Here is a 72,089-nt window from a genome sequence, read left to right on the forward strand (position 1 = left end):
CGTGACTGCATAAACTCAGAGATACGAAAACGTAATTCGAAATCCACAGAGAGTTCATCCTTTTCTGAAGAAAACAGACACATTTTCCAGCTCTTCAGGAAAAAAAGAGAATACAGAGCCCAGGGACTTGTGGGGACTGGGGGGAACTCTTAAGTTTTTATTTTCTGCTTCCCTTTTATGACAATACTGGAAGAAACTCTCTACATGGAAGTTGTGCTGATTTAACTAAAGTCCACTTTGTAACTACTTTTAAGTTTGACACATTCCGGTAAATCCAGCCAGGACAGATGCTACTGACCCTTCTGGACCACCAAGAACCAAAGCCAGAGGTTTCCATTCCTGTGAGGGAGCAGACAGAATGGAGTATTTGCCCATGCACCAAAATCTTAAAACTGTTGTTCTCTACACTTTTGGTACCTTATTATAAAAAAATGGTAACTCTCTGGGTACCCTGGAATTTCAGCTGGGACCAAGGATGCCTAAGCAGGGTGAAGATCCACCAGTTCTGCTGAAAATTCCACCAGTTCAGGGTCTCCTGAAAAAGCAGGAGTGCAAAGAGCTGCCAGTGCTGGCATCTTCAATTGTTACGCTTAGCATCACAAAGGCTCAGCTGTCAGAGACTTCCCTTTAGATGGACTCCTCACTCATTTTCCTTCTACTAGGTTTAGACATGGCCTTTACAAGTTTGTCTTACAATCATTCCACTGCACATGAGGCCCATGCACTGCTAACAGCCATTACAGTGACAGTAATGTCAAATGTCATGGAGCTGGTTCTGTCAGTAGAACTCCAGGAGCTTTGCCATGGGAATACCATCTTTACTCCTAGCAGTGGGTAAGTTTGTCACAGAAACTCAGGTGTCTGCAAACAGCCCTGCTCAAGTCCATTTTTAAATTTTCTATGGTTACTGGTATATTACAAAACTTTGCATGAACTACATTTTGAACACTCTCATATACTGCTAATGAAACCAGTTAAAGCAATGTCATTTCTGGTGCAGCTCTCCAGAATGCAACAGAAGTAAATTAAAGGGATGAAAAGGTTTTCTTTACTGAACATCAAGGCCACAACATAGCTTCTCTCAAGTGGGAACCAGAAAGCTTGCTAGGTTTCCCTTTCAGGGCGATGTATTGCCATGCAGTCTCACACTGACCTGCTGCTGGGAATCACCATCTCAGTAACAGTCCTGCAGTCTCTAAGGAAGAAACCCCAAACTGATAAGAGGACATTACTGTCCTGCTGCCTCCAGCTGGCCTCCCTGCCCCAGCACTAGAGCACACTCACAGTTCAGCAGGAGAGTATTTTTCCACCCTTTGCATCTTTATGTTTGTTTAAATCTTTCACGAACTCTGAATATATTACTACAAGCAGGATGTAATGGCATAAACAAGACATTGAGCTTTCCCAAAGACTTCTCCACAGCTAATGTGCCCACAGTAATTTTCATATCTCTTTTCTTCTTAAGAAGAAATTATACTCAGCTCACCACAGCTCAGCTGCTAGCCCTGTACGGTCTTTGCAACAGAGCAAAAAAGCATATTGTAGACTGTTGGTTTACACGAGTTTGCAACTGACACAGAAGGAAATGGAGCAGTGGATGGAGGCAATAATACAGGAGATTATTTAAGATGCCTCCTGCAGTTTAGGCATCACTTGAAGGGGAACTGTGAAATCAGTGTGAGGGAGTTTCCTCTGTGCCTTTGGTTTTCCCACTTACTGCCTAGGGTTTTGCCTTTCATTAACAGACTGGAATGCCCTTGAAATCCATAGGAATCAATGAAGATGAGAAATTGCAGCCTGCATCCTATATCAGAAGTGTTTTAGCAATTAATTGGCTGCATACCTTTTAAGGAGGAATCTGAATGTAAGTTGTCCTGCTGCAGCCCTTGGACATGCACAAGTCTGTGGGGCCAGATGGGATCCACCCCAGAGAGAGCCAGTTGAAGTGCTCAGTGAGCCACTTCCCATCATTACCAGAAGTCCTGGCTAACATGGGAGGTTCTAGGTGACTGGAAGCTAACAACTGTGACACCTGTCTACAGGAAGGGCCAGGAGGAGGATCCAGGGAACCATAACCTGTCAATCTGACCTTGGTGCCAGGGAAGGCCACAGAGAAGATCATCTTGAGAGCCATCACACAGCAAATGTGCAGGGCATAGGCCCAGCCAGTGTAAGTTCATGACAGGAAGGTCCTGCTTGACCAACTGATCTTCTTTGATGAGGAGCTTAGTGGATGAGGGACAGGCTGTGGCTGTCACCTGCCTGGACTTTAGTAAAGCCTCTGATACCATTTCCATAGCATTGTCCTGTAGAAAGTAGCAGCCCATGGCTGGGTGCAGAGTTTGCTGGGTAAAAATTGTCTGTATGACCTGGCCCAGAGAGTGATGCTGAACAGAGCTACATCCAGCTGGTGACTGACCATGAGTGATGCCCCCAAGACCCAGTTTTGGGGTCAGCCCAGTTTGATACCCTTTTTGATTATCTGGATGAGAGGACCAAGGGCAGCCCTTTGCAGATGACACCACAGTGTGGCCAGCAGGCCCAGGGCCAGGATCATCCCCCTGTACTCGGCACTGATGAGGCCATGCCTCAAATCCTGCATCCAGTTCTGGGTCCATCACTACAAGAAAAATATTGAGGTCATGCAGTAAGTCCAGAGAAAGGCAACAGACTGAGCACAAGTCTTATGAGAAGTGGCTAAAGGAGCTGGGATTGTTTACCCTGGAGAAAAGGAGGTTCAGGGGAGACCTTATCACTCTTGACAACTCCCTGAAAGAAGAGTGTAGCCAAGTGGGGGGTCAGCCTTTTCTTCCAGGGAACAAGTGAAGGACAAGAGAAGATGGCCTCCAGTTGCTGCAGGCCAGATTTTGACTAGATACCAGGAGAAATTTCTTCATGGAAAAGGTTGTCAATTATTGGGATAAGTTGTTCTGGGAAGTGGTGGAGTCACCATCCCTGCAGATATTTAAAAGACATGTACACGTGACACGTAGGAACATGGTTTAGTAGTGGACTTGGCAATGCTGGTTTAAAGGTTGGACTCAATGATCTTAGAGGTCCTTCCCTATTTAAATGATTCTATTCTATTCCATGGCCTGCAGCAGATTTGCTCTGGATGCTGGTAGAATAGTACCACTATTCCTGGAATGGCTCTGAGCTGATTCTCTCTGTAAAAACATAGAGCTTACCATTCCTGGCACAGTGCCAGGCTAACAAAAAAAAAGCCTGAGTCATCCTGCATATGCCACATGCATGTCTGTAGCCAAGCACTGGAGAGCTGTGGCATTGCTTGCTGATGTCCCTGCGGTGGCAGTAGAGGTGTCCTAAAAGATTTCTTCCAGTAGCTCCAGAAGGGATCTGTCACTGAGGGCTTTTTCTGAGCCCAGTTTGCTGAGTTCAGTGTCACAGACCTGTCTGTTGGTGAGTACCCTGGGGTTTTGGGTTGGGCTAAAAGAATTATTGATTGCTACACCTTTTTGTCAGGCAAAGAGATACTGAAAAATAAACAGAACACCCACAGAAAAAGAAAGAAGTTTCAGTTACTGCAAGCATATGAAAACCAATTGGTTCCTGCTTGATCCCTCTGGTGTTCTGCTGCTATTGATGTCTTCAAACTGGATTATCTGTCCCCAGGCTGAATTCTACAAAAGGAATTGATGTCTTCAAGCTGACTTTTCTCACCTTTTGTAAACATAATTTATGTCCTCAGATAACTTCTAATACAGAAGTTGTAGCGTAATGAAGAAAATAACTTTGTGTTGTGCAAGATTATACTGCCTAAATAAATATGCATTGAGTAGGTGGAGAATATGTATTAGGCGTAAAATTTACTGAATAAAAGATAAAACTTTCTACCGACTACACTTGGTGTACTTGATTTGTGGAAACCTCCACCTTGCACCCTGCACAGAAGAAACAGCCTCTTCTCAAATTAGGCTCTGTGTCTGTGTTTAGAGAGCTCCTAAAAGCTGAAACACTACCACACACCTCACCTCCTCACCACCCTCACCTTTGGAATCCAGGCTCTCAGCAGCACAGCTTACACATTGTCTACTGCAAGCTGCATTCCTCCAACACCGGCATTATCAGCCCTTGATTTTACAAAGTACTGAACATTTGCAGAGGTCAGTTGTCTTTAGAGGACTGCTTTTTGCAGTTTTCTCTTGCTTTCACCACAGAAAATACTTACTTGACAATTTTTATAGCTTCAATGGTTGTCAGGTGGTACAAACCACAGAAGGCATGTGCCTGCACTCTGAAAAACTCCCTCTCTCAGCTGGAGATCAGGCACTCTTACTGAAAAAAGGGAACACTTCACTGTTTTCATCCCTACACACTAGTGTCAGTTCCCTCTTTAAACTCCAGAGTTTTACATCCTGCCCATATTAGGACAGCAACCTAAGTGGTGATTCTTCCTCTAGCCTGAACTGCTGTTAGGTAAACTTCTTGTAGGCTTCTCCTCTGAGCATCACTTGTAGGGCTCTCAAGGTGTACATCAGCAAGAACAGCTGTGGTGCTCCTGCAAGCCTCTTTACCTTGTCCACTGGAAGTGGGATTACCTCAATTTCTACCCCCAGAAAGCAGTCTGTAGCATTTTCCATGCAATCTGAGTCATGGTACAGCAGCTGAATGGTTCTTGTTAGCTGGAGACAAGTGATGTAGATTTTTGTGGACATTTCAACCGACTTCCCTCACAAAACCCTCCTACTTTTGGCCCTGGGGAAGGAGGATGTGTATTCTTGTCCCTCCCAGGATGTGATACTGGTGGAGAACTGCCCTTTCAAGGTAAAAAGAGGTAAAGCCAAGTTGTCTCTGCCCTTTGCCAGGGGCTTTGAATCAAAACTGAATCACCATTTGCTCTGCATTTTATCGCACTGAAGCCATGCCCCAACATTTCCCCAGAGGCCTGAAACCAGGAAGGCTTTTTTCCTGGCCTTGATGAATAACTTAGGTGTCAGTGAGAGCTGGGGCTGGGGGGAGAGTGCTCCCTGAAATACCATGGCTCAGCTCGGCTGCAGCTGCAGCTGGACCACAGGGGCAGGTACCAGTGACCCTTCCTGGTTAAAGAGCCTGGGGCATCCATGGCCAGGAAGGAACTGGCAAGGATTCAGCACTGGGAAACTCCCCAGGAAAGGTGACAGGATATAGCCGTGTGGGTGAGCGTCAGGATCATGCCTGGTGAGGGAACCAGTGTCAGACATGGCTCTGGGATGCCAAGGCAGGGCCTGTTAGTGTAAGCCACAGGCACAGGCTGCTGGTGGACTGTGAACTGCAGCCCTGTCTAGGCAGGGTTCTGGGGGCAGCAACAAGATCCCTCCTGGGGTCACCCTCCACAGCCATTCATCTTGACTCTTTTTTAAAGTGCCAGGAATGTCAGTCTGTTTCTCTTCCTGGCCCTCCTGCCCTCCCTGCCTGTCCTCTCACTCAGAAATACCCTGCCAGGCAGCCCTGAGCCTGTTAGCCAAAGCCAGCCATGAGCCTCAGGGATAGATAGGAGTTTTGAAGAAAACTAAATTCTTCCAGATCTACAAGAGTTTGGGTGAGTGGCCCAAGGGGTGGAGAGAGGAGGATAACCTTCCTTGTGAACCAGCAGTCCACAGAGAAGGGACATCTTATAAAGAAACCCATCACAGGAAGACCTCCAGTCAGATATTACCTGTCACAAAAGCTGAAGGCACAGCTCTGTAGGAAAAAGGCTTCATGAACTCCAGGGTGAACATGCAGAATGGCTCTTCAGAGCCCCCAGGGAAGGAGATGAGACTTGGACTGTATTTTACACCTCTACCCCTTTATGACTATGTGCATTATCCATTTGGGTATCCATCACTTTCCTGCCAGGAAGCAGCAACAGGAGCTTCATAAGAGAGTGGGCAGTTTTGACTGAGTAAACTTGACCCTGGCTCTAAAGGGATACTACACTGTACCTGTGAAAGACCATATATGTCCTAGAAAGTTTTGTTTGCCAAGAAGCCTGAATAAAGCCTGCAATAGCTTCTCACCTTTCTGCATGACCATCCAGCAGTCCCTCTTGCAAGAACAAAGGGTGACTTCACAGCACCAAGCTCCCATATATCCTACAAAGAGCACAGAGTCACGGTTTTTTCTAGCCTTGTGACAGACAGACAAGACAGGCAGACAGACACATCGCTGCATGACATCTTCTCCTTTTTCTGGCACACACTGGGATGGCTCTGTACTTTCCAGTTCTGCAGGGGCTGCTGGCCTCCTGCCTGCCTTCAGTCAGCTGCCGGTGAGTCACCCGGGACGCCTGGCAGGACTTTCTGAGAACACCCACAAAAGCCATCAGTGGCAGCAGGGAAGGGCCTGCATCTTTCCTGCCCCCCTGCTCAATAACTTTCACTGAGATGAACTTGCTGGCTCTCAGTGACAGCCACTGCCAGGTCTCACCACAGCAAAGGCAAAAAAAAGCAACTGGGTTAACAACTTCCAAGAATAATAGAAGAGTACTTTTTCAAGCATCATTTTCATGAATGAATTATTCATTCAATTGTGGTAATTCCTGCATTCATAAAACAACCACCAACACACAAACACGGTGACTTCTCTTGACTGCTGCTGGCTTCTCAGCACTGGGACCCACAGGGAGGGAAGAGACTCACACCGAGTTTCAGATCTGCAAGGAAGGAAGGAAAAAGTATGATACAGTGGCACTGTTGAGCACAGTGACTGTGCACAGGCAACATGGGTGCCCTAGTCTTGGTGATGAATTTGCAACAACTAATTTTAGGTTGGAAAGTGAAATACCACAAATAATTGCAATTATTTTCACAATATTGATTTTGTATTTTGAGAGGATTTTGTATTCTGGGGAAATTATTTTAATGCTGTGGTATAATATTGATTTTTGTATTCTGTGGAGACTAAAACTGTCAAAATTGGCCAATATTACATGCATTGTATCTCTATCAACAGTTTACTTGCCAAGGTATCCCACTGGGTATATCTTGCTGGGCAAAGATGGATTTCTGCTCCTGTCTTTAAGCCTACAACGTATCCCAAAAGGCTCAGCCAATCCCACTTGATTAAACCATGTTTTAGCATTAGAATCTCCTCAGGCAGTGGGTGCCCTATCCCCTTGCCCAGCACCCCTGTCCTCTGAGCTGCCAGGACAACAAGCCCACTGCCTGATCATGGTTAGAGAAATCAGAGGAAGTATCACTGCTGCTGGATTGGAGTGAGATCATTTGGTCAAAGCTGGAGAGAGGGGTTAAAATGCATTCTTTTCAATCTTTTCAACCCCTCATCCAAAAACTTCACCTAAAACTTTCCATGACCTCAAAGTATGGGATACCTAGACATAGGACCATATGGTATCAGACTGAAAAGGATGTCAAGTCCCTACTCCAACTTCCTGCTCAAAGCAGACACAGCCGTAAGCTCAGACCAGGTCTTCTGGGACTCTGTCTGACAAGTCTTGAAAAGCTCTAAGAACGGAGGCTGCACAACCTCACTGGGTGACCCAGTCCAGTGCTTGACTCTCTCCCCTTGGGAAAGTGTACCCTTATCTCTGGCCTGAGCCTCTTGTTTCAACTTCAGTCCTTTGTTGCCTGTCCTCCCAATGTGTATGTGATGATTGTGATGTCACATGTGTGATGCTGTGATGATTCTGGCAATGTCTACTTTCTGATCCCTTTGTATGTGCTAGGGGGATGGTCTTAGGTCCTTCCAAAGACTTCTGTGCATCAGGCTGGACTAGACCAAATCCCTCAGCCCCTCCTCACAGGGCAAGTGCTCCAGCCCTTAACATCTTGCTGAACATGCCCCAGCTTCCCTGTATTTGAGGGAGTGTGAAACTGGACATGGTATTCTAGATGTGCTCTGATGAGCCCTGAGTGAAGGGGGATAATCTCTCCCCTCCATCTACTTCCCTCCCTAACTAATATCTCAAAACAAAAGCATGGGCATGCATGACCTTTTATTCCAGTCTCAGTAAGCCTCAGAGAAGTTCCTCGCTAGCCCATTGTTATTATTGTGGTCTGGCACCAGAAAACAGCACTCAGCACCTTCAAATGCACTCAAAAATTTTACATGGGCAGGTCTTCTCCTTGGTCAAAGACATGCACTACAGCACCAATGCCAGCAATGCAAAGAGGAGGCAAAGCCTTAGAGCCTGTTTCTTAGAGTAGAAACAGTTGATTTTGCTCTCAGTGTTTATAAAAAAGAGGAATGATCTGATTTATCCACACTACTGCCCCCTCACAGTAACCTATCTACCTCAGAGGTCTGTGTTTATTTTTACAATGTGCCTATGACCTTACAGGATTCAACCCACTCATAATCTGAAGGTTTAATGGTGTTGAGGGGGTGAACCACCATGCACTGCATGTCTTACATGCTACCAGAAACTGCCTGAAACCCGCTCCCTCTCCTTCCCACAGACACCCACCTCACCCACATGGCTGCCACCGAAAGGGCTGCAGCAGAGGGGACCTTCCCTCCCCGCAGCCACCGCATGATGTGATCATGACCATTATTCACAGGCAGGGAAGGGCTGATGAAACAAATCGAGGGCTGGAGGGTGAAGTCTAAGAAAATTCACTTTGTGCCTAAATCCGAGGATGCCAAGCACAGTCTCACTGAACAGGAAGCCAAAGGACGTCAGCAGAGTCACAAGCCTGTAAAAACAATGTTCATCAGAACTGCCTCTGGCCTCAGCTGAAGATCAACAAGCCCTCCACTGTAGCTGGAGATCACCTAAATCACACCTATGTTTGCCAGGTCAAAAATGGGTTAACCAAAATAAGAGAAAAATTACTTTCTTCTTTAGAGTTGACATTTCTATCTGCAGGACTACATGCTCTTAAAATTAAAATGCTTTTAGGCAACTATGAGAAACAGAGCTGAGCAGAAAACAGCTGCACTTCAGAAATTCTGGAGCTTTTGTCAAAACAGTCAAAAATGTTGAAAGTCAGTGTAGAGCAAAAATGAGCAAACCAACAGACTTGAAAAAAAATTTCATTAAAAATTAGTCATTATGTGTCCAGCTGGAACTGGCCACTTTTGCAATAGGGCTGATGACCTTTCTTAGTGGAAATTATCTGCTTCCATCTGTCCAGTGTTGCCCATCTTACAGTAAAAAGTCATCAGGACAGTCTGGTAGAAAACATCTTCATTTCAGATATTACAAAATACCAGTTTTGAACTAAATTGGTTGTTGTTGGGAAATTAAAAATAATAGTGGTTTCCCAGGGTTCATATAGCTGAAAGTCACTTTCAGTGAAGTGGCAGTCGATCTGTGTGAAATTGCCACATATGTGGTATGCAATAAATAGATGCACCAAGGAACATTGGTAAATGTACAGTACAAATGATGCAAGTGGTATTCTTTTGTATTTTTTCTGCTATTATGAAATTACGAGAGTTTGGCTAACACAAAATTCTTGCTAAATTAAGCAGAGGCACAGTAATGAATCAATATACAAGTGGACTTATGACACATGCACCAGTTTGAAATTGATACTTGAGGACAGAATTTTGCTGGGTAAAGAGAAAGTTCAGTGACAACCCTTGAGAGAGAAAATTTATAAGGGAATTGCTATGCAGGCAGTGGCTGCTGATTATGACCCAAAGCAGCAAAAACTGCAGACACATCCATGCTGAAACAAGACAAACTCATCTGCTGGCATTTTTAGCAGGATGGGACAGTATAGGAAAATGAGGACCTGCACCATGAATTTATATCCAGGCAGATAATAAATTAATTTTTAATTTGAGGCTTGTACCAAACTCTGGCACTAAAATAACATCGCTCTGCTGTTGACTTCAGTGGAGTTGTTCTGATTTATTCAGGATCCAACTCTTTGCTTAACTATCTAGTTAGTACCAGTGAAGTTAAAATATAAGTCTATAGTACAGGAGGAGGACCTGATCTGAAATTCTTTGAATGCTTTCAAAAGAGATATTAACCTCATTTATGTTTGCTTCTGCAGGAAGTCCTTAAAATTTTGTACAGTGTTACCATGGTAGGAATGTGGCTTCCCAGGCTGCCCTGTGCCACTCATTGTCTCACTGTGCTCCTTGGCTGCACCCCAAACCCCACCTGGTGTCAGCACCCACCAGGATCACCCAGATGTAGTGCTGTGGGGCACATGCTGAATGCCACTGCCCAGCACAGGTGAAACCACTGAGGTCCATCAGGAACCATTTGTTCCTCACACAGCCAAAACCAGAAACATGCCCAGGACATTGTGAGAGAATGCTCGGGAATGGGTGGGTGAGAACGAGGTCACCAAATGTCAGCACTGGCCTCCTGTCACCCACAGATTGACTCATTTGCCCACATATGCACCAACCTACCTCCATCACAACAGCCTCCAGCTCTGCTGCAGTCCTGTGGAATGCCAGAGTGAAGTGGTGCCAGACCTTGCAGCCCTGCTGATTGAACTGGCACCTGCCATGACAAGTACCAGCAGCATGTGCCATTCACATGGGGTTTAAGGCTTGGTGCTGTCACTGGTCTGCAGATCAGGGCACAGAGGCACCTGAGAGATCCAGCCTGCAGTTCTGGATTCTCCTAGTTGGTTTTTCATTATAAAGACAGAAAGCAAACTCTGAAACTAGATATTTACACTACAAATACCTATTTTCCCCACATTTCTTTAATAGGAACAAGAATAATTTGCTTATTTTCTGCAAAGTGGAAGTGTTTGGTGCCAAATTATGTTTATACTGCTTGGCTACAACAGCAGAGTGAGCAAGTTAGGGACCTGCAAGGTAAATGTGAGGAGACACCCCTAGTCAGTAAAACTAAGGAGATGCTGGACCAGATTGCCATCAGCAAATATGAAAGCCTTATCATTGTAGGTGTATAAGAATAGGTAATAGGGGTGTCTGTCACAATCAGCTGAGATCTTCGAGGCCTGGTCTCAGGGCAGGAGTAGGACAGATCACCTCTGAATGCCCAAACTGCTTATCTTGCCTGTCATGACCCACAAAAAACTAATCTCAACCTGATACTGCCAAAAGTGCTGTAGCATCTGCTGATGAGAAAAAGTGTCAAAAAATGTCTGTTTTAAACACCATGAGACAGACAGTGACTATGCACAACACAGTTTGTCTAACAACAGGCAGAGGTAAAGGATAAGCATTGAGTCAGAAAAAAAAAAAACCTGCTGCCTCCAGAGAAATTCCTTCCACTGCTGCCATCTGTAGTACCCAGGAATTTCCTTAACCATCTCCCATTCCCCAGCAGGGCCCAAAGCACTTTATCTACTGGTGTGTGGCATGTGCACATGCCTTAGGCTGTGGACAGCTAAAGACAGTTGATTTGGCCAGGGTTATTTCTAGGTAAAAAGTTCTGTGTTTCTTTGTTAGGGAATAAAATTCTCAGATGTACCAAAAAAGCACTTTCAGTTCCCTAGAGAATGGTAATTTCTCTCAGGTGTTAGCCACAAAGATAAAAGGGCTTGTTTCCTCAAGAAGATGAGCAAAGTGAGCAAAGAGACCCCCTCTCCCTTTACCTGACAAGGATTACAGCTGTCACTCTGTACACAGCACAGTAGGCCAGCACCGAGTTCTGCCCTCTCACAATTTTCTCCCTTGTGCACTGCTTTCATTCACACAGCAGCAGACCTCACAAAGGAGAGTAGCATCCTTATCCTCACTTGATGGATGAAGAAAGTCAGAGGGATACCATAGCAAAAGCAAGAATATGGCCCAGGTATTGCACACCAAGAGCTGGTGAGTAGGCAGAGTCCTCATGAAGATGTATGGCTATGTCACCATGATTAAACACTGTGCCTTTAATCTGTGAAGGGGTTGAGCTGAGGAAACTGGCCTCGGAGCAGAAGTGGCAGATTGCACTTCTCACCCTGAAGCATTAGCTCATGAAGCAACACTCTCCTGAGATTTTGTGCCTGCTTTGAGCAGGCAGGTATGACAGCCACAGGTATCTCACTCAAATGTAAAAGCACAGCTACAGGCTGTGCTCTCTGACAGCCACTGGGCCAAGCACACAATGATCTTCAGCTCTGGGGTGTGTGTCAGACAGTGTAGTTATAAGGCAACATCTAACACACACCTTGCCCTTGCCCTCTGCAGGCTGTCCCACAAAATCCAGTGGAAACCTACACAAAGATTTTCTGTGGCTGTCTGCAAGAGACAGACAGAGGTCCAGGGGAGAGATCTTGGACCAACACTGCTTTTCTAGGAAGGCCATTATGGCAGATACAGCGGCTCTTTAGTTCAGCAGAACTGCTTCACATCAGTAAGGATCCTTTTAACCATGAGGACTGGTGAGAGAAGATAACCTGTTAACAATCGTCTATCTCTCATCTACCACTCTTTCTGCTTTACCTTGATGGTATCTCACCACTGAACAAGGCTTCAGTCATTGCTCATCTGCTTATCTTTGTGTCGTGTGATTGGCATAACCAAGGCCACAAAGAAAGTATGCATGCAGCTCCCAAGTCCAAGGCAGAATAGTGTGGAGATAAAAATTTTCTCCTTGAGGTATGTGAGAAAAGCAGCTAGAAAGCATCCTTGCTCTCCAACAGGGATCTGGGACATTTTCTAATAATGGCAATTGTATGTGCAGGTATTTCAGTCACTCAAAAACTATCTGACTATAACCATAATAAATGCCTTCATTTGAAAAACTGTCATGTTCCTTTAGAGAGACTGCATTACTTTGCCTTTAAATGCTCTGGTTTTGCTTTAAAGCTCTTTTAATGCTTTTTTAAGAAAATATATTACCCTCAGCCAAAACTAGATTGTTTGGAAACAGTGGAACAACACCCTGGGAGACCTGAAAGCACCCTCAACTTTAGATTTCTGTGCTGTACCACACACAGTTTTGTTTACTGTGCATTTATAGTCGCTGAGAGACTGTTCAATTCACCGTTGAATAAGTTCTCCCAAAACTTGTGTGTAACTTAAATTTGCATAAGAAAGTTTGAACATTTTTAAAGGCTTTTCCTCCCTACTTGCTAAGTGGAGAGCTAGTGGCTTCCTGTTAAGGAAACTTTTAGTCTGCTCTTGTCTTTGTTAGTCAAGTCTGGCATTCCCCTCCTTAAAAAAAAAAAAAAAAGAAAAAAAAGAAAAAAAAAAGAGAGCAAGAGAGAAAAAAAGAGAAGCTATTGCTTAGAAGAAAGCAGCCAAGCAGTATTAAATAGCCTACACCTATATAAGCGTTCACTAGCATGGGCACATCCTCCCACATCTAGAACACAAAGTGCACTGAGACGATTGACTGTTCCACTCATCACTTGCACAGGCTATCCATTTCTAAGAATATAGTGGTTTTTCATTTCCACAGAGGTTCTTCATTCCCACATGCACATATCTTTAGCACACAGTTTTACTCCAAGCCAGAGAAGCAAGGATGAGCCTTTCCACTGAACAGATAGCACAGGACAGAAACACAACATACCAATGACTTCAATCTGCCATCTCTAGAAGCAGCAAGTGAACTAGATAAATCCCTTTTGGGGTGACACTGATCATGTAGCTAAGGCAAATAAATTGGGTTGGATGTCAACAGCTGTCTCTAAGCAACAGTTAGTCTGTTGTGGCCACTGACGGGTATGAAAAGAATCTATGAGGTTAAGAGAGATTGAAGGTCTGCAGCAGCATGACTTTTATTTGAAGAGAAAGTCATAAATGCTGTGGAAAAAACTGGAGACAATAGGAAAGGATGAAAGTGGTTTGACCTTCTTTCCTAGATCAGCATGTTGCACTTAACTCTTTTAATTCTCTAAACATGCATCTACTAGGAGAAAAGCACTGTTGCTTAAAGCCACGACGAACACAATTTGCAACCTAGCATGTTGCAAATCACTGACCATGATGCAACATCACCGACCTGATTTAATGTGCAATTTTTCAAGCATATAACAGCAGCACATAATAGCAGCAGACTCTCCCCCACTGATAAAATAGTGGCAGGAGGATCATGCATGTTCTCCCTCCAGCCATGGCAGCCTTGCCACACTACTGGCCAGAGGCAACCCTCACAAAATACAACTCCCCTCAGTCATGACTGCTAGGCAGGGAAATGGTAAAAGCTCGCAGCAGTCTTAAACATTCATGTTTGAAAACCACAGAGATCAGTGTTTCAGCAGCCCAGGATTAATGCAGGCCAATGTGCACACAGAAGTCCACTCCTTGGTGCTGCAAACCATTCAAAAGGGACTGATCACCTCATTTGCCTTTGTTTGGTGATGTCCTTTAGAGTGGAACTTAAACCAAGCAGATTCTTCTACTGTGCTGCATAAGTGCTCTTCCTTGATTTTCTTTTTGGTGTCCAGTACATAAAAAATAAGACACTCCAAAGTAAAGAATAATATTTGAAGATCTGAGTGGCAGAGATAGCCATTTAAAAAAATAATTACTTATTACCTTATATTAAAAAGGATTTTTTATATACCTTCTAAAGGAGGCTATTGCTATTTTTGTGTATGCCTAACTCAGTTAAAACATAACTGTACAATGATGTTTATCACCCAATTTGGACATTTTTTCATTTTCATGGAAGTCAGTGCACCTTTATGACCCATAAGTGCTCTGTGGATATAGTCCTTACAGGGAAGAGCTATGTCTCCTTTTTTGAGTGGGTTCACAGGATGATGTTTCACTCTACATTTGTTTAAGAGGTTGTGGATGTTCGTAAAGAGATTTCCTATTCAATGTCTACACACACAGGTCTATTTCACCTGGGGTAACCCAATTTCAGGATGTGTTTGGAATATCCACATTTCAACAGCTGTCTCACTTGCTACAGTCAGTGTCCAAATTAAGGAAAAAAACCCCAACAAAACAGCGGTAAAAAGAGTTACTTCACTCCTCAGGTAACCCCAGATTTTTTAGCAAGTAACTTTGTAAATTAGGAGTACACTTTTTACTGGAATCACACAATTTTGGGTTCAAACATAGTTTATTAGGAAAGACCTAACTTCTACAAGAGTAATTTTTGTCTTTCACTGCAGCATAGAAGCGTAGAACACCTTCACAGCTAGGTAAATACAATCCAATAATTCACCAATCCCAATGTTCCAAGTCTCCTACTCACCCCTGTACTGAATACAGTTAGCTGGGTTCCATGGTGTCTGGCTGACACTTCATCCAGAGAGCTGTCCTGGTTTGATTTGACATTCAAAAGATCTTGGCTTCATTTTATATTTGTCTCAGTAACAATTAACTGTAATTTAGTTATGAGCAGTTAACTTCTCGTTTGAACTTGTGGAGCTTTGGCCTCCAGCTACTTGGGTTTGTTTGGCTTTTTCTACCATTAGCACTTTGCCTGATCTCCTTTAGAAGATGCCCATCAAAAACCAAGCTGATCTTTCAGCTCAAAGTTTTCTGCCTTTTAAATTTCTCAGTGAAAGATGTTTTCTCCAACATGCAAATATGCATCATCATTTTTGAAAACTGAATCTTCTATTAAAAAGTGGAGGAAGGGCTTGTGCATTCAATTTTTCCTCTGTTTTTTCCAGCTATATCAGCTGTTCAGATAAGGTATGAACTCTATCTACACTGACCTGCCTCCCAATTTTTTTCATTGTTCTTTAAAAATTAGAGTTTAGGGACTAAGTCTGTGTGTTTGCATGCAGTAGGCCAGTATAACAAATATTCAAATGTACTGGGTTAGAAGCAACACCATAAATAACTAAAATCAGCTGTCCTGCTGCTGAGCCCTTCTAACAAAAAAGAAGTTATTACTGGAGAAGGAATGCCAGAAAGGTAATATTCCAGAGGTTTAACCAGATAAGCTAGAAGTTCCATAACAGCATATCTGTGATAAAATCTCATCAAAAGGGTCCTTAATGGCTTGAGATGAATCTTAGAGCTTAATAATAATCTTAGAGCTTAATCTTCCAGATCCCAAGAGTTCCTGATACTCATTGCCTCCTCCATGCCACAGCTTCCAGTCCTTACTGACAGTGCTTGGTGTACGCAAATCCTAATATGCCAAAGCAGCAAATGCAGCAGAGAATCAGTTGTCTAAAGGAGATAAGTAAGGTTGGAGAGAAGGAGATTGCAAGTGAAGAAAATTACAGGTCAAGGCCTAGTAAAAAGTGTGAGCACTTTCAGTTGATTATTATCACTAATTATAAACATTTTCCAGTAGTTGATGTCAGGCTCCCAATTTCAGCTGTAGGTAGAGCTGCAGCAGAAGACAAGGTAAGAAACAGCACAATCCTTTCTTTTACCTTTTATTCATTACTTCCACAGTGAAATTAAAGAAAGCTTGGCCTTAGTTTTACAACACATTGTTAAATATTACAAAAAGTTTTTAAAAGGGGGAAGGAAAGACATTGCCCTTCCTGCTATGAATGCAGAGTAAAAGAGAAAATTCAAGTCTGAGACTAAGAGAAAGCACTAGTGAAGGCAAACAAGAAAATGGTGTGTATTTAGTTTTAAGATGCTTCTATATGTTAATAAATGTTCTACATCCTGTCAGACTCATTTCTCTGAATTTACAGTCTGTAATGACATTGGTAATAAATTATGGTGGAGAAAAAACAAAGGTGTGGGTTCTTTTTTGCACAGAAATTAAATGTTTCTGTACCCAAAGAGTGACTAGTGCAAGGACTCATACTTGAATAGGGGCTTTTACTTTTTCTCCACTGACTTTTTTGAGAATTAGTGACCTACACTGTAGAGGGTTTCTTTTTTCTTCCCCTGCTTCCAAGTGGCCTCACAGATACCTGTGACTCACAAAAATTTTTAAAAAACAAACCACCAAATATGTGACTTTAAAACTATCAGTGACAGTTTTATGATCAGTTATCAGAGGGGATTCCAGACACTGGCAGTGCAATTGAAAGGAGTACCCCTTTCCTCATTAACATACAGGTGAATGTCAGTTATAGGAAACCGCCTTTAGTTCCAAAGCCAGACTCCTCATCTATGTCCCTGGATTTCAGGTGATGACACCAAAAGCTCTTTTGATTCCATCAAATCAGATCCATCCATATTTTTGTAAAATCAAGGCTCATTTAGACTTCCTTCTATGTTAGACCTGGATTTTTCCTCTGCCATGCTCAGTGTTCCTAAATAATTTTTTATCCCAGACCTGACCCTAGTCATGCTAAATGGTAAGACAACCACTGGACTCCAAGGTAAACTGCAGACCTGTTTAATTATGCAGTGTTTCAAACTCAATGTGACTGGAACAAAAATGCATGCCTCATTTCATCTTTAGGGAAAAGAGCAAGATCCAGGGATCCAGATTGTTTCCAACTCTCCAGTACACATTTCAAATATTGATACAATAGATGTATAAAATAGTCATGATACTTGCTTTTCTAAGAACTTACTATGAACACCAACATATTAATTAAAATCACCAAATTAATATCAAAATTATTCACCAACAGTGTACAAGGAAAGCATCACTCATCACATATTATAGGCAGAGAGAAATGTCTACCTCACCAAACATCTTGCCAACACAGGTTTATACTGCACACAAAAATGTTTATTGTGAATTTACGAACCAAACACTCAGGATAAAAAACTGTAAAATTTAAGTTACCTTAGGAAAGAGTTCTTTCATGATCTCACAATGACTTTTCCCACCCCACTGCCATCTCTTTGTGTGCACAGGCAGCAAAGCTAATTATCTGGTGAGCAGCTCTTTGGGCTTTCATGTCCTGCTCTTTGCTCAGTGCTTAGCTTCACACTTTACCTGCCCCTCAAACATGGCTCTGAAAAGAAAATTATTCAGGGAATCTTGCTCTTGCCTCATCACCAAAGCATCTGAGTATTTTTGAATGTGAGTTAATCTTCATTAGTAAGCCCTGCAGCATGAGGGGGTGGTACAATCCACATTTTACACATAGGGAACTGAAGCCCAAAGTGATTAAGGTCAAAAGTTTCCATTACCTTTTTGGACTCCCTACGACTTGATTTCTCAGTTTGTTTAATACTCTACTTTCTGTCTACAAAGCCCAGTATGTATTACCTCAGCTTCTGCTGTGAGAACTCAGCACTCCTTCATGTCAGACACGAAATCTCCACCCACACATGCGTAATACAAGGAGCACCAGTCAGTCATCACCTCTGACAAGGTAGGTTTCAAAAATTTGCCCAGCACCACACAGAAATTTTGCGGCAGAGGAGGATAAGCACAGTTTCCCAGGGCAGCATGTGACTGCCTTCAGCACATGCTGTGCTTGCTCTTGGTGCAACGTGGAGGTCCTGGACATGTGGGGGATGTCCTTTTCTCTCTGCCTCATATCCCTGATTCCCCAGGACAAATGTATTAGATGAAGGAAACAGGCATTCTTCTGTATCACACTTAGTGACTTTAGTGTTCTTTAGTCTCAGGGAGAGCAATAGAAGTGTGGGACAAAGGTGACAGACACATTCCATCTCCGGTGTAGAAACAACAGAACTCAAGGAGCTGGAACACCAAACCATGCTCAAGCACAGACTGTGCAGTGGGGCACACAATGTCTATGCCCACTGCTTCACATTTTCCCCTTTTCATTCTTCACTCCTCCTTGTTCAGGTGGTGCTTGTTTCTTCCTGCCCCTCAGCTTTCAGTCTCCGTTCCTCAAGCTTTGCCACCAAGCTCTTGTTTCCCTGCTTTACCAAGTTCTAGTCTTCTTCTAACCCTTTTGACTAAATCTTCATAACTTCAAAATTTGTAATATTGGACATTTTGTTGATAGTCTTCACCTTCCTTCTGTTTTCTGACTCCTCATCACAGCCTTTCCCCATGGCTCCTCCTATCCCCATCCCACTCAGTTCTTCCTTTACCCGATTTTTTTTCTACGGTCATTTACTTTTCTCACGCCATATTGCAGCTTCTAGGAGGATCTGGTGTTATTTCCATCATTATTTTCCCAATCCCAGTTTCTTTCTATTCTAGTAGTGCTGATGACTAAATTGTTTCCCTTATGCAGCTTCTCAGCTCTCCATTTCCCATCTTCCACAGAATCTGTTCTGCACCCACAGTCTCCCCAGCTTTGAAGCTGAGTGCTCTCCAACCTCAGTTGCCAGCAATCATCACCAAGTCCCAACTGCTACTCAAGTAACACCTGGCTCTTCCAAGTCACTGATACTCCCCTCTTCTACAATGCCTGCCAGCAAGACAGAGGACACTAAAACTATGAGATAGGGACAAGTTCCATTTTTTCATTAACAAAGTCTTTAAATAATTATTGTCTCCCACCTTGATTTGGACTAGTGGGGAGCTGGAATTGTAGGATGCTCAACCTTGCCCTACAGGTCTGGACTGCAGCAAACCTTCTCTGGATCACCCTGCACAGTTGCACCCAGTGGGCAATACTGGATCTGTAAAGGGATGGAACATACTCCATCACACAGTGGGGAACACACAGTTACAGGATGGCAGTTTACTCCATCTCTGGATGAAGCTGGTCTGGTTTAGTGTAAGAACAAAAAAAAATCAGTAAAATAAGTGGTTTGATCTGTGAGAAAATGCAGATTTTTCTGCCCTTTTTATTAACCCGGAAAGATTATAATCACCTGCACTTTTACTCATTAGAATACTTTTCATTTCCACTTGCAGCACTGGAAGCATAAAAAGCAAAGGGCACAAAGTAAACAACAAGAAGACAGTGCTATAGTCCCCTGCCTTTTAACTAAGGAGCCTTTGGTTGGCATTTTGAGGCTCTTTCTCTGCATCTAATATCGTCAGATGGTACAGTCCAGGGAATGGTGCTCCCCTTGCACGTTGAGTCTCACCTACCCCATCCAGAAATGTTTAGCTCTTAATTGGAATAGCTTCAGAAAAATTTCTCATCGTTAGTTTCTGACAAAACCTAATTCCTTGGCACTTTCCCTTCTACCCAAAAATAAAAAATTATTTAAGTGCCACGCTTTGAACAAGAGAGACTGAAAGAGTCCTTCTTCATACTCTGTGCTCCAGCATAGCTTGCAGGTTTCCTTACATCACCAAGAAGGGTAAAAGGAAGGTAGGTTTGCCCCTGTCTTCACCTGGCTTTCCATGGCAGAGGCAGGAACAGCAACACTGGGTACATGATACCTCCCCATGAGCCACTTGGCAGCAGGGGAAATTGGTATTTCTGCTTGCCTTCCCCTTGAAGACAGGTGGAAGTTTTTGATCTGACTCTTGACAGTTTCAGGTCAACCAGAGCATATTTCTTGGATGGCAGGCAAAAAGTCTCTATCCACAAGTGCAAATAGCAATAGGTTTGGGCTGACATTTCTTTGAGTGGCAAATGGCACATCCCCAATTAATACGTCTTTTTATTGCAAAAATCAGGTTTATGCTTCTAAGACTGTGTCAATAGATCAGTTTAAATAAAAAGTTTATGGCATTTTTTTAAAAGACAAAATTATGTATTTTTTTTCTTAGCTTTGTCCCAAGAAAAGAATTACCTACTTTAAATCAGGCTTTTCCTCATTCTCACCTGTCACAAATTTCACTGTGAAGACCAATCTCTGATACTTTTATTTTTTTAATAGGGGTTGACAAATACAGGAAAAAACAGGAAACTGGGTTTTAACATCAGCAGTGTTGAACACTTCAGTAAACTGTTTGCCTGATTGTGGTTATAATTAAGACATAAGATGAAAACACACATTCTAATTTCATTCTTGAGAAACTGATCAACTTTCTCTTAATGATAACAGTGCTGGCCTAACATCAAGCAGATACACAGAGTATTGAAATAAGGCAAGAAACGGGTAAGCCTAACCTGCACAAAGCTCATGCAGTGGTGAATGTTCAGCTAGGGGATTTGCCTTTGATAAGCAATTCAGATGTTAAATTAGCTATGCACTACAACAGCATTGTGGAGGTTTTATGCACAGTTCTACAATGGAAGTAGACAAACTACTTCAGAGGTCCATCAGAGTCGTGCAGGACTTCCTTGGAAGGAGCCACCCTCTCTGCCCAGGATGGCTCTGGTACCAGGAAGTTTCTCCAGAGTTTGAAGACTCACACTTTGAACTTTGAAGTAACAGCAAAGCTCTACTTTGGCCTGTTGTAAACTACTCCCACTGTCATCTGTCCTAACTGTAAAATAACTAATCTCTACAGAACACGCGGTTGGAGATAACCCTGTTTTCATTAATGTCCAGTTAAAGGACACATGCCAAGCAGCCAAGGGCAGGCAGAACAGATCTTTCCTCTACAATTCCCATAAGAATCTCTCACAAAGGTAGAGCATGCAGGGATTACTTCCTCCCTGGACCTCTAGGACCATAGAAAGAGAAAACAGATTAATCAGATAGATAGCTGCTCCCACAGCCAATGTAATGGACCCGCAGCCAGAGGAGTAAACGCACAGGGGCTCCTGGAATGATGCATGCTTGGGTCCTGGCCTGTGACCAGGAATAACTAATGACTGTTGTTTCACGTGGAGAACTTTTATAAAACAGACATATCCAGGCTGAATGTACTTGCAGGGGCATGATGAGAGTGACCATGTCAGAGCATACCTAGCAAGCCACTCAGACGATGACATGCTGTCCCTAGGACTGATGATCTTGAAAGATCACTAGAAAAGCTGGAAGCTTATCACTCCGTTTGATTTTCCATCACACTGAAGTGACTCAGATTATACTCCTCCCAAGATACAGTTTATGAATCATGGCAATTACTGATCACAATGCTGTTAGAACCACTGGATATGCTAAAAGAGATACTCTCCTGCTCAGGTACCAAGATGAGCAGAAAGGACACTATCAGGGAAGACAGACTTGATCTTACACTGCCCTGGCTACCCCCAAGACTCAGCAGCTATGGGGTGTTAAATGCAGGCAGAGGAGCAGCCTGCATTTAACCTAAGCAGCAGGAGCAGGTGCACCCACAGGTACAGTGGGTACAGTGTCAGTATCCTGACACTGCACTCATAAGAACAGAAAGACACAAAGACATAAAGGTTCAAAGGATTTGTGGGGAAGAGCTGAAAAACTATTACTGAGAGTGTCAAAGAATTCATGGGGAAGCTGTGAGGACCACCCACTCTGTAAACACTGTGCCACAGCCTTTGTTTCTGTTGCTTGCATTTTGCTGCCTCTATCACCTTATGATTTAGCCTTCTCTGTTCCATTTCTCTACTATCTGTGTACTCATATGCACACAGATATATATATATATATATATATATATATATATATATATATATATAGATATATATATATAGATATGTATATATAGATATATATATATATATATCCCCTTCCTGGAGCATACAGCCCATGCATTACCTAATAGAATAATTGCTGTTTACACACAGATCCAGCATACACTGTTGTGAGTTTCTCAGCAGATGATGTCACTCTGGGCACTCTTTGATACTCATTCTCACTCTCTTTTTTTTTTTGTAAACATCTCTGAAATGCAGATGCTTCTTTGGGAGACTATCATAGCTGGTCCTCAATATATACCTAAATTATTTACTTAGTCCAGAAAATGACAGGATGCCATAAACCTGCTGAAATTGCCAGAGAAAACCTATGCAGGCAGATGTAATTTACCTCATTGAAACACCTCGGGCCTTTCTGAGGTAACAAATCCCATGGAATAGTTAATGACTGTGGGCTCCTTGTTTTTCTGCCACAAGTACTCATGAGATTTCATGACAAGCTATTTGAGAATTAGCCATAAAGTTAGTGTTTTCCTTTCATTGGTTTTTAAATTGACTAGTTTAGGAAAAGTACATAACCATAAAAGGGAAAAAGTGGCAAAACAGCAGAAAGAGGAGGCTGAGGAGATCAGGACGAGGTGTGTGCTGGACTTCCTAAATTGTTTGACTCCTGCTCCACAAACCAGGCATGATTCAGCTAGGATAAAGCAGTGCACTTAAAATTTTGGCAATGACCTTTCAATCTTTATCTTGTCCACAGTGGACTATTTCCTTTGCTCTATCTTTATACATCTTTTAATATCTCTAGATATTATGCAAAAGCATCTGTTTTTTTTGGGTTTTTTTTCAACATTTATTCTTCTGTATGGAGAGGACTTGAAAGATAAATTATTTTGATGACAATAGTGAGGAGCTGCTTCAGCTAATAGGAGACCTCAGCAGCTCTCCCATTAAAAAAAAAAAAAAGGCTTTGCAATAGAAAAAGTAAATTTCTGTAAAACTGGTCTACGAAATAAAGAAATGCCTTCTCTTAAGTGTAGGGCAAATCCATCAGTTCAGTTAGAAAGCATAAGAAATGCTTTTGGACAATGAACTATTACAGACATATCGAAAAAACTTAAACCTATGGCCTCTCAGAAGCTGCCTGTCGCATACAGTCCAGATTCCATCACTGCCCCATCAAAAGGGAGTCCCACTCCATATGAAGGTCAACAAAGAGAGATGCATTTACATGGTCCAGGTGATCCAGATCAGACAGTCCTTTGTTTTAAGAAACAATTACTTGGGGTGTTCCATATACACCACAGATATATATATTCTATAGTATCTCCCAGACATGACCGACTACCTTTTCCCATATGATTCTCAAATCTGTCTGGGACTACTTTTACTTCTCTCCACCTGAATGAATAAATTGGAAATTGTAGCAAGCAGCTACAATTTTTTGCTTCTGAAGCATCAAAAATTACAAAAGTGGGAGCATATGACAGGAAAACATACTTCCCCCATGTATATAGAATAAATCTTAAAAAATCCTCTCTGTGAAGTTAGGAATCAATGATTATGTTAGTCTTACTAACAAGTGCTGTCATTGCAAAAATGGGGAGTCCCTTCACTCTGAAATCACAAGAAAATGTACTTTTTGAGCTAAAACACATGATCAGAGTCATCTCGTGGACATTGACTAAACCCATGTTTACAAAGCAAACTCACCATTTCCCTGATGGGAGATGACTGTCAGCTTTTAGGAAAAAATCTATGGACTCTGTTATTTAGGTCAGCATATGCTGGTAAATTCCCATGCGTAAATAAATATCCTTCTTTGGAAGTATTTCACTTGGGGAAATTCTCGCACTGCTGATACAAGGCAGATAGATTTTCTCTACATTTGGAAGTCTAATCTGAATTTCTGGTCACTCATAAAGCCTCTCGTGTTACTTCCCATGCACAGAATTTGCTCTACACAAAAGAAATGCCTTTCCCCTGCTTTTGAAAGTCCAGGAACAATTCACTTCCTCATTGTCACTGAAGGCTGACAGAGCTTTGAACGAACCCAGAATGTAGTTAACCTCTTAACACACAAGATTCTGAAACCTATTGAATGCTTAGTGCTTTTGAGGTAAAACCCCAGTTGAACGGTTTGGCTGAGGGTGTGCCAACTGAGATTAATTCTCACATCTAAACTAGTAACTCTAAAACAGGATTTACAGTAAGAGCAGTTGGTAGCAGATCCCTCATACAATTCTGTTCTCTGTAAGAAAATCAAAACAGTCTGTTCCTGAAAGAGATGTCAACCATGTGGCAGCCGTTATGGGCCTGACACAGAAACAGCCCAAGAGGTTCAACAGACTGTGTTGTTGTCTGTCAGACTAGAAAATTGTGAATATAAAAAGCCAGCCAAAAGCATTCACCAATGCAGAAACTGACATTTCTTGGCTATTTCTCCACATTTAGATGATTTGGGGGAAATGACAAAAATTACAGAGGAAAAGATTGACAAGCTTCATGCTCTCTGATTCATGACTAAAGAATACCTTCAAATGGTCACTTTTTATTCACTTAGCCCTCCCCATATAATTCCATCACTAAGAGCTGCTGACAAGAGAAATTTCCATCTTGAGAGAAAACAGGGTCAGCAGTTTTCCCATTTTGTCAAGGAATGATATAGTCACTCATTCATGTATGCACCAAGTACATGGAAATTAAACACAATTCAAAACAGCTTTACTGATTTTAAAGAGTGTATGGCTGGCTTAATAAATGGAAACATAGGTAACAAAATGCATTATTGGACATACAAAGAAATGAGATGTCTATATATTGGACATAAAAGAATTAATTTTTTTTCCATTCAGATTATACAAACTGCTTATATTTTGGGAGGAAGTAAGAACTTCCAGTGAAACTAGAATTCACTGGGAAAGGAATACAGAATGCTAAAGATCTGGAAGACTGGCAAGTCTGCTGAACAGCAGCTTGCTCTGTCTAAGAAAGTTTTACTGACTGCATTACATGTTGAAACTGTTCAAGGAACAGAGGAGAGAGGAGTAAGACTTTAATTGAGTATTTGCTAGCTGCATTCCTTGACCCTTCCCATCTACTCCCAGAGGACATAGCTTTGTGCTAAATGCTTACTTCATACCTAAAGTTAGAATAGCCGATCATCTCATCAGATAGGAACATAGAAAGGAAAACAACAGTAGTCTGTGCTTGATTTCACATGAGGCATTATCTTTAGCCATTTATTTGCTAACCAATTGCTGACTCATGGATGCTAAACTGCTGGCTGAAGCAACCAGCTCCAAAACCAGATTCTGCTTTAGAGTCTCCTGCTGTGGTGTGCACTGACATTTTGGTAGCACAGCACTTATGCCAGCCTAAAGATCAAGTTAAAAGTTACAATGATTTGGCTTGGACTACCTAAACCCAGCCACTGCTCTGTGCATTGAGGCAGTGTTGGAAAGCAAAGACAGAATCCGTCCCCCTGCAGTGCTAGCTATCTATGCAGTGCTTTATGTTTACAGCCCTCAACCTAAATCCAAGACCATTCCAACAGTAGTAGTTCACAGTTACATGAAGCCTGCTACACATGGATGGTAACTCTCTAGAAGCAGGGACCACACTGTGTGGTAAATAACCATGTGTCTAGGTGTTAAAGAACAGCAAACACAACACAAGATTCTATTCTAAAGAGTCTGCAGACAAAGTTAAACAAGCATGATAACAGAAAAGTGTGAGGGAACATACATTCACAAGCTTACCATACAACTGAGAAACTGAGGTACCAGAATGTAAGACACAATCCCAAATCCCACAAGAAACTGTGACAAAGTGCAGGATGGAAAAGTATTCAGAACAATCCAGCCTGTTTCTATGCTCTTTCCTGGACAGCTTCTCAACCTCTGTGAGAAACAAGGCAGTGAGGTCAATGGGCCTTTGATTTGGCTTACTACTGCTGTACTTATTTGCCTCAGTTTAGCCACAAGTCTAGTCTGTGCCTGCATCAAAATCCACTGAAATCACTTTGCTCTCCTAAGAAGAAATAATGTTCGTCTTCCCCTTACTTCTTGCTGGGGCCTTGTTAAAATTCTCTGTACCGTGCACTAGAGGGTCAGTAACACTGGGTTGTGCTGCTGTCTCAAATGAAGCTGTACATAGCTATGCCTGCAGTTCTTTGGGGCCCTGAGGCTTGCTGCAGTATCTACAGATATCAGAAGAATAAAAAACAAGTTACAAAAATTTTATCATCATCTCTTAGACTTTTTCATGCATTTCACAGACAACAGTGCTGAAATTTTCCTCCAGACCAGGAGTTAAGGCCAGTCTTCTGTGTGATTAATGCCATATTTAATCCCCTTACAGGTAATAAAACCTGTTCTTAAAAATGTCCAGTGTTTTCTTCATAGCTCATTTTTCACACTGTTTCACCAGCCTTAATGAGAGAAAACCACCCTTACAGTTTAACCTTCAGGTTAACAAAAGGGGCTAAGGCAAGATTTGAACTTTCAGCCTCTTTGAACCCTCTGCAGTTCCAGCCCTTTACTTCTGACACTTCTATCACAGATATTAAAAAGAAGAAGAAAATGAGCACACACACGCACCAAAAAAAAAAAAAAAAAGCAGAGGAAGCCTTGACCCAGGGGCATAAATAAGAATCCATACTTCCAGTACAGTCACTTGCCAGTATACCCAGGTAAAAGTCTTCTTGGAAATCTGTAGTTTCTTTTACTGTATTCAGATTAGTATAATGGAAAAAAAAAATCACAAAACCGGTTCAGCTCTGGCTTTCTAAATGGCAGATGTGATTTGGGGTTTTTTGGTTTTTGTTTTTTTTTTTTTTTACTGTCATTACTTGATTCAGTAATAAGCACCATCTTTCTATCTGATAGATGTTTAGGGGATTTTCCCTCCTCTCTTTCCTTTGCACTGACAAGCTCTTATCACTTCTCCACCAGGAAAAGAAGCAACTGAATGGCTCATGGAAGACAGAAGTGCTGAACTCAAGCATGACCTCAAGCACTGCTTTTGCATTAAAAGTGATTTCCCTTTAATGATCCTTTTCCTCCCTTCTCGATAAATCACACCTCTTACAGAATTATCTGATGTTAAGACACAGCAAATGATTGAACTATTAAAAGTCCGAATGTTACTAACCATAAATATTACTATAGTCATCATCCTAGCATTGAACATTACATGAGTACTGTCTTAACAATGAGTCTTTCCTAGTGCAACCTCTGAAACATTTGGCGATGGTGTTCTGAACACTCTGAGGTCTTGGTTTAATTTAGTGAGACTGAGCTACTCCTTCCTGAACAGTAAAAAGAAGCAAAGTAATTAAAATAATTTAGAGATACAGAGCTGCTTGGGGCCTTGAGAGATTTCTTCTTTTTCCCAGGTACAGTAAAGAATTGTTATTGATTGATGTGCATGAAACTGACTACTTAAATTTTCACAAAAAATGGATACTCTGCAATTCTTAATGACAGTTTTCTCCAGGGTTATGTAAACATCACCACTTACAAGGGTGGACTGTTTCACCCTTATGCTTAACCAGAATGTAGATAGCTGAAAATTAAAGTATTTCATATTCTGTCCTTAATGTCAAGAACTTCCCTCTTCCCTCAAGAGATACAGAAATGCATATATACCTAAAAATACGTGTGTGCATGTACTTAGTTATGTGTGTTGTGCATGTGCACACATTTACACACACTTCAAAGAAGAAAATTTTCCTTTACTTTATACATATGTATATATTTTTATGTTTCATTAAATATAAGCATTATACCATGAATGATGAGATAAACTATCAGGTATAACTACAAAAGACCCAGAAGTCATTCAAAAAAGAGGAATGTATATTCATACACTGTGTAATTACTGATGTTGCTGATGTTTTTAATGTATTTCCACATTGCTGAGGAGTTATGGTTGACAAGACAGAACTTCATTTTGTGCTCTGCAAACTCAGATCAAGTAAATTCCTGCCATCCTGCTCAGACCTGTTTGATAAACATCAGCTGTAGCAATGTGTAATCAACTTTCAGTTTATCAAGGTAAACAGTAATTATTAATATTCAGACATGCTTACCATGTAGAAAACAAAAATAAGCTGTTGTCTTTTCAAGTTTTCCTGGGTCTCAGCATCTCCAACACGGCTAGAACTACTGGTTAATTTATTTGCTGCAGTTTCCTATACAAAGCAGGGTACAATTCAGCTCTCCTTTCCCTACCTCCTACCTTAGCTCATCATTCCTACTCCACAGCAAAACTCTCCATCACTTCAAGTACTCTCTGTAAAACTCTCTGAGGGGCTGGGCTTCATATCATGTGAGAAAAATGTTTTGGATAAAAACTTTTTTTTTTTTTTTTCTCTAATCAGATCACTTCAGTAATCTGCTACCTCAGTCCCCATGAGAGGACAGAGGAAAATACCCAGGAGAAGGGAACGGCAAGATGCTGACAGAAACATATACTGTGGAAATCACAGCACAGATGCTGGCTACTGATCATTAAATATGGAGCCTTCCTACACAGCTATACTTTCCAAGGCAGCAGAGAGGCTAGGGGGACAAAAAGAAAACAAAAAAACAAACCAACACACCCACAAAACTCTTTAAAAGAAACCTCTCCAAGGAGAGGAGGAAAAACAATTAGAAGAGATTATTATTTTTCTAGCCACATCCCTGACTTCTTTTTGAACAAAGGCAGAGGAGAAGGATGGCCTGCTGTGCAGAGCCAGCACAGGCCTGTAAACCCTGGGAAAGATCATGTTGCCACGTAATCCTGCTGTGTGACACAAGCGCATGACCTGCGCCAGCTGCTGCTACTGGAGGTGAGGTGAAGGAGTTCAAAGCTGAACTCTTCCAAAATCCACCTGTTCTCTGAAGGAGTCAGTATTTAAGACCTGATTTCAAGGTGTAAGCAACCCTGGCTTCTCATCCTGCCAGTGGGAGGAACAGGCAGAATCTTACCATGTGAGAAGACGAAGTCTTTTAATAATATAAGAAACTTTGTTGCACTATGTTTCATTTCTGCGTGCCTTCAGGTTGTAAGGCTGTTGAGCAAGAAATTGCCCCTTTTCCAGCATAAATCCCATCCACAAATCATATTAACAGGCCTTAAATATTGGGGATTTATTCAGTGAGTTTTTTCACTGCACAGATATTAGCACATTGTTTAAAGGTGTGCATTGTTTACAATAATTAAATTTAATGATTCAAACAGACTGCTAGTTGCAGCCAAGAATTTACAAACATATTCAGACACTAAGATCTCCCTGACTTGATAGCTCAAGGTTCTGCCCTTTACCTGCAACAATCCAACCTCGACCAGGGCTGGATTAAAGCACATTTAACATCTCCTGCTGAAAATGCCAGCATATTTGGATTATGGGGTTATATACTGGCCTAACCTCTAATTTGAAGAAATGAAGTCACTTGTGGTTACTTACAATACGGACCCAAAACTGTGGAGCTCATACAAGCCAAACGAAAAAAATAAATACTTATTTGGTCTGAAAACCGTCTGTAAGAGCAATACTTTCCCCGAGACGGGCTCCCTCAATGTCCTGCTGGGACGCTGGGGCAGGGATGTGTGCATTTGCACCCTGTGTGCGAGGGCAGGCGCTGCCACGCGTGCCCGTGTGGGTGAGGCCACGGCGAGGGCTCTTGGGGCAGCCGCCTCCCACAGCCGGCCCTCACAGCCTGCGGGCCACGGCCTGCGCGCCGCTCTGCGCAGGGGCACGGAGCTCTTCCGGACACAGCCACGCGGCACCGCGCCGGCCCGTGAGGGGAGCGAAGCCTGCGGGACGCATTGGCAAACCCCTGGCCAGGGGGAGAGGAATAAGGAAGGAAGAAATGACATCCCGGCTCCCGAAAATCCCGCGGGTGAGTCACGGCGGGCGGGGAGGCGGCGGCGCCCCCTGGCGGCGGCGGGCGCGGTGGTTGTCACAGGCCGGAAAGTCCCTGCGCTCTGCCGGTGGAAATCCCCGGTGGGGGTTTCTGTGTTGTGCTTTCAACTTTTTTTTTTTTTTTTTTTTTTTTTTTTTTTTTTTTTTTTCCCTCACCCGGGCGCTTAAACAGAAAGGGAAAAAAAACAAGAGGCTGGGCTCAGCCCTTCATTCCGCATCGGCGGCAGCAGCAGCAGCAGCAGCAGCTCCGGCGGGGAGAGGGTGGAGAGAAGGGAAGGAAGGAGCCCCGGCGCGGTGGGCTTTGATGGATCCCGAGCGCGGCTCCGTCCCATCGCCTCAGCCTCGCTGCTGAGCAGCAGCCGGATCGGCCGGAGGAGGAGCCCGCCGCGGAGAGGTGAGCGCCGCTCTGGGCAGGGCGCGGCGGAGCCCGGACACTTCAGGAGGAGGGCGCCGCGGGGACCAGGCGGGACTGGCGGCGGCCCCCGGCCGGGCCGTGCCGCTGTGCCCGCTGCTGCCGGCCCGGCCCGGCCCCGCCGGGGCTCGGCGGGCGCTGCGGCTCGCAGAGCGGGCGGGCTTGCTGCGAGTGCCGCGGGGAAATCCGCTCTGGAGCTTCGGGCTCCTTCTCCTGGGGAGCTGGAGGGCCGTACTCTGTCCTTTCCATGTTCAGCCTCCAGCGGAGCAGCAGGTCAGGGACCTAAGAATGCGGAACGTTTACTGTGTGGAAACCAGTCCTGGGGGATTTAAAAAAGCCTCGGTCCTCATCTTCTGATTTGGTGAAGTGTAGTACTGTGTTTTGGTTTGTACCGGGCAAAGACCCAAGCAGAAAAATCTGTTTGCTTAAAAGGGTGTTTTAGAAGTTTTAGCAATTTATGGAGAAGTTTATTATTTGCTGTTCTTCAGATAGAGGACAGAAAATGAAAATAATTTTATGAAACCATTGGCAGATCTCAGAACAGTATTCAGCTTTCCCGAGCCCAGCATCCTCAGCATTACACGTTTGGAAAGGATGCTGTCCCTAATTATTGTTTACAGCTGTTCCTTTCTGGGAATTCCCAGTCATTACTTGTCAGAAGGTTAAAATAGCATAGCACACGGCAAAGCACTATAGACTAATAAAACTGTAGCTCAATTTCTACTTTCAAATCTCCAGGTTAGTTGGCTATTGAGTTGTGTTTGTTTCATCACTTTGATTTTGAAAATAAGGGTTGCTTGGCTTTTGTCTTGATTGACATTTATGACTGTAAATAGCACAAGCTGTAATTTCCACGTGTGGAGGGGAAAAAATGCCGGTAGAACATAGTATCGAATAATGTAGTTTCAGTGAGTGCTTCTGTAAAGTCAGTACTTTTTGTTACTTAAAGCTGGAAATAACCATTTCAAGGGTCCATGCCGGTAGTGCTTAGTCATGTGATTAGTCTTTATTCATGTAAAAAAAAATCCCATTGACTCAGTGTTTCTACTAACATAAGTAAGGAATTCAGTATTTTGGTCATCTCAGAGCAAAGTACAGCTGTGGTTATCATACAGGTAAGGGGTTGTTTATATTTCCTTTTTAGAATAATTCATACATTTAAATACAGGATTGCATAAATTGTAATTGTATTAGTGAGGAGAGTGGATAAGTAAATGTGTTATTTTCATTTTAAGGCTGTTTGCTGCTGGGGGAATGATAAGAATATGCCATCTTTATTACCTAAAGGAAAGCTTTACCATATGCTGCAAGATGTGAGAGATCTGAGCACAATCCCAGGTGCTTTTAGGGTGTGTGAATGACACCACCCTAAAGTAGGACTTCATAGCATCACCTGTTTCATCTGCCTTTATTTAGGGCTTGTCAGGATGTCCACTGCATCTCTCCATCAGCTGGTTCTCAGAGTGGTTATAGAAGTCAGCTCTTGGCACCTGGAGTTTGAGGTCCCCTCTCACCCTGAGAGGGTCTTGCTGAAAACTTTTGGGCATTTGGAGGTGCATGTTGCCAATGGAAAAGTCTGGGTGAAGAGGAGAGAGCAGCTGTTTCCCTGTGGGGAAGGGGATTCTAAAGCCTTCCTGTGCAAGAGGGGCCTTCTGCCTCCTTAGACCAGGAAATGCCTTCCTGGTCGGTCTGTCAGATTGGAGTTCTTCTCTCTCTGCCTCCTGACTCCCACCTCCATGAGAAAACTTCCTAATAGTTGCATAAACAATTTTTAGTTGCTTCTTGTTTCCTTGTACTTGATATCCAGAGATTGATACGGCTTGATACTTGTCCCTAGATTCACAGTCACAATGGTGGGTTCTCCTAATGTGGCTACTTGTACTCTAAACATTTTAGGCATGCATACTTCTGTCTTGATACAAAAATTTTGCTTTGTTTTTAAACAAAGCAAGAATGTTTGTGGACAGCATGGAGAGTCTCTCCCTGTAAAAATTTGTATTGTTGTTGTTGTTGTTCTTACTGTACTGCACAGGGGTTTTCAGGCATTCGGTCCCTACATTTGGCTCTAACTAGCCACAAAGTTAATATCCTCTGAATAAGTATTTCGTAGAGGGTAGCAGGTTTGAGGTTGTGGGTGGGTTTTTTTTTGTTTTTGTTTTTTGTTTTTTGTGTTGTTTTTTTTTTTTCTTGCTGTACCCATGAGGCCAGAGTTACTGAAGAAAGGGATGCAGGGCAGTGAACATTACATGTCCTACTGTGGAAATATTTTGGGGGTTTTGAGCCAAATGGAAATGCTTTTTCAGCTCTGTTGACTTACCACTGAGTAATAGTGGCACTGCAGGCTTCACCCCCACACACAGCAGAAGCACTTCTGAGCCATAGCTCTACCACTCACAAAATACAAAGAGCTTCAAGAAAAGTAACCCAAGTCTGTCCCCAAGTGACAATATCCTCATCTACCATATCTGGCCATTGTAAGTATGTGACTGATGCTAGCACAGCTTTCAATTCTTTGGGCTCTTTCTGTACTCTACTGACCATCACTGCTCAGAATGTATGGGCTGTGGAAATCTGACATGGTCATTAACTGCCTTTTTTTTTTTTTTTTGGCATGTTATCTATACAAAAGCTTTAAATGTGCTTAAATTCAGCAAGTGCATATGGGATTACATTGTGCAATTATCAATTAGTTAAGTTTCCAGGATAATTTTCCCTTCCCTTGATCCTGCCTTCTCTTACGCTTACTTTGATTTAAATGCTTTTTTTGAATGATGATGCAGTTTCCTTAGTTATGCATAAATCCTCTTTAATATCACAGTAAATTATATCAGCAAATGAGTGGGATAAACTGATCAGTGTCTGTATCTGAGTAATGCAGAAAAGTTAGTGAATATGAGCTTTATAAAGTTTTTATAAATAGTAATTATAAAGTTTTTTTATAGTCTTTATAAAGGCTTAATTGGATTGTATCCACTCTGTGCTTGATTCAAGCAAAACTTCATCCAGAATCCCACCCTGAAAGTGCTTTCTCAGCCTCTGCAGAAGTGTGATAGAAGGGAACTGTGTTAGAAGGGAACAAACCTGCCAATAAAAGGATCCTTTTTCATTTCAGATGTCTTCTAGAAACATGGCGGGCCAACACATCCTTCCTCAAGCTTTGTATCAGAGCAATATGCTGAAGGCTATGAAGATCAGAGAGAGGACACCTGAGGATCTAGTCAGACCTCCCAGTGGAATAATTCATCACTTCAGGACTATGCACAGATACACCATTGAAATGTTCAGAATGTGCCAGTTTTGTCCCCAGTTTCGGGAAACACTTCAGAAGTCCCTGACTGACCAGGCTACCCAGACTTCACTGGAGCGCCAGAGGAAGCTCAACTGGTGCAGGGAAGTTCGGAGACTTGTTCCTTTGAAGACTAACGGTAAGTTACGAGCAGGTCTTTGCACTCACAGTAAAACAGTTCATACTGATGTAGCATCTTTATTTATAGCATCTGAGTTCACATTACTGAAACAGAAGCACATGGCTTTAAAAATGTGCTGTCTTGTAATCTTAGTTTTGAAAATTGAAATTCTTTCTATGTGATGTACGGTCCTGAGGCTGTAACAGACCCTTGCCCATACCACAGTATGTGAATATTGAAAAATTTCACGGATATTTTCATAATGTCAGTAACCTGTGGCTCTTCAGAGTCAAAAACAAGGCAGGGAAATTTGATTTAGAACCCATTGCCTTCCCATGAATCTGACTGCTACCTATCAGCTGCTTTATCGGAAGTGCCAAACATCCTTTTATGCCAGTCAAGAGGAGCCTTCAGATGCTTTGAGTGACCAGGGATGCATTTCCATGTATATTTTGCAGAAGCTAATATCCTTCCAATAAGCCGTGCTGTTGTAGCTGGCAGGCAATGCTTGTGTGCTGATCCAGCTTTACAGTGACAGCAATAGCACTCAAAACATGGAGTCTCCGGGGACCCTGACACTGCTGTTCCTGGGGTCAGCACCCCACACTGGGGCTGTTCCCTCACCCTCAGCACCCTGCCTGGGTTTGCCAGCTCTTGCCTTCCCTCAGGGCCCACCAGTAACTCCTGTGTTGTGTGACTGACACCCATCTTTGTGCAACAAAAATTTTGCAGTGCTCATTTCTTTCAGCAGTCATTGCTGGTTTCAGGACTTGGCTTTTGGGTTACTCTGTGTGTGTATTGCATCAAGTGCTATAAATGAAAAGGCACAGCAGTAGAGCAAAGATTTCCTGAACAGGTTATGTTTGTCCAGAGTCTTGAGCAGGAAACCTTGGCACATGACTGTAGGAGTCACCAGGCATTTCACATTCAGTGAAGAAAAGATTCAGAAAGATTCTATGACTTATGGTCATGCAGCTGCAAACTTGGACTCAGGATTCCTTACAGTACAGGTTGCCCCTAACCAGCAAGAATAGACTGGGACAGCGAGGACTTTAAGAAGATGAAAAATACGTACACTTCGCTCTAGGAGCAGATCACAGCAGTTAGAGCAACACTGGTGGACCTGTAACATTGTTGAAGTCCATGTTGCGTTCTGTGTTTGCTTCTTTTCATATCTGCTTGTATACACATCGCCCTTATCTTCCTAGTCCACACTTTTCCCTTTCCAAGTTCTGCCATATTTCTTAGTCTGACTGAGAAACAACACGGCTGTGTTGTACAGAAACCATAAAAATAGACCCATTGGGTAGATGTCACTGCCCAGCCTAAAGCCTGATGTTGATGTGTGTGTCTGTAACTGTTGCAGAGGCACTGACCTTCCGGCGGGCTTTTTGGGCTGCCTCTGCTTTGGTGTACAATTCTCATGACTGCAATTAGGGGTGAGCACGGAAGTCATGGAATCTTGAGCTTTGAAAAGACCAGAGTTGCAGCTAGGGCAGGCAGCACTTTGCAGGTACTGGGAAGGTAACATCACTCCAAGTGTTGCATCTTAAAAATTCCACTCAAACGGATTTTCTAGGAAAATGGACAATGTGCACAATTTTTGCCCAGGGCAAAGAGTAGCAGTTTTAGAGACCCCTGTCTTCAGTCAATACAAATCCTGCAGGGGTTAACACTGCCTTGGGCAGACCCTTGTTGGTGACCACATTACATTCAGCAACACTGACCTCCTTTGTCTCATGACCATTGGCCCATGTTACACGTGGGAATAGTGTGGACTTGGATCCCACCCACGAGCAGGCATACCAGTATATGAGATGCTGAAATATTAGGGCAGGTTGAGGGAAGGGAAGGCAAAGCAAGGTTTGTGGTCTCCCCATAAACTGAGCAGACAAAGAACTTGGCTTCATTTCAGTGCTTCAGGGTCATTAAGTGCGTGAGTAGGAGTGGCTTTGGAAACCTGTGAGTTATGCAAAGTATTTGCATTGAAAGACCTGTGCAGGAGAAGGTAGATTGGACTGTAGGAGAGGATCTCTGAAAGAAGTGCAGAAGTCTGGAGAAGCCCTGTATTATTCCAGAAAACAACTTTTTTTTTTTTCCTCCTATGTGGCATAAAAAATAAATTTTAAACATTTAGCTGCTTTAACCCATAGATGTGGGAGGAATATGTTAGTTCTCTCAGTCAACAGTGGGCTTGCTTCAGAAAATTCTGGGTTTTTTTCTGATTAAGGTTGTAGTTGTTGAAAAGAGAGAAAGTATCTCCTACAGGATCTTTTGATGTATATTTTACTTAATATGTTTGTGGATCTGTGGAGTGATGGGGTTTTCTTAATTAAAAAAGACATTTTGGATCACCACATATTTCTTTGCAGACATTTGAATGGATGATAGAAGGAAAGCGGTAGGAGGTACAAAAATCAAAACTGTTTGGGCTTTTTTCTTTTTTTTTCTTTTTTTTTTTTATTTAAAAATTCCAGCATCTATTGGCTGTGGAGATTTCACTTGTATAATGAACTGGCATTCATTCCAGCTCGCCCAGCCACACCCCCTGGGAAAGTCCGAGGGAGGCCACACTTCACCCGCAGAACAAAAAGTACAACTGTTGCTCAATTGCTAATCAAACGGTGTGGGGGAATTCCAAGTGCTGTGTAAGGAATTTTGGGCAGTGCTTCTAAATAAAGAACCGAAAGTGAGCTCTCAGAGAGAGAAAAATTTTAATCTTATCTTTGCTCTAGATTTTGCAAAGGGAAAATTTTAATGGGATTAATATGTCATCTTTCTTGGTCAGAAGGAGAAACCCAGTCAGTTTTTCTGTCTTCTTGGTTATTCCCTGATTCTTGAGTTCAAGTAAGCAGCCTGCAGAATTGAAGTAAGCTTTGCAAGACAGCATTCAGAAGATAGAAGGCAGTTGCAGGAACTTGATATGCACCAATCCCATGACAATTTATGAAGCACTGAGTAGATTTCAAATTGTATTTTATTTGGGAACTGGAGTCTGTTGTAGGCTTTTCCCTGCAATTTCACAGACTAAGTAGCAGAAGTGTTCACAAATGGTATAATTGAACTCAAAATGTGTGTGGGAAACTGGGTTTAATTCTTTTGTGGGAGTTCTTTGGGTGGATTTGTTTGGGGTTTTTTTTCACATGAGAAAAATCTAGTAGCTTCACCAGGGTTGATGTCTTCTATTCCAAGAAAATTGCTATGGTTTCTTAGCATTGGGTAAATCTGTTTACCACTGTGGTAAAATATCAGAGCTAGTTTTGCCTCTGAGCACATGACAGTAATGATTCTTGATGTCTCCCTTTCAGGGGAGACATTTGCTTTTGAAGAAGGTGGCTAGAGATACAATTTGAAACCCAGGCATAGATGTATTTTTTGTCACACCTTTTAATTAAGTTATCTCATCTGAGTCTCAGTTTCCCCTCTGAAACTGCAGAATATCACAATCCTTCCTATCTGTAAAGAGGAATTTTTCAATGCAAGGAGATTGTGTAAATGAAAATCCAATCACTGTTTTTCATTTACTTAGTTTTGATTTTGTGTTTTAAAAACCAGTCCTCTAAATAATATATGTAACAAACCAGTTTGCTGTCATTTCTGAGAGGAAGGCCAGAGGTGTTTCTATGATTGCTTTACATAAATCACCTCCCATTCCCTTTCTGTCTCCTTTTTTATTACCATTCCTCGATCAAGCACAGCCAAGTGCCAAGCAGTGCTCATCAGGGATTGTGAGGCTATAGTTGGTGTTACTATAATATTTTCTTAGTGGTTTCCATTATCTCAGCCTCATGTCATTTGGTGTATATTTCTATAAACACCAATGAGGGAGATTGACATCTTTTTTTGTAAATTTAAGATGACTTTGTTGTGTTTAAAAAGCTATTTCAGCTGTGTTTGACATTTAGAGTTGACACCAAAATTTAGTTTGTGGTATCAGTCAAAATTAAGTAAGATAGGTAAGGGGCATTGCTGGATGGCAGCTTAACTTGGACTGGTACAGAGACAAAAACAGTAGGGAGGGAAGTTTTCTTTTTCTGTCTCTGAACAGAGACCATAACTCTGCTCTCCTTCTTCACAACCCTTCTGTCTGAGGCTTAGAGAGAAGTGCACAGGGAATATGCTTATGTGCAGTGTAATTCTACATCTCACAGGCTTGTGGCGTTTTATTTAAGTAGCCATTTGAAAATAATGCACTTTCTCTTCTTTTTTGCAGGTGATGGAAATTGCCTTATGCATGCTGCCTCGCAGTACATGTGGGGTATTGAAGATATCGACCTTGTCTTAAGAAAAACATTGTTTAGTGCTCTCAGGGAGATTGACACACGGAACTTCAAGCTCCGCTGGCAGCGGGAGGCTGTTAAATCCCAAGAGTTTGTAGAAACGGGACTCCATTATGACACCCGGGTAAGGCAGGCTGAGGGAATGGTGCTGTTTTCAGAGTTTTTCTGCCTTGTTTTGCTGATTCTGTTTGTTTTGTGGCTTCATGGATTCTGTCATTAATGGAGAGCAGAAATAGTCTTCCTTTGGAGGAAATGGGAAAATGTGATTATTTGAGCACTGCTGTGCTGCAGCTGGCTCCTGACCTCCATGTCTTTGAACCATTGGTGACAGCTGTTTCTTTCCTCAGAACTGGGAGGAGGAGTGGGAATACCTCATTGAAATGACCTCCCCAGAAGTATCTGGGGCTCAAAACAGGCTTCCCTATAATGCACTGGAAGAAATCCACATCTTCATCCTTGCTAACATCCTCAGAAGGCCAGTCATTGTCCTTGCAGGTGAGTTGTCTGGCCAGTCATCCCACTGTGTTACTCTTGTGCTGTGTTAGTAATCTTAGTCAACAGCTGTTGTTTTCAGGTGGATGCATTTCAGAACACAGTGTTTCCAGCAATTATTCCAAAACCCCCAGCATACATTTTCTCTTCCCTGTAGCACATACTTATTTGTGTTTTCTTTTTCTTCTTCGTGTAGATAAAGTGGTTAGAAGTTTAGAGTCAGGCTCCAGTTTTGCTCCTCTGAATGTTGGTGGTGTTTACTTGCCTCTCCTGTGGCCATCTGAAGAATGCTACAGATACCCAATTGTGCTTGGCTATGACAACATGCATTTTACACCACTGGTGACTCTGAAGGACAGTGGGCCAGGTATTTTTCAAGAACTTCATTTAGTATTTATGTTCCTTCTTCAAAACCACTGTGTTGGTAATGCATTTGAAATATGATCTGGTTTAGATTTGCATTTTTAAAGTTAAATAAGATTAATTTGCAATATATTCGTAAAATATGAGCAGAAAGAGCTTTGATTTTTTGAGTCTGTGAATCTGAGTAGGAACTAAAGGTTACCTTTAAGTTCAACCAACTAAAGGTTGAAAGTAGAGTGCAACTCACCTGCTTGCAGGCTGGAATTGGTCAAAGGGTAGCCTCTGCTTTATTGTGTTCTGTCCTCTTTTCTACACTGTGAGAGAAGAAGCTTTGAAGGATACAGTCTCACTGCAGGTATCACTGGCTGGCAGGAATAATGAAATATATGCTTTACCATTTTTAATGCATCTCTTCTGAGTGGACAGCAGTTCTCTAGGTTCAGGTTACAGCATCGTCCCACCAAAAGGCATAACAAAGATCTACAATTCTGTTCACATGGAGAAGATAGTTGCTATGGGGACATAAAAACTACTGTTGGATGGGGCTAAATTTGTGATGTAGCTGTGTCTGCAACCTCCCCCAGTGGTACCACATAGAAACTGATTTCTCTGCCCAGCCATTCTCCTCTCTCTCAAAAATTTAGTGGTGATATCTCCATATATTGCATTTTGTGGTTATTCCTAACTGCCTGGATATGTGTGTGTGTATGAATATACATATATATATGTATATATATATATATATTTGTATGTATGTGTGTGTGTATATATATATATATTTATCTATCTATACATATCTATATCTATCTGTGTGTGTATGAGTTAATCTGTCTTGTTTCCCCACAGAAATCCGGGCTGTCCCTCTGGTTACCAGTGAACAAGGCAGATTTGAGGATTTGAATGTGCATTTTCTGACAGATGCAGAAGAGAGGGAGAAAGAGCAGCTGCTAAAAGACTACTTGATAGTGATAGAAATTCCAGTGCAAGGCTGGGATCATGATACAACTCATCTAATTAATGCTGCAAAGTGAGTGTCATTCCTGTTTCCTCAAAGTTATCTTGTTTACAAGGGTGAGACAAGCTGGGCAGCCCAGTGAGTTCTTTTGATCTTTCCTTCCTTCCTAGGTGGCCCATGTGTTTACTATCTGAAATATGAAATATTGTCATTACTGTTGATATGTTTTGAAGTAGCATGAGCTGAGGCCAGTCTCAAATTTAAAGGCAAAAATGTGTTCAAACTTAACAAACTGAAACTAGCATTTTAGAAGAAAAAATCCACTTGATCGGTTTCACTGACTTATGGATTTCACAGGAAGGTGGCTGAAAAGTAGTTAAATGCAGGAACTAGTTAGCCCAAGCTCTTGTGCTTTGTGTAAGGGCACATTGCATAATGGGCAGTTGGTGTAACTTCAGCTGCCCTGGGGAAAGTACTTGGCAGTATGTTCTGAGCACAGATGCTTCAACACCCTGGGCTGTTCTGTGTGGCAGTTGGCAGGAAGCTGTGGCCGGTGGAGGAACTGGTGTCTCTGCTTGTCCCCCTGATGGCTGAGCATCAGTAGCATGGCAGGGAACAGCTGGCAACAGCCATCAGCTTCTCATATTCAATGGACACTGGCAGTGATGCCCAACCAGTCCCCTGAGAACTGATGGAGGGAAGTAACTCCCTGTGTCCTCTGCCTTTGCTTCTACTACCACACGGAAAGGAATCTTTATGCTGTTGGCTAGTTCTGGTGTAGGGGCGTTGAAAATTGAAGTCTTTCTACCCAGAGGATATATATGCACACGTGAAGGGTAGCACTGGAGCTTCCCTAGTTGCTCTGCCTAGTTGTGTTCTGGAGCATTGCCAGAAATGCTAGCTCCTCATCCTAGCAACTATGGCATGATGAAACTCCAATGTAGGGTTTTCTCTGTAGCTGTAGGCAGAGTAAGGATGGTGTGATGGGTGCACCACACTGAAGCCCCACAGTTTGTTAGAAGAATTCTGCTGTTAGATACAGACCCAACAGGGCAGAACCAGGAGCAGATTTCATGATGAACTGTCTCATGAAATGTTGAGCCCCTTGTAGGAAGGGCTTGCTCTTAGTGTGTGCTGGTAAAGAAAGGGGTCTTCTACTCTAACCTCTGCTCTGCTGAGCACTGTTCCTGAGAGAAATTCACCATCTGTGGGACTTTCTGCTTCTGGGAGATTACACATATTCTTTGTGCAAACAGCTCTTAGACAGAAAACCTTCACCTACAAAGCCTTTCAAGAAGACCTGTTTAGCGTTGTTTCAGGGCATTTATTTCAGATGTGAAAGTCTACATCACTGAACACCTGCTTTTAAAATAATTTCCATTTACAGAAAAAGTGCAACATCCCAGATCTTCTGTCTGAGAAAAATTAAACTTGCATTAAATTGCATAAAATTGCATTAAATCTGTATTCCCTTCCCACGTTGCTTGTATTTGCTTCCACTCCCACCATCTGCTCCTTTCAACCACAGATGCAGTCTTCTTTTTTTTGGCTTTCAGGTTAGATGAAGGCAACCTACCCAAAGAAATAAACCTCGTGGAAGATTACTTTCAACTGGTACAGCATGAGTACAAGAAGTGGCAGGAGAATGCTGAACCTGCTAGAAGAGAGACATGTTCCAGGAACAGACAGGACCTGTCACTTTCCCAGCTCTCCCTCTTACAGATGAAATGTGAAACGCCAAATTGCCCTTTCTACATGTCTGTGAACACCCAGCCCTACTGCCACGAATGCTTTGAGCAGAGGTCCCAAGGGAAAAAAGGCAGAAAGCAGATCTCCAAATCAGCACCTGAGAAGCTGAAGGCAGCTGGGTCAGGCTCCTCCCGTGGGGGTATTTGTGAACCTGGGGGATGGACGTCTGAAGGGCCTGTAACAGAGCCTCGCTCTGCACCTCCGACCGCTCCGAGCCTTTTTCTGTACAGTGAAACCACAGCCATGAAGTGCAGGACCCCAGACTGCCCCTTCACATTGAATGTGCAGCACAATGGGCTGTGTGAACGCTGCTACAACTCCAGACAGCTCAGTCCCTGCAACAACTTGGATGACCAGAGACATTTGGACTATGCCACATGCAAAATGTGCCATCAGAAGGCCAAGAGGACCTTCAATGGTATATGCAGCACTTGCTTCAAAAGGTCTACAGAGCAGTCCCCAAATGGCAGTCCCGCTTTTCTGCCCACCTGCCACCAGAGATCAACATCTGACCCGTCCCAGATCTCACAGATCCTGCACCAGCACTCCTGCCATCAGGCTCCCAACAGCCATGGCAAGGAGCCCTCGCCACCAGCACTGCCTCTGGCGGAGAACAGGGAAGGCACCCTCTGTAGGAAACCTGGTTGCAAGTTTTTTGGGACATCACAAAATGAGGGCTTTTGCACGCTCTGTTTCTTTGAGTACAGGGAAAACCATGGTAAGTGGAAATGGAGTGAGCTTTGGCACACTTTACTGCAGATGAGCCTCCTCGAACTGTGGCGTTCTGTGTGTACTGGGTATAAAAGGGCGGGGGTAATGAAAACAGTGTGAGGAAGAAGGTGATTTTCTGTCTGTTATTATCCCATTGTCATGGTTAACCCCAGCCAGCCACCAAGCCCCACACAGCTGCTCGCTCACTCTCCCACCATTGGGCTCAGGTAGAGAATCAGAAGCGTAAAAGCTGGAGAACTCATGGGCTGGGATAAAAACAGTTTGATAGGAAAAGCAAAAACTGCATACACAAGCAAAGCAAAATAAAGAACTAACTCATTGCTTGCCATGGGCAGGCAGGTGTTCAGGCTGTGTCTTCTCCCAGCCTCCCATGCACCCTTGCCAGTAGGGCAGTGTGAAGAGCAGGAAAGGCCTAGTCTTTGTGTAGGCCCTACTCAGCAATAACAAAAACATCTCAATATTTTTAACCTTGTGCTCAGCACAAATCCAAAACACAGCCCCATACCAGCCACTGTCTTTTACCCCAGACAAAACCAGCATACCATAAAGGGGCACATGACAGCAGTGTGAGAAATCTGTGAAATCTCATGTAAAACTGCATTTCAGTTTTGATGGAAGCAAAACCAACTCAAGAGGGAGTGGCTTTTAATACCTCCCCATCATCCACTGCAGTCACGGTTTGGTAAGAATTTTCTTCACAGCTCGACAAGTTGTAGAGGCCAGTGAGGGAACTGCTGTAAATGTATGGAAGTTACTGAAAATCAGTTATGTTAGCAAGGTGTTCAAAAAGCCTTGAAGAATCAGTAGTTCTCTATCTGTTCTGTGTGTAACAGGTATAATGCTCTGGAGGAACCGCTGTAGTTACCTTGATAAGCAGAGCAAGTAGAAGTTGACTGTAGATAATTAGCTTGTATTTTGGAGTAACTTAGGAGTGTGTTGTTATACTCTACCTCAAAATCTTCCTTGGTAATACCCTGTGTGTGCATGCACGTGTGTTTAAAGACTGACCTTCAAAAAGGCAATAGTCTCTGAATAAATCACAGCATGAATTCTTCATCTTTCATGCAACTGCCCTGTTTCACAGGTAGAGCCCTTAGGTATAGGGCCTGAAAGGCACATGTAAGAAAGAATTATTACTTATCTCTTCGGACTATTTTATTGCTGATAAGTTTGCTGATACAAATAAAGAAACATGGAATAGGTTGAGTTGGAAGGGACCCTTAAAGATCATCTAATTCAACCCCCCTGCTGTTGGCAGAGACATCTTTCACAACAATGATCTTTCCACATGTGTTCAGTTTAGGGAACTTCTGTGCCAGCTTGCAATACCTTATTTTCCAGCATTGCTCACAATGAAATTTTTTTTCCTTCTGATTGTGGAACATATAAGATTGCTTCATGAGACTGAAAAGTATAATGCACTTCTTCCCGTTAAGCTCTGTACCACTGTACTTCAATTATCTGATGTGACTGAAATGGGGGAGGCTGAAATGGGTAGGTCACAGATGACAGTCAAAGCAAAGTCAAAGGTGAAATTTGTCTTGACTTCAGTGGGATCTAGGCTTCCCACTTAGGGCAAGTTTTTCCCAAATCATCTGTTTCAACAACTTACATGAAAATCAGGCTGCATTGGCACCCTCATTTATGTAACACGAAGGAAGATGTACCAACTGGGGGGGGGTCTCAGGATTGTCATAAACCCATGTTTGAGGCTAGTTGAGCTTTTTAATTTATTTTCATTTTTTAAGGTGGGGAGCTTTTTATAGCTGCTTTGGGTCATCAGATCTATTAGGCACATTCAAACTGCTCCTGTTCACGCTTTGTATTACAGACAGTGTTTTGCTACGCCACCAGAGGAGATCTCAGAGGAAGTCTTCGGCAGCAGATCAGATGGGGAGCTCTGCTGCCAGCTTCCGTAACACTGTGTCCTGCCAGCGGCGTGACTGCGGCACCCTGGGCAGCACCATGCTCGAGGGGTACTGCCAGAACTGCTTCATTATAGCCCAGAGCCAGCGATTCCAAGAAGCCAGAAGGACGGAAGAACAGCTGGTGAGACAGCCAGAAGTAAGTGTGAACTTCTCAAAATCTTCCTCTTGTTTAGCACTGCATGTTCTTCCCTTGTGGGAACAGCTTGGGATCCATACTAGAAAAACCTCAAATGACTGCATCTTAACTATCATGGAAAGACAAGCATAGAGCATATTTTTTTTCTGCTGTAAAAAGTCATTCCTAGTTTAGGGTTGTTATGGCCATGCTCTATTTTACCTCAGCTAGGATTTTGCCAGCCATTTCAGTGGAAGCAATTGGACCAACAGCTAGGAATTTTGTTGATTGGGCAGAGATTTTCATTCTTACCCTTTGAGCTGTGCAGCTGTGTCAAGGGGTTCAAGCTGCATTTTTGATTGAGTCCATCACAGAGATACGGCTTTTTTAAAATTTGGTTTGTTTTGGTCCTTTTAGAACTGAGGGTTGCCAAAGATAAAAAAAACCAATATTTTTTCCTAAGAAATTACAGAATTTCTTTGATAAAACTCAACTTGGCTCTTGGTATTGCACTTTCTAGGAGCACCTGTGAACAATCCCCAAGTGGTTACCTATACAAACCACGAACAGACTAGAAAGGAAATGAAAGGATGTTTGTGCTACCGGCCCAGTGACTGACAATGTGTTTTAATATTTTTCAAGAGAACAGGGCAGCACAGAGATGTGCAGCGAGCAGCATTGAGTACCCAGAAGAGACAGTGTTCTGTGGCTTCGTGTAGAAACAACATGGCCTGCAGAAGTGATGATCTGTGCCCGGAGTGCCGGCGCCTTGGTCAGCTGCCACCGTCGAGGAGTGCCAGGGAGCCGGTGGCACAGGAGCCTCCCAAGCAACGCTGCCGAGCCCCTGCCTGTGACCACTATGGCAATGCCAAGTGCAACGGCTACTGCAATGAATGCTACCAGTTCAAACAGATCTATGGCTAGTGGGGAACAAGAAAGCAATACTAGCTACTTCCTTCCCTGAAATGGTGCTACGTCCAAAACACTTAACAGTCCTGGGAGTGGGAGGGTGGGGGGAAACATAAGCTGTCTGCTCAGATCATGTTTATTCCCAAGAATGGGAATAAATTTCTACTTCCTCTAAACACTGCATACAAGGACTGCTGAGAACGTCACATTGCCTTCTGCACAGAGCTCTCGTTCATGACTAAGCTCCTACAATGCCATATTTAATTCTTGGACTTCCCAGGAGGAAGTGTGAAGCATTTGAATCCAAAGAACTTCCCAGTTCTGCCTCTTTCTCAATACATCCCCTCTCCCAGGCAAGGAGCCATGTCTACTGTCAGAGGTGCAGGACCTTTTTATGTTTGCATACGTCAGTCAGGGGCAAGTCCTTCCTGAAGGGGAATTACCCAGGACAGACTTGCACAATTTCCAGCTGGCATCTGAAGAAAAGTGGTTTGATTTGCCCGTGTCCTTGCTGTTCCTACAGAGCTTGCCAGGGCAGGAGCTCCCATGGGGATTTAGGGTGATAACAGCAGGCAGTTCTGTGTTTGCAGAGCCCTCAGCAAACCACAGCCAGAAACAAGACCAGCACTGGTCTGCTCCATATGCTTCAACATGCTTAACCTACCCAGCATTTAGACCCTTTCCCCAGATCCCAAGACAACTGGAAAGACAGAAGCTGCAGAAGAAATGCATGTGATGGGGAAAATGAATCCTGCCATTTCCCACTTGAGTGGAAGGAATTACCTCCAACAGACAGGAAAAACCCCAAAGCCCTTTGTCTTCACTTCTGAAACAAGATTGACTCTTGTCTCTCTTGCACTGCAGCTGTCAGGAGTGCGTGTGTGCTGTTCATACCCTCCCTCCCCATTTCTGTCACACTTTGTCATCCTTAATGTGATTCTGTTACCATGCAAACAGCTGGGAGCTCAGTAACAAGAGTTCTTCAGAGCTGAGATTTTACTCCTGAAGTTTATGCATCCACTTCGCAATCTGCAATACTTTCTTTAGCAACCTCAGCCTGTTACCTGCTTCTCTCTTCTCCTTTTACACCTTTTAAGTTTTCAGCATCTGTTTTGCTGCTATGATTTTGGAGGTGATACCTCTTCTAATTTGCTTCTCAAGTTTAGAAGCTTTTTCTAGTTACTAAAAAAAACCCAGTTACTAAAAAGAGAAAAAAATTAAATAACTCATGACTTATTTCTGTTAAATTTTATATATTTTGTGAACCTTAATGTGAACGTATGTTTTATTAAAATATTTATATTATTTGAAACAATGCAATTTGAAATTTGCACAGCTAGGTTTTTTTTTACATCTATTTACTCTAGTGTTGAAAGTTACAAACTTAAATGTATAATAGAAAAACTTCCTCTGGTAAAAAGAAATAAATTATTGAAGGATTGAATTTGTTATTTTTATATCTATGCGAGAGAGCGCAGTTGAGGATGGGACACCCCCTGAAGGAAGCATTCCTGTTCAGCAGTACCATTCAGCATGTTACTGACTGCTCCTTGGTGCAGATGATACAGCTTTGAAGAGGTGATAACTTGCTGTAAGTGGTTGTTCTCTCAGGAAGGCCTCTTGGTTCTGTTGAAGGACCTGGGCATAAGGAGTTGGCTTCTGTGGGTGCAGAGTTATTTTCAGTCCCCAGAAGAATGAATGTGGGAGAGTATGGATGGTGCAGGAGCAGACTGCAACAAAACCTAAGCTACACTGACTTACCTTGGCTTTCTGTGTTAATCCATCCATTATTCCAGGAATTCCCAATAAGTGGTACTTGAGTGCCACCCTGGGAGGTGGTGATGGCAGCCCACTATCCCAGCCTCCACAGCTGTGTGTGCAGCCCCAAAGGCACAGAGCAGGCTTACAGCCTTCCCTCTGCCAGGGACAGCAGGGAAGCCTTGGCATCAGAGTTGCTCAGTAGTTCATGAAGAGCAAGTTGCCAACTGCTGTTTGAAAAACTACATGAAAGCAGTGTTTTCGTCTCATCCCGAGCTCAGCCCAACCAAGCCTCTCTGCCAGGGGATTTCTGCACTGTAACTCCTGTACTGGCACTCAGGTGTTTCAGACCACTGCCTAGACAGGCAGTACTGTGTACTATCATGGCTCGTAGGTGTTGCTCGTGACCTGAAAGAAAAATATGAGTCAAGGCTGCAAACATCCCTGTGCAGTCGAGGACACTTTCCTAAGAGGCTGACCTCTCAGCTCAGTTGCTGTCTATCCTGGTTAAATCTTTAATCCATAGCCCAGCTCCCTCTGCACTCAGAGAGCTTACCTCTGCTTTCAGAGCATAAAACCTAGAAGTCAGCCTACATCCCACAGATCAGAGCCTGCTAGACCTACCAACCTCATCTCTACAGCATATTGCTCTTTTACAGAATCTGCCTCTGTTGACCAGAGATACCCACCTCACCCTTTCTTTACAGCTCATGGAGCTCACATGTCCCTGTGATTCATTGGCACCAGGCAGGCACCTCAGTGGTGAAAGAGCAGGCAAAGATTGGGAGGGATGTCTGCAGCCAGGTAGCAGCAGATGGAGGCAGCTCATGGCATCCACTCTCAGCAGCCACAAACCCCTGCTCACTGGAAAGACAGAACCTCCATCATGTCAATGCCATCTCAGTGTCAGGAGGCTGAATTACTCCACTTGCTGTTAATTGCAACTTCTGCAGAGAGGAAGGGTTTCCAATCAAATGCCCCAGATCCCACTGATTTTTGTTGCTGTTTTCTGGGCCCATTACTCATAACCCTTGTGTCACATGAAGCTGGTCTCATTCTGAAGCTCCCATGTAAATGAGTGCCCAGCCTATCTCTTGTGATTTACTTGTGTGGGAACATTAAAGCTAGTGGGGCCTTTTTTTTTTTTTTTAATACATTGGTATTTCCCTTATGTCCTTAGGGGATTTTGACCCTCCTCATGCTTTCTGCTCTTTGCCTAGACAGCTCTTCAAGTTCATCTATTTTTCCTTCCTGTTCTGCATGAGAGAACTTTTATTTGGAGTCTCCCTTTTTGTGACCACTTCACTTAGGAAGGAAGGCTTTTCTGAGTCTTTTCTAAGACACATATATTTGATAGCCAGAGATTTTTTTTTCTTAGCAGAAAGGCAAAACTAGTAGAGAATCATAGAATTGTTAAGATTTAATGAAATCGCCAAGATCACTGAGTCCCACTGTTAATCTAATACCACTAAACCATGTCCCCAGGTACCACATCCACACCTTTTTTGAACACTCCCAGAGATAGAGACTCAAACATTTTCCTGGGCAGGCTGTTCTGATGCCTGATAATCATTTCAGTGAGGGAATTTTTCCTGTTACCTAATCTGAAACTGCACTAGTGCATTAGAAGACATTTACTCTCATCCTGTCACTTTTACCTGGGAGAAGAGACTGACTCTCAACCTGAAGACAACCTCCCTTCATGAAGTTGTAGAGCATTTTCTCCAGGCTAAACAGTCCCAATATAAAACAAATGGCTTAATGACTACTTATATCATACTGGAATTTTTTGTAATATAGTGCAGGAAGGGAATGCTGTACATTCATTTTATTTGGGGAAGGGATACTTCAGATGAATATAAGATGATCAGAATATTATATATGTTTCTGGATTTCCCAGGGATATAACCACTCAATTTACAGATAACATGATAAAGAGAAGAAAGCACTTAGTACATTTTCAGTGTAGAGAGTACATAGATTTATCTTTTGATATTTCAGTGCTCTGCCTGGCAAGTCTTTGGCACGATCCGAACTGCTAGGCCACTTAACAGGTTTGGGATCATGAAACAACATGTGCTGTGTTAGATTGAAACATTTAACACTGAGCTACTGACCTGATAGCTGCTTTGCCAGCTGTCTTTCATCCTGATGTCCCTGCACTTGCTGCAGACTGTCCTAATTTCTACCACCCCATTCCTCAGTGTCTGAAGTCAGCTAAACCACTCTTACCTGGCAGCTGTGGCCTTTATACTGCCAGTGATAGGCATAGGAGAAAGGGTAGTTCATTGATCAGGATAAACACACAAAAATAGGCCCCCTTCACAAGACCAAAACTCTTGGGATATTCTGAGGTGTTTTTCCCACCTGGGATTGGGATACTGGATGCTCAGCTCTTCTTCTGAACAGGCACGGCAGGGACTTTTGAGCAGCTATGTCAAGAAGATAGTCAACCTACTGAACAAAAATTATAAACTTACCCTGTTCATCTCTACCTGTCTTTTGGAGGCAATGAGTAGGCAGGGATATCTGGTAGAACCAAGACCTGGCAGTCCATGTGTCCAGGTTGATGCTTGGTTTGACAGCCTTGCTGAGACTTTGGCAGCAGAAATGCTTGTGCAGTCTGGGACACAGACCCACCACAGATATCCTCCAGATTCCTGGAGATTTTACTGACAGAGGTGATGAAAGACTTTTGGAGCTGAAGGCAGTATTTGAGAGGATTCATGGAGACTTTCCTAGTGTTTAGATGTTGACTATGTTTCAGGTATAAATCCCCAAAAAAATAATGCTGAACATAATTTTGTGCACATCAGTTCATCATGGTGATGTAACGTATGGTTCGTTCAGATGGGAGCCACAGGGGAGGACTGGCTGCATAATCTTATCCTGCATACTTGAGTAGGAGGTTGTAGTGTAATACGTACACCAAAAGAGAAAACCACAACACAAAAAAGTTATAATTTCAGATTATATTAAACTGCAAAGGCCCTTTAAAATCTGGAATTAAAAGTACACTGGAGTGGCCCATTCCTTAGGCACCACATACAGAGCATGCAGAGCAGCAAACATAGTTCCCTGTCACTGATGGGAACAGATTCAATGGACTAAACTAAACTTGTTCAGTCTTATTCCTGTGCTGACCCTTTCTCCCACATCAGTGATAAATAGTTTTAGCATCAACCCTTGCCTGGTTCAGAAGGGTTGTTCTACCTGAGTAGTAAGAAAGACAAGGGGTTTAATTGAGCTGCTGTTTCATTAACTCCCCGTTCCTTGACCATGCATGGTTATTTTGGAAAAGACTGCCTCTAGCTCTCAGAGGTGGGTTATTGATCTAGCTGTTCAATGCAGTAGGACACACGTAGGTACCTCAGAGCCCAGTCCTGCACCTACACAAATGTTATCACTTCTCAAGCTGTGGTCAAGCCAGCTCAATGAGGCTGCCCATGTTCAGCAGCTGCCTGCCACTGCTGTCTGGTCAGAGACATGGCTGTCCATCCGCTGCCTCCCAGGCAGCCCAGCACCCTTGCCAAGGGCTCTTGCAGCCCTTTTCCACCAAACAGCTGCTGTAGGAAACCTGGTCAGCTTCATGTGGTTACATCTCCATTTGTCAAGATGAATGTCAATTGGAAAAAAGCGTCTATGTATGTATACATATATCTATACTAAAAAACCTCTTGTACTGTCAGTCAAAGACAAATCTAAAATTAGAGCGGGTAATTTTGCTTGGGAGTTTTATGATGATTTCTTTTTCTACTAATCTTAATTTTAAAAAACATTCCCTCTGTCTAATACTGAAAGACAGTCTACAGCATGATATCCAGACTACCCCCTCCTCCAGCCTCACCAAAGTGAATGTTACGAATGCAAACTCTCCTCCCTCCCACCACCCCTGATCTCTGACAGAAATGATGCTTTTTGTTACTGGTTTGGCTGTTTTTTCCCCCAGAAGAAGTTTTTTTTTTGGGTTAAGCTCTAGTACACATTCATATTGTTGGGCAGGAATTCAGATTTCCCCTGGTAAATTACCAGGGAAGGGGGAACCTTAGGTTTTGTTCTCTGTTTGTGGCTTGATGTCAAGGGATTCATATGAGCTCATAGAAATCCACATGATGAGTTAGTCCAGCTCCCAGCCAGTACTGTTTTCTAAAAGAGTCACTACTGGCTGTCATGACAAGACAAGAAGGAGTCAAAATCCCCTTCTCATTTACAATGTAAAGCAAAGCCAGTGAGCTGGGGATCTGCTAAGAGGAGCACAGCTCCGTGTAATGCTTTGTGCTTTGAAAACAATGCTTTTCCTACTGACCTCTGTCAGATATGCTGCTGAGCACTGTGGGGCAGAATTTGGTAAAGGCATGAAGTATGACATAGCATGATATTGTCTACTCAGAAATCCCACATGCTAACATTATTTTCTGCTGGACTCATTTAATTTCCTGTTGCCTGACACTGGTGAGAGAAGAGTGTAAACTGCTGAATAAATGTCTTGCTTCAAAGTCCAGTAACATTCGTATTCATGTAAAGCTGTAATTCAATTTGTTTCTACAACTTTACTCCAGGTGTTCTGCTGGGGATTTGGTCAGCTGTTGTACAAAAATAGTCTGTTATTTCTTCTATATGTTCTGGAGTGAAAATATGAACTCCCATTTACTCACACCTTCACAATGGGGAATAGAATCAGAAAAAAAATTAAAACTCACAGGTTGAGATAAGAACAGTGAAACAAATAATTAATAATATAACAAATAAATAATATCTAATAAATGAAACAAAATAAAATATACTACTACTACCAAAAAACAAAATAATAATAATAATAATAATAATAATAATAATAATAAATAAAAACAGAGAGAGAGGAATAAAACTTAAGAAAAGTAAGTGATGCACGATACTGCTCACCACTGACCAATGTTCAGCCAGCCCCTGAGTAATGAGATATTCTGTAGAATAAATACAATGGAAATTTGGTCAGATAACGTTTAAAAAATAGTCCCTTACTTCCTTTTCTACATTCTGGAGGGAAAAGATACACCTTTTAAATTTCTGCTGTTGGTACCCTCATGCCACAAAGGCATGCCTACCCGAACAAGCCTCATTCTTAAAGTCATTGCATTTAAATAGATGCATGTCTTGGTGGATTGCTACAGTTTAATGGGAACTAGGTGTTTTAGCCTTTGCTGTGGTCCTGAGTGCATTGCTACTTAAAAGACAACAAAAGTAGCTGAACTGGTATTTCAGCATGATAGATTAAAGTTTATTTATCCTGTAATTTATTACCTGCAATGAGGACAAAGCTCCTTTTTTTTGGTGGGAAATGATATTGCATAGCTTTTTCACAATCATGGGTATGTCTAGATCAGCCTACATTTGCCTAAAGGAAAAGTCATCATTTCCAAAGACATTTTTTTAAAAAGGGAAGTTTAGGCAGTTGTGATAGAACAATAAATGATAACCCCTGGCAGAGCCCTTCTCTTTGAAGGCTGGTGCCAGATCAGGTGCTTGGAGACAGGAAAGCCTGCGGTGCTTGCTGGCACTCCTGTGCATTTGAGTCATATCAGAAATGTGCACCATTAGAGTTCAAAATGCATTACTCACACCAAACATGTAGCTCAACCCCATCAGGCCCAGCCAAACTAAGTCTATATGAATGTCAAACTTAACATATTCATCACCAGAATTTCTTCCTCTCGCTTTTTCTTTTGTGCACTCAGCGAAGAGGACCTATCAAGGTAGAATTTCTTGTCACCGGGCTTTCATGATTTAATTAACCAGCTTTCAGTTCAGATATCTTGGTGTTGCATCAGACCTTTATCTTTGCTCATCTCCTCTGCAAAGGGGCTGCACCAGCTTTGCACCCTGAGCACCATGATACACCGAATTCTCCTCAAAGTGGTAAGATTTTTTCTGAGGATTTGGTTGGTTTGTGCACCTGCACACTGTAAGTTGACTTCCATCCACAATGTTGAGCTATATCACTGCCACATGTCTGTCCTCTGATACAAGCTCACTTTCCCCTCCCAGAAGAGAAACTTATCATCAGCTGGGATCAGGAGCAGTATGATCTTTAACGTGCAGAATTTTGTTGTATTTTCCACATCTTCACGTGCTAAATTGATGACACAGCATTTCCAGCTTTAGCCAACTTCCCAAGGTACCTGTGACTGCATTTTGCAGTGCAATGAGGTTTCTGCTTCACTGTTTTCCCACTATCATGCTGGTCTAGGTGCATCTTCGTTTGCTCACACTGTTGAGCCAGCTCCTAGGACATCATGTTCTTCTATTCCCTGAGGCTTTGGAAAAGATAAGGGTCACAAATGCAGCTTCCTGAAAATTTCTAGTCCCTAAGGCTCCTCCTTTATGCTTGCCTTCTTTGTCTTGCAGATGGATTTATCTGTAGAAATGCAGAAGTCTGGCCATACTCTGCAAAGTGCTGACATTCCCAATTTCACAGTATATTCTTTTTGAGTTAACAGTAAACAACTTCAAATTAAGCTCTCACCCAAGTCCAGCAGCAAACACAGCAGTTATGGGTAGGTTGTATCTCTTTTCTTCTTGTCAAGAATGAAATCTCAGTCTGTAATAACATCTGTATTATAGCTGCCAGAGGTGTGCTTATTTTTTTATTTTAAGCTTAAACTTAATCTTTTAAATATGCTTTTATTTTAAATTATGTTTTTAATAACCGATATTTACTATATATGTTGTAATTCAGGGTGTAACTCAATATTTTCAGCTCCAGAGAAAGTTCAGCTAGATCACATTGTGATTTATTTTTCCCCAGCCAAAAAGACATATACTATTTAAAAATACTTGCTAATGCATAAAAGATTGACTAAATCTCTATTTTAATTCTTTAATGATGAAAATATCATCAGCAGATAAAGTTAATCCAGAAAAGCCTACAGTAAATGGAAGATAAGCACAGGACATCAGAGGCATCATGAAAATGAGAAAATGATGAGTTTATAGGCACATGGAGCCAGTATATGTTTAAAATCTCTTTGTTTTGAGCTGGTTGAAGCAGAGGCAAGTAGACACAAGAAAAAGCACAAATGAGTGCTTTATTCTGAAACTGAATTAGAACAGTAGAGATAACATCAAGGGCTGTGTGGAAATCCCCTGGATATGTTTTGTCATATTTTCCAGTGAATTTCTGTATATCAAGGGTAAGTCGATGACCACAGCTGGGGTAGGTTGTGTTTTGGTATTCCGCTTTTGTGGTGCAGACACACAGGGTGGAATTCATCTCTGTTGTCTTACCCTTTCTTGACTGCCAGGAGTGTCCAGGTGATTAGTCCAGATGCAGATATTTACACTGTAAAGGTGACTCGTTTGATGAGCTGAATCTCACAACCCATTTCTAAGGAGATGTTTCCTCTTGGAGAAAGTTAGAAAATCAAGGCAATACACATTCCTGACTAAACAGTTTGATGCAGCAAATGACAGTGCCACTCAAAACGTATGGCAACGAGCACATCCTGAAATCAATGGGTGTTACGCTTTTAAATGCTTTGCATTTCTGGGAAATTAACCTCTGACTTTTTCCATTTATATCTGGAAATTGGAGAATATCCGGAAATCTGGAATAAAATTGGAGAAATAGCACTCAGCTCTCCTCAGTAGTTATGAGATTAAATTAATTGATGATTACAATGTACATTGGCATTCTGAGGTGAAAGGTCTGATATGTAAATTACAGTAATTATTTCTATCTGCATTGAGGATGTACTCACTGCACACTAACAATCCCATAACTCTGGGATCAACTGAGTCTCACTTTTTGGAGACAATTCCATTTTTCAGAAGTCACTTTGTCTTGTTTTCTTTCAGGTACTCCATGAGATATAGAAGAATCAAAATTAAATTTGTCCAAAGGGAGCATGTGAAACCACATGCATGTCTCTGAACTGGACAACATCTAAATATTAATGAATTACCATTCATTACCATTGTTTTATTACCATTCCCTTGGTTATTTTCACAGTGTTCTAGAAATGTATTTGAATTCTCAAAAAAATTCCTAGTTCAGGGCCAACATGTTCTCATTGTAGAAAATCAGACCAAATGGAGGTGTATTCAGGACAGGGCTGTTTGGAATAAGTGTTAATGGCAAGGCAGCTGTCAAAACCAGTATATCCTCCATGTGCATTAATAATGCATTCAAGAAAATAGGGTTTTCCTCTGAAGTTAATGGAATTGCATCAAAGATCTACCTGGCTCCATTATCAGTTTCTTCTCTGAAAAAACAAAAATCTGAAATTTTTTCAAACAACAAGGAAAAGTACTGAGTCACAATTTTCTGTACACCACTTGCAGCTGGCTGCAGATCAGTGTTCAGCTTATTTGAATCATAATACAGTTGAGATGTACCAGGGAATTTGTATCCGGCTTACACAGTGATTAATGTTATAAATTGGGGCAAACAGAGGACCCACTTGTTTACTCTGAGGTTTTCAAGGTTATCAAGGGAGATGAGAATAAACCACTGTGGCATGAACAAGGAAGTGAAGGGAGAAGTTCATCTAGCTGGCTTTTATCTGTTTCTGTTTTGACTTACTGACATAATCAAGGGATAAACACCCTCTTTGTAGTGGAAAAATATTCTTAATAAAGATAAAATTGTGATTTTAGTGAGACCTGACAAGAAACAGTTAAAAGTTTTAGAATTACTAAATTCTAAGCATGGGGGGAAAAAAAATTCAGCAATGAGAAATACAGGAGCAAGAAACACTTTTTCTGTTAGCTTACCAGGACTTCCCTAAACAGTTTTACCCCTGTAAAACTGTAAGCTCATATTGTGCTATTTTCTCACTGTGCCCCCAATTGTCTTTGTTGCTCTCAGGATGTAATACCCCACTTTGTACTTTCCTGTACTAAAGTGCATTTGTTTCAGCAGGTCTAGTTTGCTAATCCAGCTATTTTATGCTGTCTGACTCCTTTTCCTCATTCATATTTAGTTTTTCCCAGTTTCTTGGGATCTTTGGTTTGTACCAAAAAATATCAAGTAATGACTTGATATTTCCTTCCTGGACAGAGATGAAAATGTAGAATGAGATCAAATCTGGCACTGATCTCTGCAGAAAATAACTGGAGAAATCATGTGGTAAAGATTTCTTATGGCAAACGTATTATTAATTATGCCAGGGTATCAGTTCTCAGTTTAATGGGCATGGGGTTTTTTGCCAGCAAGAATTTCTAGGTATTTGTGTCCAAGCATTCTACAACACCAAAACAAATTCCTCACAAAAGTCTATGTATTTGCTTTTATGAAATTGACACCAGCAAAGCATTGAATTGGTTTATTAAAGAAAATTTTTCTTCTAATAATTAACATGGAATGACACTGGCTGTTTTCCTTCTTCTTCAAGCAACTCTTGTAGGACTTGTGGGTGTAAGTTGCATTCAAGAAGAAGTGATGTTATTTACTTGTACCACATATGAACAATAATTTCCATTATATTTTTATTTAAGGGAAATGTTAGATACAGAATCAAGATGTTTGCTGAACATTTTCTCCTATGCTTAGAATTTTATTATCTCTAAAGGATAATGACTAATATTAATTGGATTATAAAAATCCTTTCTCACTTTTACATTTCCCTCCATGTGATGCAGGTGCAATTCAGATTTGGGAAGATATACAAAATGTTCCTGAAGTCATCCTTGTACTAATATTCATGTTCTGATAAAGAATAATTCATTGAAAAGGTTTAATCATTTTACGCAGTCCATCGACCTTCAGTTCTGAGCTGTAAGAAGTTTTGACTTCAGACAAAAATTTACCTAGGGAGATCACCTACAGTATAAATGCTCTCCAGTGTCATTAATCTTCAGTATACCCAGTGTACCTATCTAATCCACAAGAAAAACAAGCAAAATCAAACCCTTGAAAAAGTTTCATACTAGGGAAAATTTTTTACCTACCTCTGTGGAAAAGGTGTAAACCACCCTATCTCTTGGCATCTGAACTTAGACTTCAGGGAGTTTCAATCCCCATATGTGGGAGAGACATGTTCATGCTGTAAACAAGTCAGATGTCAAAAGAACAAATGGATGACACACAGGGTGCTGCTTAGGGTTCAACTGTCAAGTTTTGGCATTATGTAGCAATGGAAAAGTTCCCTACTCCTACATGTCTGCACCCTCCACGCAACTCCTCTGCTGAGCTGCTCCAGCACAGCTGAGGGAAAGACATTTTGCTCCTTCAGTATGGAAAATGTGATGCTCTTTATTTTTAATTCTACACAATTGCTGTGTTGTACCAGGGCTAAATGAACTGCAAGCACAATATGAGAAAATGGTGTGACGTTAGTTTCCTCCATCAGATCACTGCAAATTTTCAAGAAGACACCATTAATTTAAAAAAAGTACTAAGATTTAATAGAAACACAAGTAAAGAATGTAAAGTATATTTGCTACCAGAAGAAAAAGTGCCATGTAAGTGAGAATTAAATAGTTATTGGATTATCTTATATGCAGAATGAGGAAAAAAAAAAAAAAAGCTTAAGAAGAAATTAAATATTTTGATTTTTCTAATTAAAATAAATAAAATATGACAAATTTAGTAGAGCAATAAGCATCAACCACTATGCAATGGGGTGCTCTGTGGTGACTAGAATTCAGTATGACTACACCTACACTTGTCTATATGCTTGCTGAATGCTGAGGCAGGTGGCTAGGTTCCCCTTGTCCAGCACAAAGACTCTTTGTGAGCTCAGCCCAGATTCAGGCTGTGTTCAAATGTCATGAGTCCCATCAGCTGCCCTTCCTGTCAGGATCCCAGGCATGGTGCTGCCATAGAGCAGGTGAGATATGTGGCAGCTCACCTAGACAGAGTATAGGAAAGCCCATCCCCAGAAGAGAAATGAAAACCCCTTCTTTTACAGGGGATATTTCTTTCTCTGGGAAAGAAACACACCCTAGCCCCACTCAGTGGTGGGCTGGTGTTGGAGCTGGCCTTGGACATAATCCAAGGGAAGTCTGTTAAGACTTTAACTCAAGAGAAACATCCTTTGGGAGTTCCCTGTTATTCTCAGCTCCAAGAACTTTAGTTTGCAGCATGGAGGACTAAGGATACCTCAGGAACATTTTCCTTCATCACATTCATGCCTGATAGGTCTGAAGAGGAATCTTCCCCTTTGGAGGCTCTGTCAGGGGAGAGTCTTGAGAGGTGCTTTTACAAGGTGGTATGCAAAGAGGGGGTTTCCCACTTGTGACCACAGGAGATTACCATACTGCCTGCATAAAAAGAGTTAGTTACAACAACAGCACCTATTGACTCAGGCCAGACTGCTGGGCAGAATCTGGGTGAACCAGCTGGGGGTCCACACCAACGCCCAGCTGCTTGGGCAGTGCGGTGGGGCTGGGAGAGCACCTGTGTACACCAGCTCTGTGTACCTGACACCCGGTCACCTCACCTTTTTCCATGTGAGGAACTTCCTCATCCAGGAAGCAGGAGGTCCTTCTAGGCAGGACTTACATTTTTAACTCATCTTCATGCATTTTGTATGCCAGCAGACACCAGCACTGCCACTTTACTATGAAGTCCCTATGTTTGTAAGTTGAGGCATTTCCTGGCAGGGTACTCAGGCAGGTCAGGGCATCCATACCTGTCCAGTAATACCCTGAGTGATCCCTGAGTGCAAGAGCTAGAGCATTCCCCTTGGGGTCAAAGCAATATACAAAACTGGGAAAGTCAGCTCATTGAATCCTATTTTTACCCCAAGTTCAATGAAGCTCCCATCAGTTCCCCTCATATCACACAAAATAACAGCCCAGGGTCTTTAAGGTACATGGCAAAACCTCTTGAAGTCTCTTTGCTGCTTCCTTAAACACAATCTTGGCTGAATCTGCTGGGGTTTTTTTATGTTTTGTCACATTTTCTGTGAATTTTAAAAGCATATGTCTCAGAAAGTCCACAAACAAGTGTGTTTCCAGCATGGGAGGAAGGAACACCTCAGCAATGTTTCTCCTGCCCAACACAGCCATCCGCCCCAATCCAAAATGTGCAGTGAAGCATGAGTTAGATCTTAGTTTCTAACCACTGACATTGCCCCAGTCATCCACAAATAGACAAGCTTTTTTGCCATTAAAGTCTGGTTCATCCATTCATCTCTTTTCAAAAAGATTTTGTAGAGAGTTGGAGGCATGAATGTGGCTGGACACATTTACACTGCACCAGTCACTTGGGGCAGACCAAGGTGCAGAGCTCTTTCTTTGCCTTGCTCACAGCAAATGAATCAAGGTATCTGTGCCCTAAATAATTCCAGGCTTTGAAATTTCAAGAGAACTGTAATTACAAATTTAAGAGGCAACATTTTGCAGAACTAACTTTTCCTGAAAAATTCTGTTCAGGGTGAAGAAAGAGAAAGCAGACCGTTTTGCTGCTATGCTGTTTTTTGGAGGTTTTTTTCAGACTGCAGATTATTATTGTAAAGTTATCACTGTCAAAGCAACATAAGGTTTTTCCAACACCATTGTACATAATGTCAAAACCTTAACATTAAGTCCTTGCCTGGCACAATACAATATTACTGAAAGGCTGGATAAGAGGACAGGGTATATTTGCATTGTACCTTGCCTTCCTCCATAACTAACGTAAGTTACTTAACCAAAGAAAGCAGTAACAGGAAAATGAGGTCTTGCTTACACCATTATTTATCTTGTCACCAGAACTAAGTTTATCATGTCAAGATTACTTCAATTACAAAGCCATCATCTCACTGAATAACAGTGAGAAACAGGAAAAGATAAGTCACACCACACCCAGAAACTTGCAGGTGATTTTTTTCCAGCCTTCAAATATTCACTTTAGTCCTCTTCTATCTTAATCAAAGACCATGTGAAAATCTTAATTAAAAAAATTACCCTTAAATACTCACTCATACTGTATGAGTCTGCCTTCATACCCATCAGCACTGCAGTACGTGGACCCCTCTCAGCAGATCTCCCCCTGTCCCACCTCCTCTGCCCCTCCAGGCATGAAGCAATGGGTGGGATGATGTTCCAACAGGCCACATCTCAGCTCCCCTGCTACTTTGCTTGGACTCTCTCCAGAGAAATATTGCTACAAAAGCATATTTTATTTCATTTGATCAATACCCACTTGAGTGTAATGGGGATTACTTCACCAGATGTTCCCTACTTTTCCCCTGGGTATTAATTATGCATATCCTTCCCCACCTCTTCTCAGTAAGACACAGGGGAATCTAGCCACTGGTGATGGCTTATCTGCACAGATTTCACATGGTTTGTCATCACAAGATAGGGTTTAGTAGATTGTGCAGCTTTTTGCTGGACTGCGTGGTTTATTCTGGTTTCTGTCACTTCGCTTTCTTTTGTCCAGAGTCTAGAATTTCCACAGACTGATGTTTTAAAAACAAATTCTGCAAAATTTAGGTGATATCTTTCCTCCTTAAAGTCTCTCTACTGAAAATCTAAGTTGGAAGTATTTAATGGTTCATTCAACCTCTTCCTTTCCCATGTGAAAGTAGTTTTAATTCTTCAGACACTTTATCTAAGTACTTTTCACAGTTCTATGTACCTTAGGTGGAAACACTCATACATAAGTCTCAATTATTCTTTAGTTCCGTTCATGATGAGTTGTTTTAGATACACTGTTATCTCCAGGCACATCTCTCAAAGCAACATGAAAATATTGTCATATTTTTTCAAAACGTCACATGTACTTTCGTACATTTCAAAAGTGATTGTGGCCAGAAGATGTCAAACAGGAAGCAGGCCTTTGACTGGAGCAGCACATCCTGCACACTCATCTGGTGTCCTCAACGATGCCTTCAGTTCCCACTGTTCCACTGTCTTCCAGGGGCTGGTGGAGCCCCAGAGCTTTGCTGTGTGCACGGTCTCCCGTCTGCTCTGGCATCACCATGTCTCCCTGACGGTGCTTTCCAGTGGCAGAGACTGTGCCGGGTGACCCGGCTCAGGCATCAGGGCAGTGCCCGTGGTCGGCACAGCTGCTGTCGTGCAGTGAGAGTTGTGACACTGGCAGCTAAAATAAGTTTCCTAGTGGGCAGGTTCTCCTTCCTAGTTCCTCTTTTAGCCTTATCTTTTTTTGCCTCCCCCCTGCTTGTCACAGCCTTCTCCTGCCCGCTTGGCCAGCAGCTGGCCTGCCTGCCTGCCGCATTTCATCTTCCCCTCTGCAAATGAGCACTTTGCCCTGTCCCAAACACCGGCTTTCCAGCATCAATCCTTGCTGGGGCACCCCGCGCTCCGCAGCCTCTCTGGGAAGCCCGCAGCACTTCACAGCGGCTGCCGGTCTCTACTGCATCTCAGCGCTTCTCTCCCTCTTTAAGAAGGTGTGGCATCAAAAGGGAAGAAGCGTTTGCCTTTGTTCTAGGAGGTTATTTAAGGCTTCCTGTTGCATAATTAAGAAATGTTTCCACCAAGGGATTAGCAGCCTACCCAGCTGTATCTTTTTTTCACCATGCGCTTGGGAGCACACCCGATCTTTTGCTTTGTGCTGAGACATTTGCACTTCTCCCCAGGGCTTCTTTTCAGTGGAAAGGGCCGAAGGCATGCTTGTCTTCTGGGAAGAGCCATGCAAAAGCCCCAGGAAAGGCTGGCTCCAGGTGAGCTGCATCCATTCCCTCGCCCCACATGGGACAGGCAGAAGGGGCTCCATCTCAGCTGGGTAAGGCAGGGCTGGTTCTCGCACTGCCCCACTGCTCTGTGTTTCAGAGAACGTGATGTGAGTGTACTTCACCTTGTCCCTTGCTAGCCAGAACACCCAGCACTGCAGCTGCTCTGGCACAAGATGAGGTTTTATTTCTAATCGTAACAAAAACAGGGGACTTTGCTACATAATGGCCAACGAAAGAAGTAATTCTCTAGACTTCCAAGAGAAACAATCTAGTCGTCTGTAACCCTCTACAGACATTTTCTATACCTACTTTTTCTGAGGTATCCCCTCCCCTGAGGCATGCAGGTGCCGTCTCTCCCTCTTCACTCAGACTGTGCAGCGTGTTTCCACGTGCCCCATGGAGCCAGTGCCCCACACGTGTCCTTCGAGAGCTGCTGTGCTCTGCTTACATGGTCAAGGCTAAAAATGGCACAAGTCCTTGGGAGAATTATTCCCTTAAGAACCACTTCCTGACATTTAAATATGCTTTTTTTCTGGTTTTTGTTGGGGCTTTTTTTTGTGGTGTTTTTTTTGTTGTTGTTTTGTTTTTGGTTTTGTTTTTCCTGGCTTGAGAAGTAACATAGCTACTGTTTGTAAATGTTTCCTCCCTCTTCAATAAAGTTCTCCATGTCTTTCCAGTATCTGTTGAAAGGAGAGGAAAATACCACAGGCTCCAGTGGTATAGTGCATTATAGAGCTCAATAAACCATGATATTAATCCATGCATTATCAAGCTCAATAAAATACTCACATATCACAGCAATGAGCAAGATACAGCAATGAGGGCTACAGTTTCATCATCAGAGCTTCATGAGAAATTTTACCCACGTTTCTTTCTAAATGCAAAAAAAAGAGGGATGATACACTATATGAATCAGGTAAACAACCCATACTTCCCCGAGCACTTAATTTACAGACTGCACTGTGGTCAGCTTGAAGGAGGCAGACAGTCAGTGACAGCTTTCCTATTGAGCAGAGCCACTTGGAAATCCTCAGGCTCAAACCCATCACTCTGAGGGATGGGTTACCAGCACAGCAAAGGAAGGAACATTTACCTAAGCATCCTCATTCATTGATTAAAACAACAAAAAGAGAAGACCAGAGAGGAATCTCTTCTTAAATTTCATGCAAATTTCAGTGTTGAGACTGGAAATGACCCAAAGGGCCACTAATACTTTTACTGTCCCAAGGGGTATCACAAGCCAGGTAAGATGTTGCTTGTCAACACACTTCAATTCTTCCATAAAGAAGGCCCTAGAAAACCCCACAGCTACACTCTGCCTCTCTGCCTGCAGTTTTACAGCTTGACATTCTTTTCCTTAGGAAGGTGTTACCTTCACCCACTTTCAGAAAACTATGCAGAAACTGACCTGGCCTTACTTGCAGCTTGAAGTCTTACACTGCCATCCTTAAAATCTAGTTTCAAGAAGCAAGCCTGGATTAAGACCACAAGCTTTCCAAAAAAGCTTCCCCTTCACTTCAAACCTTGATTGCTGGTGGAACAATCCAATACCAAAGATAGTAAATGCTTAAAACTACAAATACAGAGCAGCACAATACAGGGTTATTGTGTGTGGTTGAATAAGGGGAAGTACTTGACCTTGTGGCACCCTTAGTTCCAGATGAGCAGTCCTGAGCCTTTTGAATCAGTATCTGACAGCTTGCTTTTTCGTCAGTGTTCATCCTTGAGGTTATGTGTCATATTTTTAACAAGATAATAATAACTTCATATGAACATTTGCTGATGGGTATTGATGACAGCTGCTAAAGCAATGCAGAACAAGCAGTATGTACCCACAAGAACCATGCTGCAGCTGCTGTGGCCCCTTTAACTTTAAGCCACAGAGAGAAAGAAGGAAAAGGTGAACAAATTATTCATTTTATGGAGAGAGGAAATAAGCATTGGAGTTTAGTTTCCAAGGAATATAGCATTTAGATGAATCCTTTCTAGAGGCCTGTCTGTGAATAAGATGATTTTGTGAGTTTGGGAGGATGTGTGGCAATTCTTAAGCCTCCCGCAATTTTCTTATATAACCTAGACAAGTCATTTAACCTGTCAATGCTTCAATTGTTGGTGTTTTTTTAAATAGCATTCCCAGTAACACTGATCTGCATAATGTTTTCATACACTAGATCAGGTGTTTAAGATATTCTATACAAATGTATATTATATATGCACACCCCCTCCCATCTTCTAGTGCTGGTGCAGCAAACAAAAGTCACTCCCACCTCTTGAAGGTACGATGTTTCTATAAGAGAAGGAGATGGCCAGAAACAGACTCATAGCTGACAAGCACTAAAGGGAGGCTCATAATCACAACTCACTTTCTATTTGGCGTCACAATGGGCAGTTTCATCCAGGACTGACTAAACAGATGCAAGATTAGTTTGACAGCTTGTTAAGAAATCCATCATTTCCCCATTTTAGAAGGCTGCAACTATGTGTTATCTCCAAATTTGCATGGGTCTTGCTCCAGTTACTAGAAACAACAGACAGAACTTAGGACTCTTACTGGCAATTGACAGAAATGGACAAAAAGTTAATTAATAAATCACCACTTGGGGTAAGAAAAGTCTCTAGAGTATGCTTGTGTAACATTTTATCTGCATACTTTGAAATTTATTCTGATTTATATTGGCATGACATTGATAAATGTTTGAAAGAGTTTTGCACAATTTTGATTAAGTTTTGTAAATAAATTTGTAGTTGCCAGTTTAGATGATATACCCTGGAGAAAGGGTCTTGTTTTTACTGAAGGACTAAGATGAAGGTTAAACTTTGATTAAACTACTTCACCCTCAGAAAAATCTCATTATAGACACTTTCAGCTGACCTTAGTAGTTTTATTTTGAATATTGTAGCTAGTAATGTAATTCATCTCACCACTGGTGAGAGAAAGGTGAGAAAAGGTGTAGCAGAAACACCATTGTCTTCATCAGGGAATTTGTGACAAGATTTTGAAGACAATTGTCGTGGTCAACAAGATACAGCAATCCCTGTCTGTGGGTCAGTTATTTCAGTAGCTATTGCCTGGCCTGCCTGCCATTCTCCATCACTGATTCTTCTTAACCCTGGCAGCACAAATCAGAGTTCCCACCCTGCAGCTCAGCCTTGCTGGGCAGAGAAGGTTTGTGGTCCACATTATTCTTCCAGAAAACCCCAGTGATTAACCCTGTGATGTGCTTACTGCTTACATTTCACTGTTTTATGTTAGGAAATAGGAACCTAATTTAAAGATTTTATCAGACACAGATACAAAAGCAAAAATTTCCTATCACTGGTCACTCATTTTAATCTTGACAACTGGGATGCAGCATTGCTTCAGCTCAGACAGAACTGGCTTGAACTTTAGCTCCTTTCCTAAGATGAACCCACAATTTTCACATTTTAAACATACAAGGACCTGTTAAAGATTTTCTATTAAAAAAAAAACAACAAACCCTTACTCTTATTTTTCTAATCTATGTAGAAACAAAACAGCTGTTTTACAAGAAAAAAAGTAAAAATCCTTAAAACAAGTAATTTAGTTGTCTGACCACAAATGAGACAAGTCAAGGAATCACAGGTGGAAAAAACTTGCCGTACTGAAGTCAATGACGGATTTTCCTCATCTGCCTGTGAGGCCAGATTTCCATATTCTGCTTGTGAAATCAGCCTGAGTATCATAACAGTTCTAAAAAGCAGGTAGTCAGGAATAAAATGCATTAGAAAAGTAAATAGCATACAAAGTGGTTGAAAAAAACATAACACAACACTTCAGAATTAAAAAGAAGCAATGCTATCAAAGCAATATTCACAATATCATGTCAGTTCTGCCAAAATACCGTTTCACAGGAAGTGAGAAACTCATGACATAATCAGATGATCTGCTTAAAATTCTCACTTAAAACAAATAACACTGAAACTACAGATTTTGTTAAATTGAAATTTCTGTGTGAATCCAAGCTAGAGTAATTGCAGACTTAGATTTCTTCTGCTGATTTTTTATCAATTATACAGAGTTCTTTAGTGGCAAGTTCAATATTCAATAAAAAAAATTTCAAAATCTTTTGTGAAAGAAATTCTTCAGCCTCTCTTAGTAATTTTTAATTTTCTTTCTCTAAGGTTTTTAACATAAGAATTTGATTTTTAAATTGTAATAGAAAAAGGCCAATGATTAATATGCAATGTTTATTACTTATTCTGCATGTTATATTTCCCTTATGGAATGGGTCAACATTTTCAAATAGGGCAGAGTACAACTTCTGCACACCCTCTCAGAGGCACTGAAGAAATTTCAGATGTGCCCAGGCTGCTCCCAAGGCTGTAGAAATGTTGTGAGCCCTTTCCAGTGCACCCAAGGGCAGGTCCTTCACTATCATTAACAGAAGGTTCAAGAACAAGTAGACACACTAGGTATTTCTTTTCCATGATTTCTAGAGGGAGTAGAGACTAAGGAGGAGGCAAAATGAGGGAGAAGAAGCAGAGGGAACATGAGGGTTGGAGAAAGGGGGCAGAGGTGGAATACTGGAGCTCCATATGGGAGCCCATGCAGCTGGTCAGCAGTTCATGGAGGATGCACACTAGAGAACATGAATATTCCTGAAGGACTGCAGCTTGTAGACAGAGAGCCCACATCAAAACAGACTTTTTCCTGACAGCAACTGCAGTTCATGGACAAATCAGTGGAGCAGAGGAAGTGTGAGGAGGAAGGACCAGCAGACAGAAACCACTCTGTACTGATCATATCCACCCCTGCCACTCTGCATCATTTGGAGTGGGTAGAAGAGTCTGGATTGAGGGAGTTGAGACTGGAGAAGTGGACATGAAGGGTGTTGTTTTAACGTTCTTCTTTTTGTTTTCAGTATTTTAGTTGGCAATAAATGACATTGATTTTCCCTTAAGTAGTCTGTTTTGCCCAGAACAGCAATTGGCAAGCACTGTCCCTGTCTTTATCCTGGCCCATGATCTTTCTCATTCTATTTTCTCCCTGTGTCCTACAGGAGAAGGAGGGGAGGAAGGAGGGAGTGAGCAGCTGGGTGGGTATTTGGCTGTTAGCCAACATTAACCCACCACAGCCTTCTTTTGGCATCCAAGGACTTCTTTGTGGGAAGGGGCAGAGATGTCATACTTTTGCATTACTCTTCCTCTGCCATCCAGAAGCATGGCTGGCACAGCCACTGACAGACCAGTGCTCCATATCTGGGATTTCTAGCAGCATCTCAGACTGGGTCAGGGGTGTCTCCCCTTAGTTCTGGCAGGAAATGTCATCCTTGCCTCTGTTAGAATCAGGCTGGGTCTAGCACTAGGAGACAGCTCAGGACCTACATCCTCAAGCTCCACGCTGTCCAAGCTGTCCTGCTCCAGCTGGTTTTGTGAAGAACTTCGTCAGGGTGGGTTGTCCTGCCTCTTTGGCCTGTCCACATTAATTTTACCATGAAAGGACTCATTTATTTTCTAGAAAATGATACTGCAGCCTTAATAGGGGTTATAGCAGAAGATGGCACGTGTGGCCTTTTGTTGCTGAATACAGCCATCTAGTGGCTCCAGCTTGTTTCGTTTTCAAAAGAGAGCCGTGCCAACAGAAGACCAAGAGAATGACGGGAGGCAGAAACTTCTTCCCCGTACCTTACACAGAGGATGTCTTCACCCTGGATGTGTTTGCCCTCTTGGCCACTCGGCCATCTCAACTTGTGGCTATTGCCAGACTTTCTTTAAAAAAAGAGCCATAGTAAGGTCGAGGGACTGCATGTCCATCAATACCAAATGGGTAATGCCTGACAGAAATGGCAACAGTTCTTTTGCTCCTTCGATTAATTCAGTATTTATGTGAACACATAGCTATAAAAACCCCATACACAAACACTTAGCATCCAGGTGTACATTTGATCTTTTTCTTTTACACATAACAGGTTCATTTCCAAAATAAAATACTTTTTTATTTATTTTCTAAAAAAAATCCTAGGCTATTTTAGCATTTCCACTTTGTTTCAGAGAAATGTTGACTCGATAGTCTTAAAGAAATGCACAAAAACTGAAATAAAAAAGAACACAAGTATTTAACAGCCTTATTTCATATAAATTGCTTCACACATCCTAAACAGGCCATGTGGGAACACTTACTCTTCAGCTAATAGTCAAATCATGAAATAATAAAAATGAGCTGCAGAAGAAACTGCAGAAATGTCTGACAAGTAATTAAATCATGCCCACACACCATGCAGAGGATGGCAGTGTGAGGAATGGGTGTATTTCAGCCAGACAAAAGGAACAGCAGTTGTGGTCACTTATGCCCAGCCACAGGTCCCCCAGTGCTCCACTGCCTATGTGCTGGAAGAGCTATTTAGGGGCTACAAAGCTGTAGCACCTCAGAGCAATGCGTGAAAGGAGGCAGGACTCCCCACTCCATCTCTTAATGCTGTTTGCTTTAACCAGGGACATGCACCGCAGTCTAGATCTTAAAGCGTCAAAAATAAAATTAAACAGATTAACTTTTAGCAGCTATGTGTGTATTCTCATGCCAGTGCAGTTTGCTCTACCTTGTGTGGCAATCTGTCTAGAGAAACAAATCAGCATTTTAATATGGGTGCATACTAATGAGCCAAATCCTTTTTTGGCAGATTATAGACACATCATGAAGACAAGCCCTTTCAGGCACATGTTATTAACATAGAACATATGGTTTTATACATATGGATTTATATATATATGGATTATTTGGGTTGTAAGAAGAATGTAGAAATCTAGGCTCAGAGGAAGCATTCCAGTTCCCTGGTTTAACCTCCTGTATCACATCAGCCATTTGTTTCACTGTCAGCCTTTTCTTTGATTGCAAATGAGTGTGAATATTATTCCTGCAATGGGAAATAACAAATTATACTGAGCTGAGAACATCCGACAATCCTAAGAATGTATTACGGATACAGCGTGATCCTTGCATCCAGATTTCCAGTGAGAAGGAAGGATTCAGGGCCTTCCTGTTGAAAGTTCTTCTATTTTGTGCTATTTAGTGTCACTGAGCTTTCAAGCAATATAAGGCTGGCTGGACACTGACCCCACAGGTCTCTGCATGTGTGCTCACCTCCTGAAAAAAGCTACAGCCCAAAGCAGTGAGAGGGGTCACGGCCCACAGCTCCTCTGAGGACAAGGCTCAGCTGCTGGGCTCTTCACGTGCAGCCAGAGTATGGCGTCTTCCTCATCCTGGGGAGAGGTCACCGATCCACGCGTCTGTCCCCACCTGGGGAAGGCTTGGCTTTAAATCCAAGGTACTTCTGGGACCCTGCCCCACGTTTTGTACGAGTAGTGTGTGGCTATCAAAAGGACAAGGCAGTTTCCAAGCTGTTGCCTGGCTGCTGCTAATCCCTTCTTTTAGGCAGATGAGGGCAGGGAAGCCAGGATGGCCGCTCGGGAGCCCAGTGGCTACCTGGAAGGAGCGCGGTTCCACCGGCCCGCGCCCGTGGGAGCTGCTCCTGCCCGGGCCCTCGTGCTGCTTAACACTGCACAGGGAAGCCAAAAGCTCTGCCCGCTGCCCTGCGGCCGTGGGAAAGGCCCAGCCTCGGGCCACCTCTTCCACGGCCGATTGCCCAAAGCGGAAAGGCATCTGCCGGCTTTTGCTCCGCCTTTGCCTCGGTGCTGAGGCAGGCCCGGCTGGCGAGGCCCGGCCCTGCCGTGCCCTGCTCGCCCCTGCCCCCCCCTGCCGGTGCCGGGGCCCCCGCGGCCGCTGCGCCGCCGGGCACCGGCAGGGGGCGGGCACCGGCAGGGGGCGGGCACCGGCAGGGGGCGGGCACCGGCAGGGGGCGGGCACCGGCAGGGGGCGGGCACCGGCAGGGGGCGGGCACCGGCAGGGGGCGGGCACCGGCAGGGGGGCGGGCACCGGCAGGGGGCGGGCACCGGCAGGGGGCGGGCACCGGCAGGGGGCGGGCACCGGCAGGGGGCGGGCACCGGCAGGGGGCGGGCACCGGCAGGGGGCGGGCACCGGCAGGGGGCGGGCACCGGCAGGGGGCGGGCACCGGCAGGGGGCGGGCACCGGCAGGGGGCGGGCACCGGCAGGGGGCGGGCACCGGCAGGGCAGGCCCGGACGGAAGAGGCGGGGGGCACGCAGCGAGCCAGCGGCCGCAGCAGCAGCCCGGGAACTGCTTCACTCAGCGCTGAGTGCCTGGAGAACACGCTGCTCCGCCCTCTGGCAGAGATGGGCAGGCAATGTCCTCGCTCTCTCTCCCTCGTCTCCTTTCCCCTCCCTTCTCCTCTCCGTCTCCTTCTCCCTCTTCCTCTCCTCCTCTGCTCCTTTCCTGGGCCACTGAAGCATTTTCTCCCAGGCCCTGCCCAGCCCAGCCCAGGCCTCCTTTCTGCATGGCAGCTTCTTTGTGTCCGGCTGTAAAGGTTTGCCGACTGTGGTAGCACTGGCCAAGGGAAACACTACTTTGTCACCTAAAAAGGAGCAGGTATGAAACTAATTCCAGAGGGACCCTACGGGCTCAACATGTGAACCTCATGGCTTTCAACAAGGCCAAATGCAATGTCCTGCTTGTGGGTCAGGGCAGTTCTGAGCACAAGTACAGGCTGGGTCAAAAATGGGTTGAGGGCAGCCCTGAGGAGGACTTGAGGGTGTTGGTGGATGGAAAGCTTGATGTGACCTGGCAAGGTGCACTTGCAGCCCAGAAAGCCAAATATGTCCTGGCCTGTGTCAAAAGCTGCATGGCCAGCAAGGCCAGAGAGCAGATTCTTCCCCTCTACTCCGCTCCCCACCTGGAGTACTACACCCAGTTCTGGAGCCCCCCACATAAGAAGGCCATGGACCAGTTGGAGTGAGTTCAGAGAAGGGTCACAAAGAAGATCAGAGGAATGGAGCCTCTCTTCTGTGAAGACAGGGTAAGAGAGTTGGGGTTGTTCAGCCAAGAGAAGAAAGAGACCTGAAGAAAGAGAAGGCTCTGGGGAGACTTTGCAGCATCCTTCCAGTACCTGAAGGGGACCTACAATAGAGCTAGAGAGGGACATTTTACAAGGGCATGGGGAATGGCTTAAAGCTGAAAGTAAGTTTAGGTTAGATATAAGGAAGAAATTTACTTTGAGGATGGTGAGGCACTGGCACAGTTTGCTCAGAGTTGTAGATGGCCCATCCTTGGAAGTATTCAAGGCCATGTTGGATGGGGCTTTGAGCAATCTGGTCTAGTGGAAAGTGTCCCTGCCTATGGTGGGATGCTTGGAACTGGATGATCTTTAAGGTCCCTTCAAACCCAAACCATTCTATGATCTTGCATCAAAAAATATCATGCCATTTTGCATGGCAAATCTCCCCATGGTATCTCTCAGAATTCAGTAACTATTTCCACAAAAGCTGAAAGTGGCACTTGCTGCAGTCTGTGACACCTTCAAAGTGCAGCTCACCGTTTAAGTGCCTCACTGTGATGGCTGTGATGGAGTCGCTGTGGGTTTAGTTTGTGATATGTGAGCTATCACATAAGTTCACAATCCTTCAGTATATTTATGCATGCAGTTTGCTCATAAATATTCTCTGCACTTTTGTATCAGAGCTAATGTCAAGGACTCTGAGCTGGGAGCCTGAAGTAATTATTTCTCTAACAAACATAATAATCAGAATTAAGTCTGTCAAGGACACTGTCCTAAAGCAGACAAGCCCTTGCATGGAAAAGTGATTCAAATTAGTTTGGTGAATGACTGATTTAACCATGTTAGGAAGATTGCGGCTTTTCATGCAGTGTAAGCCCTTAGGGTCACCGTCATGTATTTCTCCAGGCAAAGGAAATAATCCAGGTTTTTTGTCAAATTCCAATCTGGGTTACTTCATCCAGTGTGCTGGAAGTTCCCCTGCAGGTTCAACCACCCTTGTTGCTTCTAATGCAACATAAAGGTACTTTCCCACTTCTCCCACTGCTGTGGTATGCTGTCAATCAGCTCCTTTATTATAACCTTTAGTGTGCAGAGATGAGAAATAAATTCCTGTACAAATTGGTGATACTGGCCTTTGAAAGAGAGCTGCTACAGTGGACACACTTCTGCAAATCTTCCAAAGAGACGTGCAGGTACAAAATAAATCCCCAGTGCCAAATCCAGGCCACCTTGTTCCTTTCCTGAGTCTGGCCTAAGTCCAGAGTTAGGGCAGTGGATTGTGACTGTCAGAAAAGTGAGATGAAGAAACAGTATTTCAGTGTGAAGTTGCAACTCTTTGTACAAATCCCTTTGATCTTGTTCTCCCTCCTGCACAGGGGCGAGGCAGCGTGCTGTGAGCATGGCTCCAACAAAGGGAGGCAGAGACTAATCTCAAATCACTCAGCCACTTTATCTTTTCTTCAGCCTATGAACATGCCTAACCAATTTGAGGAGACATCAGCTTCCACCAAGGATATAATCATGGGTAATTGCCTCAGTGCAGAGCAGCTCAGGAGT

At 42.9% G+C, this 72,089-nt stretch overlaps 1 protein-coding gene across 5 annotated transcripts; it reads left to right on the top strand.

Annotated features, from left to right (window-relative positions):
• The first annotated feature begins 29,758 nt into the window (after positions 1–29,758).
• On the top strand, positions 29,759–46,692 carry TNFAIP3 (TNF alpha induced protein 3). Of its 5 annotated transcripts, none has more exons than XM_088053537.1 (10): positions 29,759–29,941; positions 30,137–30,358; positions 33,489–33,801; positions 37,997–38,187; positions 38,411–38,558; positions 38,752–38,922; positions 39,765–39,945; positions 41,430–42,340; positions 44,186–44,418; positions 44,918–45,047. In XM_088053537.1, exons 3-10 carry the CDS (start codon positions 33,489–33,491, stop codon positions 44,927–44,929), a joined length of 2,160 nt encoding a protein of 719 aa, XP_087909663.1. In that variant the 5' UTR covers positions 29,759–29,941; positions 30,137–30,358; the 3' UTR covers positions 44,930–45,047. The 5 variants fall into 5 exon arrangements, with proteins under 5 accessions (XP_087909663.1, XP_005518521.1, XP_087909662.1 ...); XM_005518464.3 differs by having other exon boundaries at positions 29,760–29,941; positions 45,040–46,692; XM_088053536.1 differs by lacking the exons at positions 29,759–29,941; positions 30,137–30,358 and adding an exon at positions 30,514–30,649 and having other exon boundaries at positions 45,040–46,692.
• The last annotated feature ends 25,397 nt before the right edge of the window (positions 46,693–72,089 follow it).

The sequence above is a fragment of the Pseudopodoces humilis genome, chromosome 3 (assembly GCF_049639895.1).
Source record: "Pseudopodoces humilis isolate 2021_Gansu_Grassland_sample_001 chromosome 3, ASM4963989v1, whole genome shotgun sequence".
In the NCBI taxonomy this organism is placed as follows: Eukaryota; Metazoa; Chordata; class Aves; order Passeriformes; family Paridae; genus Pseudopodoces; species Pseudopodoces humilis.

What these genes read in the sequence shown, in the direction of transcription:
- TNFAIP3 (XM_005518464.3), top strand. Translation starts at nt 33,489, where the DNA reads ATGTCTTCTAGAAACATGGCGGGCCAACACATCCTTCCTCAAGCTTTG. An exon ending in TGTTCCTTTGAAGACTAACG is followed by an intron (nt 33,802 to 37,996) that starts GTAAGTTACGAG and finishes TCTTTTTTGCAG; the next exon opens with GTGATGGAAATTGCCTTATG. An exon ending in TCTGAAGGACAGTGGGCCAG is followed by an intron (nt 38,923 to 39,764) that starts GTATTTTTCAAG and finishes GTTTCCCCACAG; the next exon opens with AAATCCGGGCTGTCCCTCTG.